Source organism: Rattus rattus, chromosome X (assembly GCF_011064425.1).
Source record: "Rattus rattus isolate New Zealand chromosome X, Rrattus_CSIRO_v1, whole genome shotgun sequence".
NCBI classification, from domain to species: Eukaryota; Metazoa; Chordata; class Mammalia; order Rodentia; family Muridae; genus Rattus; species Rattus rattus.
Genome location: NC_046172.1, coordinates 55,811,735 through 55,883,823, shown reverse-complemented (window position 1 = coordinate 55,883,823; position 72,089 = coordinate 55,811,735).

Sequence of the window (72,089 nt, the reverse complement as noted above, 5' to 3'; positions counted from 1 at the left end):
TACACACAAACTAATAGAAGAAAAAATGCAGAAGAGTTTCAAACACATGGGCACTGGGGAACATTTCCTGAACAGAACACCAATGGCTTATGCTCTAAGATCAAGTATGGACAAATGGGACCCCATAAAATTGAAAAGCTTATGTAACACAAAGGACACTGTCATTAGGACAAAACAGCAACCAACAGATTGGGAAAAGATCTTTACCAATTCTACATCCAATAAAGGGCTAAAATCCAATATATACAAAGAACTCAAGAAGTTAGACTCCAAAGAATCAAATAACTCTATTAAAAATAGAGATTAACAAAGAAATCTCAACTGTGTAAAATCAAATGGCTGAGAAGTATCTAATGAAATGTTCAACATCCTTGATCATCAGGGAAATGCAAATCAAAACAACTCTGAGATTCCACCTCACACCAGTCAGAATGGCTAAGATCAAAAACTCAGGTGACAACAGATCCTGGTAAGGATGTGGAGAAAGGAACACTCCTCCATTCTTGGTGGGATTGCAAGGTAGTGCAACTACTCTGAAAATCAGTTTAGAGGTTCCTCTGAAAATTGGACATAGCAGTACCTGAGGACTCAGCTATACCATTCCTGGGATGCATACAGAAAATGTGGTATATTTACACAATGCAGTACTACTTAGCTATTAAATACAATGAAATCATGAAATTCGTAGGCAAATGGATGGAACTAGAAAATATCATCCTGAGTGAGGTAACCCAATCTCAAAAAAACACACGTGGTATGCATTTACTGATAAGTGGATATTACCCCAAAATCTCAGAATACCTAAGATACAATCCAGAGACCACATGAAGCTCAAGAAGAAGGGTGACCAAAGTGTAAATTTTTCATTCCTTCTTAGAAGGGGGAACAAAAATATTCACAGGAGGAAATAAGAAGGCAAAGTTTGGAGCAGAGACCAAAGGAAAGGTCATTCAGAGACTGCACAACCTGGGGATCCAGCCCATACACATACAGCCACCAAACCCAGACAATGTTGCCCATGAGTGGTATAGCTGGTTCCTCAGGTGGATCAATTTTCAATTTACTGAGGAACCTCCAGACTGATTTCCAGAATGGTTGTACCAGTCTGCAATCCCACCAACAATGGAGGAGTGTTCCTCTTTCTCCACATCCTTCCCAGCTTCTGCAGCCATCTGAGTTTTTGATCTTAGCCAGTCTGATTGGTGTGAGGTGGAATCTCAGGGTTGTTTTGATTTGCATTTCCCTTATGACTAAAGATGTTGAACATTTCTTTAGGTGCTTCTCAGCCATTCCATATTCCTCAGCTGTGAAATCTTTGTTTAGCTCTGAACCCCATTTTTAATAGTGTTATTTGTCTCCCTGCGGTCTAACTTCTTGTGTTCCTTGTATATTTTGGATATAAGCGCTCCATCAGTTGTAGGATTGGTAAAGATCTTTTCCCAATCTGTTGGTTGACAAGCAAAACCAATTCTTAACAATGAAAGAATGACTGGGGTATCCATCATCCCTGACCTGAAACTCTACTACAGAGCAATAGTGATTAAAAACTGCATGGTATTGGTACACAGACAGAGAGTTTGATTAATGTAATAGAACTGAAGAGCCAGAAATCAAACTACACACTTATGCACACTTGATCTTTGACAAAAAAGCCAAAAAAATGGAAAAAAGAAAGCATTTTCAATAAATGGTGCTGACCTAACTGGTCCTCTGTATGTAGAAAAATGAAAAAAATACCCATATTTATCACCTTGCACAAAGCTCAAGTACATGTTGATCAAGAACCTCAACATAAAACCAGATACACTCAATCTAATAGAAGAGAAAATGAGAAAGAGCCTTGAACTCATTGGCACAGGGGAAATTTTCCTAAACAGAACACCAATGGCTCAAGCTCTAAGATCAACAATTGATAAATCAGACCCCATGAAATTGGAAACCTCCTGTAAGGCAAAGGACATAGTCAATAAGACAAATCGGCAACCAACAGATTGGCAAAAAATGTTTACTAACCCCACATCTGATAGAGGGCTAATATCCAATATATAAAGAACACAAGAACTAGCCACCAAAAATCAAACAACCCAACCAAAATATGGGGTATAGAACTAAACTGAGAATTCACAACAGCTGAATTTGCAATAGCTGAGAAGCACCTAGGAAATGTTCAAAGTCCTTAGTGATCAGAGAAATCCCAAACAAAACAAACCTGCGATTCCACCTTACACCAATCAGAATGACTAAGATCAAAACATGTTGGCCAGGATGTGGAGAAAGAGGAAGGCTCCATTGCTGATGAAGTTGCAAACTGATGCAACCACTCTGGAAATCAATTTGGAGGGTCCTCAAAAATATAGAAATACATCTAACTGAAAACCCAGCAATACAACTGTTGGGAATATACCCAAAAATGCCCCACCATGCCACAAGGGCAAGTGTTCCTCTATGTTAATAGCGGCCTTGTTTGTGATAGCCAGAAGCTGGAAACAACCCAGATGTCCAATGACCTAATAGATACAGAAAATGTAGTTCATTTACACAATGGAGTACTACTCAGCTATTAAGAATGATGATATCCTGAGTTTTGCAGGCAAGTGGAAGGAACTAGAAAATATCATCCCGAGTGCAGTAACTCAGACCCAAAAGGACCTGCATGGTATGTACCCAGTTATAAGTGAATATTAGTCACATAGAAGTGCAGAATATCCAAGATACAGTCCACAGAACTTAAAAAATTCAACAAGCTGAAGGGCCCAAGTGAAGTTTAGAGGTCTGGGGTGGGTGGGTGGGGACAGCCTTGTGGAGGAGGGGGGAATGCGAGGGAGGTGTGCGTGAGGAGGTATGGGATGTGGAACCATCAGGGGGTGGACCAGAAGGGGCATAAAATCTGGAGTGAAAAAATAAATAAATTAAAAAAATTTCCTACCCTTTAGTCTAAGTTGCATAAAAGGGAGATAGTTAACAGCATGCACAATCATTCATCTGTTTCCTTCCTGTCAATGCAAATTGACTACCAGCTTTAAGCTGTTGTTGACTTCCCTACAGTGATGGGCTACAGCCTAAGGCTATGTTCCAAAATAATTATTAGCATTTAAAAACATTGTGATATGTATGCTATCCTGGCTAGTTATATGGCAACACAACACATGTTTTAAAGGGGCAACCTCTATTGACAAAATACCTCCATGAGATCCAGCTGTAGGGAATTTTCTTAATTCATGATTCGTGGAGAAGGTTCTGCCCCATATGGGTGGTGCCATTCATGGGCTAGTCTTCCTAGCTTCAATAAAAATAGGCTGAGCAAATCATGATGAGTAATTAAGCAGCACATCTTGATGGCCCTTGCATCAGCTTCTGTCTCCAGGTTCTTGCCCTGTGTAAGTTCATTTCCTGGATTCCTTCAGTGATGGACTGCAATGTGGATGTGTAAGCCAAATAGATCCTTTCTTGCTTTTAGTTCATGGTGTTTCATCACAGTAGCAACCCTAAGACAGATTGACACAGGTGATATGAAGTACAAAAATTGGAAAAGGGGATCCTTGTTTGGGAAGGAGATACTGAGGCCAGTATAGAATGAGGAGAGAGGAGTGATAAATAAATCCAAGAATGCTTGAAACAGAAATAGAGAATCATATTTTATATTTGCATATATTTGAGTATAGTATGTCCAGGTGTCTCTCTGTCTCTCTCTCTGTCTCTCTCTCTCTCTCTCTCTCTCTCTCTCTCACTTGAGATAAGAATGCTCCATCTATAATTACTATTTATTATCCAGTGAAATCACCACTATTTAAGCATATGAAACCTATTTTAAGTTGTTGGACAGATGAGTTCAAAAGTCTCCTAGGACAATATAAAGTATGACTGTTGTACTTGGTGGCACTATAGAAGTTTAATGTAAGTCCCTCTTGATGAAGATGCCATAAACATTGGGCATTGGATTCAGAAGATTCGAGTTGGATTCAAAGTGGAAGCCTCTTTTCTGAGGAACAGCATTCATAATACAGAAAATTGAAATGAAAGCTGTCAAGAGTGGAAAGTACTAAATTGTTTTATACAGCTGTGATGCCTTTGTGCCACAACACTAACCAACATAGCAAGGATATATTTAAATGTGTGATATTGCTACATATTTTTGCAGTAACCAATAATTGTCTAATTGGATGTAAGGATAGTTTAACAGGAGAGAAATCATATCTGGTACTAAAAATTTAGACAATTACTTGTCTAGTGTCTAGTGTCAACCTTACAACTAGTAAGGTTGTAGAAATTAGAGTAGGACCAACTACTGCCACTTTCCTAAAACAGAGTAATATTTAAGTGCTTTCTACATGACTATGCTTATAATCAATTAACATATATATCTAAATATAACTTTATCTAATTCTCTGGGAACATAGTAGAAGGAATAGTGGAAAGAATGTAAGATCTAGAGGACCAGAAAAACTGCTGTACAATAATGTCTCCTATATACAAGAGGGAAGCTATACCTATAAAAATCTCAACAAGATGCCAGCCTAAACAAGATCTAAACAAATCAAACATCAGTTGACATTCCAAAATGGGATGGGGAATGGAGTCCCACACTTCATGAAGAATGACAAGTTAATTCTTCAGCCACCCAATTAGACAAGATGGATGAAGCAAAGAAGTGCAGACCGACAGGAGCCTGATGTAGATCGATCCTGAGAGACACAGCCAGAATACAGCAAATACAGAGGCGAATGCCAGCAGCAAACCACTGAACTGAGAATAGGACCCCCGCTGAAGGAATCAGAGAAAGAACTGGAAGAGCTTGAAGGGCTCGAGACCCCATATGTACAACAATGCCAAGCAACCAGAGCTTCCAGGGACCAAGCCACTACCAAAGACTATACATGGACTGACCCTGGACTCTGACCTCATAGGTAGCAATGAATATCCTAGTAAGAGCACCAGGAAGGGGAAGCCCTGGGTCTGGCAAAGACTGAACCCCCAGTGGAATGGATGGTGGGGGGGAGGGGGGTAAGGGGGGAGGAGGGAGGGAAACACCCTTCAAGAAGGGAAGGGGGAGGAGTTAGGGGGATGTTGGCCAGGAAACCGGGAAAGGGAATAACATTTGAAATATAAATATGAAATACTCAAGTTAATAAAAAAAAAAAAGAGAGAGAGGAAGAATAAGTTTTCCCCAGGAAAAAGTTTTCTAAACATTTACTCAAAGCCAAGTGGTCAACTCTAAAAATGTGTACATAAATTTTACACTAAATGGGCTCAGTGGGCTGTATAATGTATTTATTCATAAATGTGTATATGTAAAAATAATGATTAAAGAGGAAGAAATTATGTATGGATTTGAGAGGGAGGAGGGTATACATGGAAACAGTAGAAGGAGGATTATGTGAGTGGTGATGTGACATTTTAATTAAAATAAAATAATAAAAAAGTTGGACTGTGTTTTATATTATAATTCTTATAGTAATGGTATGTTGGAGGCAAACAAGGCAGAAAAAGAAAGTTTATGGTTTAGTAATGAAGTATTTGTATGTCAAGTTGACGAAGGGTCAATGGTATAAGTATTTTGTCAAATGACACAAGTGAGAATGATCTGAGAAGTAGGGGCATAAATTGTGCCACTGCCTCCATCAGATTGGCCTTGAAGCAAGTCTGTATGACATTTCCTTTATTAATGATTAATGTGAGGGGGCCCAAGTCACTATGGGCAATACTATTCACGGGGAGGTGTTGCTGGGTTGTATAAAAGGCAAGATGAGAGAGCCATGATAAACAAGGCAATAAGAAGTTTGCTTAATGGCCTCTACTTCTGTTACTACTTCCAGGTTCCTGCCATAAAATCCCTTTGTGATGGGACATCATCTGTAAGCAAAATACACAAATTCTTTCCCATTTTGCTTTTGTTACTAGTGTTGGTCTCAGGCATGGAAAGCAAAAATAGGGCAGTTTCTGAGACCCAAGCACATTGCAGTACTTGTAAGACTAGCTCTAAAAGATTATTAAATAAACATTTTGGGTGAGTTTCTATCATTGAATTGTGTACAGTGCTGGATTATACGAGTGAATACATATGTATTTTTTTCAATTTATTACAGTCCCAAACCAATTTTATTGGTTACTTAATAAGTAACATTTGTTAGAATGTGGGCTGAATAAATTTCCAGATACTCATGCTTTCTCCAATGGATACATATACCAATAAGATGTATAAAGTGATGCATAGGTCGAGAGTATTTACTCTTGCTTGTCTGAGCATCAACCTCGGTGTAGCTGTAGACAATTATTTATTAATAATTTATTTTGTATTTGCTATTGTGTTTTTATTTTCTATTCTATTCAAAACTCAGTGGTTTTCCCACTTTAGTAAAAATCTCAAACTAGAGAACATGGTAGATGCCCCAACTGATAATGTGACCCAAAGTGAGCATGGTAAAGAATGGGAGTGAAGGTCTGATTCAATGTATCTATCCCAGGCCATCAGCAATGAGTGATGATGCGAATACAGTTGGTACCACAGATGGCATATCCTGAAATATCAGAGGAACTTGCCTTTTGAGAAACGTACAGAGAAATCAAAATCCTTGTGTTATAGCCCAGAAAGCAAGTGATCAAACCTTTCACAAATTTGCCTAACAGATTACAGAATAAACATTATGTTGACAAAAATTAATTTCTGTTCCTATTCTGGAGATTTATCTTTCTCTCTCAATGTGATAGCAGAAACTACTTCCTTATAATAACTTCTCTGTCCCAATTTATGCCCTTCTAGTTAAGCCAGTTTTGCCCCACTCTCTCCATATCTTTACAGTGCCCCCTGACCTTTCTTCTTTTGTTACTGCTGTGGGATACACTTCCCCAATCATATCTGTTAATGTAGTAATGCCCCCCTCACTGCCTCCTCATGTGGAACTGATTATAATGATTATATCTGGCCTTTGAAGGCAATCTAAAATTGCACATTATTGCCAAGTTTTATTCTTCCGGAAAGTTTACCGAGGGAATTTATTTAAGGTCACTCCGCACAATAAAATGATCTGATGTTCTACTCCTGTCACATGCCTTTAAAGAGCCAGTTGAACAGCTTTTAAAACAGTAGGGTGAGGTAGCACTGAATCCATTTTAGAGGACTATACTATAATAGCTATCTCTGACCTTTGCTTCCCCCAAAGTAGATTAATTTAGTAGTACTCCAACCAATAACTGTTGTTGGAATGCATGACCTATGTCATCCAGCATCTTCAACTTAAGTTTTGAGATGCTACATAATGCTTCTTCTTTGGAAATATTTAATTGCCTTTCAGCAGCATAAGTAAAAGAAAGTTTTGTCATAATCATTTTTTTTCTTATTCCTTTCCTTTTGATTCTAGTCTTTTAAGACAGGAAGGCAGTTTCCTATTCCTGGCAGATTAAAATGTTATTGAGTTTGGTTCTGAAGGCATTTCAAAATTGAAGCTTTCTGTTTTTCTATCATTTGCTGGGTCTGTTTTCACATCTAACCCCGGAAAATGCAATACAGGATCACATTAAGCATATACTGGTAATGTTCCTGGGTCCCAGTAGCAGTAGAATAGCAAGTTAAGTTAATAACTTGAACAGTTCCTCTAAAACAGGAAAATAATCAAATAACAAGGCCAGTTCACATGGTTGCTATGCCATATGGGAGGAATAAGTGATATTAACTTAAAATTCTTCTCGAGAGGAAATTGAAACTTGGGATATATGTGACACAGATGAACTAGGGTGAAACCTCAGGATGTAAATTGGGTGTTTGGAAATAATACTCCATGTATAGTCTTTTGTTAGTGGTTTAGTCCCTGGAAGCTCTAACTGCATATGTAGCAGAATAACCTTCTTGGGGCACCAGTGGAAGGGGAAGCCCTTGGTCCAGGTTGGACCCCCAGTGCAGAGGAATGACGGGGTGGGGAGGAAGTAAGGAGCATGGATGGGGGGGAACACCCTTATGGGGGATGGGAGGGAATAGGGGCTTATGGACAGGAAACCGGGAAAGGGAATAACATTTGAAACGTAAATAAAGAAATATATCTAATAAAAAATGAAAAAAGGAAATAATACTCGATTGGAAGTTAGAAGGCTTAGGTGTTAGCATAAGCTCTATAACTTTAAGTGAATATCTATTCTTCACATCAACAATGTTTCCGTGCTTTACTTCTCCATCTTTATCTTGGAAGAGTCTTAGAATTTCAAAAGCAGGCTAGCATTTTCCAATGGTTTTGGTGTGGAATGTTCTAGTCTTGCCAATGTAAATTGCCAAAGTATGGGCAATAACATCTATTAGTGAATAGACCTTCTTGCAAGTAAAACCACCTGGTAGAAACTTAGGATATACACCTGCACATATAGACATGATCTCCCCCCTCCACACACACACACACACACACACACACACACACACACACACACACACACAGAGAGAGAGAGAGAGAGAGAGAGAGAGAGAGAGAGAGAGAGAGAGAGAGAGAGCACAATGCTAAGTTTGTAAGGTCTGATTACTAATCCATTGTTATGGGAAAAGTTGTCCTTGTGCTTAGGATATCCATAAATATGTAAATATAAGAGTCATGGTCATGTAGTTGAACTTCAATGGTAAAAGTAAAATACACATAGAGAAGAAGAATAAGAAAGAGAATATAAGATAATGAAAAAGAATAAATATTACTAAAAATATAAATATAATGTACATTATTTATTGGAATAACCAAAGAACTTAAAAATAGATAAGAAACACTAGAATTGACAACAAAATGAACTTACTGATATTTACTTAGTCTCATATAAAAAGAAGATAGTAAACATCCTTAGGAAATCTAAGCCATGAGAAACAATGAAAATTGATAAAATTACTGAGTTCAAGTTTGTGGAATGTAGTATACTATATAAATTAAGGATTTGTTCCTGATCTAGAATTACAATCATAATAGCATACCAAGACAAAAACAAAACAACAAAAAGGATACAGTTGCCAAAGTATATGTTTCGAAATGAATCAAGAGCAAATGAATACAGCGCCAAAGGGGAACCAAGACCTTCCCAGACCTTTAGTGGCTGAGAGAAAAACAGAAAATTCTACTGGTCAAGCTCCTGAGAAGATGGTGGGCCTAAAGCTTAAAATATTCAATCTGGAATGCCTGCTATAATTGTAGGAGGATAGCTACTGTATAGAAAACAGACAAGTATATTCTATTTGAACTGTATCCAAAGGTGGTGCAAAGAAGGATTATATGCAAGGCTAGCTCATTCAGCCCAAAGATGCACAGAAGCTATAGACTTCTGTGGTGAGAAAACCTGAGCCGGATACCCAGTGGCAGTGGTAAGGAGGTTTCCCCAAGAGTAAAATGCATATAAAAGGAAAGGCAATTCAGAGCCTCCCCCACCTGGGGATGCAGCCCATACACATATAGCCACCACATGGAGACACTATTGCTAATGCCAAAAAGTGCATGCTGACAGGAGCCTGATATAGCTGTCTCCTGAGAGGCTCTGCCAGAGGCTGACAAATACAGCGGCAGATGCTCACAGCCAACCATTGAACTAAGAATGGAGTCTCATTGGGGGAATTAGAGAAAGGATTGAAGGAGCTGAAGGAGCTTGCAACCCCATAAGAACAACAATACCAACCAACCAGAGCTCTCAGGGACTAAACCACTACTCAAAGTGTACTCACATGGACAGACCCTTGGCTCCATCTGCATATGTAGCAGAGGATGGCCTTGTTGGGCATCAGTGGGATGAGATCCATTGGTCCTGTCAAGGCTTGAAGTCCCAGGGTACAGGAATATCAGGGCAGGGAGGCAGGAAGGAGGGTGGTTGGGGAGGGGAACACCCTCATAAAAAAGAAGGGGAGGGGTTATTTGATGGGGGTGATGGATGGGAAACCAGGAAAGGTAATAACATTTTAAATGTAAATAAAAATATTCAATAAAAATCTTAAAATACAATGTGAGTTAAAGACTGGGCACACTTAAGAATACAGGCATAGAAAAAAACTAAGTCTTCAGAAGATCACATTGGTGTTTATAATACCCAAAACAAAACCCTGAATTTAAACAAGAAGCATGCTTTTAACTACAGTAGGAGCATTCATCCTCACAAAAGCAGAAGAAAAGCCTAGAATGGTGCAGTGAGCATAAGTTTATTTTACTATTAGCAAATGTATAACTGCCAATGTTCTCTAGAGCAGTGGTTATCAACTGTCCTAATGCTGTGACCCCTCAATACAGTTCCTCATATGGTGACCCACAACAATATGATTACTTTGATTGCTACTTCATAACTGTAATAACTGCTACTGTTATGAATTTTAATGTAAATATCTGATATGCAGGATATCTGATATGCAATGTGTATGAGAGGATCATTTGAACCCAATGGAGTTGCGACCGACCCACAATAGGTAGAGAAATGGTGTTTTATATATACATAAGTGTGTGTGTGTGTGTGTGTGTGTTTTCATATGCAAAGAAATAAAATTTATTACTTCAATAACAGATTTTAAAATGCAAACTAATCCAGAATGGCATCCTTATCCTGAGAAAACCCCAGGGTACAGAACGTATGCATTTCAACAAGCAGTGTGAAGGTTCTTCTTGGAATGATGAGACAACCCCTGTTGATCAAAGTAGTACTTTCCCAGATGCACATGTGTCTCATGACTTTTCATGTGCATGGTGTAGGTGGGCAGGACTCATTGCAAGTCAAGGGCACCCAGGCAGTATTCACATTAAAAACAAATAAGAGGCTGGGATTCCAGAAGAGCTCAAAGTTGTAAACAGTCTATGACTATTTGAGTATCGTTGTTTTACTTTGGTTATTATGATTATCACACCATTGGCATATGACTCAGTCTTTTGCACATTTTATAACATATCTTAGTTCTCAATTGTGTGTGTGTGTTTTATACCATGTCCATTTCAGGATATCAGAGCAATTCTTAAAGTGAGGACCCATGCTAATCTGACATTAAAACTGACCAGAACAACAATAAGCAAGAGAAAATATTCTTACAGACGTCTCCACATGATAAATTTAAACTTGCATGCTGTGGAAATTTTTATAAAAATCCCCATATTTCTGAAAATAGTATTCTACTTCTTTAAAGTCTATCTGGTAAACAAATAGTCTGTATTCTTCAAAGTTGTACATGGAAGGTTAAAAAAAAAGTCCGATACATGTGGGAGGAATTGTCTCCTCTGTTTAAAAGTCCAGAAGGGGCTATTTGTGTTCACAGTGTAAAAGATAGATTTCAAGTCAAACAAGGGATGACCTTGTGACTGATCTATTTAGACACATGGCTTGGACTGGGAGACAATTACAATGGAATAAGTAGCAAACACCCAGAAGCCACATGGTGATTAGACAGATATGCTCACACAGAAACTGGATTACAAAGTATCTGCTGACAGTAAGATTGTTTTTCTCTTAGGTCTGAAATGAGTACTTGACACTGATAAAGAAACACAAAGTAAGCAGATCCTAACCTGATAGGCGGGAATACATGATGGTACCTGTGCATTCTACTGATCTATTCTCCTAAAAGGGGGCAGCAGTTTGTTTCCCACTACAGTGTTATTTACAAAGATAGGAAAATTGATATTGTTTTTACTTTTCAAAGAACCTCTAAAATGATCCACCAAGGCTTAAAGATTTAGTTAAAGCAATCTTCTACCTATGAAGGAAATCTCTCCAGCACTATACAAATGGCAGGTGCAAATGAAAGTACGTCTCATCTGTTTGTTTCTATCATTAAGAAAACCTGTAAAAGTTTATAAAATTCCCAACACTCCATGGAAGAAAGGAATTGGACTTGAGCTAGACTTTGTGGTCCTGAAGTTACTCAAACAAGATCTGATTGTGCTAGTTGTACTTTGTCTTTTAGGAATTTATTAGAAATAAAATAGGCCCTCTACATTTTTGTACAACCTGCTATTGATGGTTCTGAAAAGGGATTTGGAAGTGGATAGTAATTGTGGGTGGAAATTGTAATGCCAAATTCTCCTACAAAAATGAGACAACCTCTCTTACATTGTCTTCTCTATAGTTCATGGTCCCTGGTCCTGGCTAAGCAGGCAACATGCAAGAACCTTTTGTAAATATAATAAAGCTAATCTTAAGTGAAAATATCGAGAAGGTTTTGCCAACTTCCTCCCTCAAGGCAATGGGTGGTCACTTCAGAAAGTGGATAGTCACCATGACAACACTTTTAATGACTAAACCCAGCAATAGGAGCACACATAAGGTCCCCACAATGGATCCTGGGAAGAAATAGAATGGAAAATTTGAAGGAGTTTATAAGGATAGTTTTCAGATGAAAAACGTGGCTGCCCTGGGCAACAAGCTACAGGCAGGACTCAATGCCCACATCTTGAGTCCAGTTCTTGTGTTGTATAAAAGCTCCAATACTACCTATTACATATAGAGAATAGACATTTCATTGTATGAATTGGTATTTTTCCAAAGAACACAGGGTACCCCTCCAATTATTCCTTTATCCCTATGGGGATCTCAACAAAATATGTGGCAAAAATTAAAGGACTAAAGCTCATTTCTTTGCTTTCAAGGAAGAAGTAAGATGAAAGTAATGGAAATTTAACTACAATGGTAGCTTCTCCCCTGCAACGTCCTTATTGGTTAACAAAGAGAGAAAGAAGTTATATTACCTGAAAGAGGATCCTTCTCAGCCAGCCCCTTTTAAAAGAACCGAAATGTTCAAGAATATTTGGTAATTCTTCAAAATCTGCATTTGCTCTAATAACTTCTCTATAGCATAATTATTCTCCTATATGTTTACCACCAACCCCTGGCAATGCTAAAATAGCTCTATATAAACCTTCTTATACAGATTATCCCTGCATTTATCAATTATATTTTTGTTATAAGTAGGAACTTAGAAGTACAAAGGCCTACCTTCACAATTATTCTCTACCCACCTCTTATGTCATTTTCTTGTAATTTTAATTCTTTAAATCTCATTTTTAATGATGGTTTTTAAATGTTTTTATTCTTCCTTGTAACCCACCACCCAGCAGAGATAGTGGAAAAGAAAGGATATGGGGGAGGTGGACCTGTTTAGAAAGATTCTTTGGAGCAACTCCTGTCTGTGTTGTCTGGAAACCAGCAGTTTTAGTTCACAGGCTAGCAGGCAGCACCAGCTTGATCCACTCACAAAGACCTTATGGATACATCAGCAGTCAAGTTCTGTAGAGTTGGGTTAGCAATGGTGGTGACATGACCTAGCAGAGACAGCCAGACCTCAGCCTCTGCTTGAGTCAGCAGGAGAGACAAAGAGGAACTCCAGGTGAAGTTCTCAGCTATGCCTCTCTCAGAGAAGTGAAGATCAGCAAAGATGTAAGACCCACAAGTATTGCATAGCTCTGTCTCTATCAGTCTGTGGAGTCCTATTCATACCCTTCAAACATTACTTGTCCTCCATGGACCTTACCTCAGCACATACATTGCCTCAGCTTAGGCCTTCCATCGGCACTTGAATCCAATCAGCTCAAGTCCTTAGAAGCAGCAAGAAACTGCAGTATACTAAGAGAAGGTTTTTGGTTTCTTGCTCTCTATGGCATCCTGACAAATGCAGCTCAACTATGCAATGTAACACAGACCAATGCATGCATATCATTAACCTTTCATCATGTGTCCTTTTATATGCTTGTTTTAGCAGAACATGCTCTCTCCTGTGTCTGCTTGAGCAAAGTGTTCCTTTACATGTTTACCCCAGCAAAACACCTTCCAACTGACTTTCAAAAGAACCCTTAAGTTTCCACTTCATTTTCTATGTCATTTCTCCTATTTCCTTGAAACAGAGCTTGCCATCCCATTGAACTGCTCATGTATCCTGTGACTTGCTTTATTCCTTAATATTTTTTGATAAAATAAGTATTTACCACTGGTTTTCCCTTTTCTTCACTTTCCCCCTTTCTTATATTTTGGATGTTTCAGGTTTTTTTTTTTTTTTGGTTGTTGTTGTTGTTTTTTTTTTTTTATTTCTGTCAAGATCCTGATTGAGTCTCACCATTGGTTTATTTGCTCTTCTTTTTCTTACTTTTTCATTAATAATTTTATTTGTTTACAGTTCACATGATATCTCCCTTCCTGTTAACCCTCCACAACCTCCATCCCATTCCCCTCGCACCACCCCTTTGCCTATATAAGGTGCTCTTTTACCCACTCACCCTCTCACCTCACTGCTCTAGCATCACCTTATGCTGGGACATCAAACCTTCACAGAATGAAGGACCTCCCCTCGCTTTGATGTCAAATAAGGTCCTCCTCTGCTACATATGTATCTGGAGTCCTACCTCCGTCCATCTATATTTCTTGGTTGGTGGTTTAGTCTCTGGAGCTCTGGGCAGTCTTGTTAGTTGATATTGTTCTTCCTGTGGGGTTGCAATCACTTCAGCTCCTTCATTCCTTCCCCTGGCTCTTCCATTGGAGTCCCCTGGCTCAATGTGATGGTTGACTGTGAACATCTGCATCTGTATTGGTCAGGTACTGGTAGAACCTCCCAGGGAACAGCCATACCAGGCTCAAATGCTTCTTGGCATCAGCAATATTGTTGGGGTTTGGTGTCAGCATATGGGAGGGACCCTTAGGTGGGGTGGTCCCTGGATGGCCATTCCTTCAGTTTCTGTTCCATTTTTTGCCCCTGTCTTTTCTTTGGAAGGGCCAAATTGACCTGAAGTTGAACTTAAGACATCTATTGAAAAAAATTTAAACTACCAAGACAATGCTGAAATTGACTTTGTATGACTATCCTCAATTAAACGAAAATACAGCCATTATATTAACATCATTAACATCTCATATGTAACAGTGATCCTTTGGCATGTGGAGATCATGGATGAAAACTATCTTTGACATCAAAAATAACCTGATTTTGTTGAAAAAAAAAACAACCAAAGTCAAGTATATATGACCAAACCTGTAAATATTTTTGACTTCTATAAGACTTGTTTTTTCAACTTTGGAGTGTAGCTAAGTATCAATACAATACAATATGTATGTGTAGCATAAGCAGGGATTAAGGATTTATATGATAAAATCTAGACAACTTTAATGGAAGAAGTTTTACAAACCACTAGTAAATTGAAAGATAACTGAGGATTTGGAAATATTATTAAGATATAAATATTTTTCAAAGTGATATTTGGATTCAGCATGATTCTTATTAATTTCTGAGTGAGATTTTGAAGAAGAAAGAAGTATTGATCAACTCATGGTAGCACATGCCTTTAACCTCACCACTCATGATGCAGAGGCAGGTGGATCTCTGAGTTCAAAGCCAATCTTCTCTTTAGAGTTATAGCACAGCCAGGACTACACAGAAAAACCTTGTCTTGAAAACCACAACAAAAGAAAGGAAAGAAGGAAGAACCAAAGGAAACGACATTGCTGTATCTCTTAGTCTTACTCTGACCCCTTAAGATTCCTCTCAGTACTCTACCCTAATTATTGTCTTACTACCTCTCATTGGCATTCTAGTCTGCTAGATTAAAATCTCATAATGAAAGAAAATCTATATACTAAATCCAGATGCTCAGATCCTTTCATCAAAACACAAATGACATCATAAACTAGAGCAATATGCTGCATCTGAATTATCTATCATTTAGTAACACAAGGAGAAAAATTAAAATGAAACCCAAGGCACACATTAATGAGCAAGATTTCTCCTAAGATTTTGTAGTAACACTAATATCTTAGTAGTAACCAACAACTATTTAATCAGATTTAAAGCCAGCTCAACAGGCAGAAAATAGAAATGTAGTAAACTACATGTGGTTAGAGAAGTAATAAATTTTAGAAAAGAGCCTACTAGTGCCACTTTCTTAGACCAATATAATTCCTAACTACATGCTAAATACTTATTTTTATATGTACAAATCAATAAGTGTAGGTCTCACAGCTAACCAAAGATTATTCTTTTTGCAGCTATTATAGATAAAGTACAGTTAGTAGTTTATCAAAATGCAGAGAACAACTGACTGAGTTTCCAGCCCCAGTGGATACATCTACAACCCAACTTCTGCACCTGAGGTTCTAGGAATACCATGAAAAGGAGAACATATATATTTTATGATCCAAGATGTTTGTGCTAAGATTGTACCTTCTAGCTATGACAGAAAAACTATCCTCAGGAAATCCCAGTAATATTGTTGCTTAAAAAAGACCAGAATAATTCTGACAGTGGAAATCACAGTGTAAATGAGAGCTTAAGTCATTACCAACTGCTGAGAGGAGTTAATGTTCCCTAATAAGACTGGTCATCACTGAAATCATGTTCATATAAAAATCATTAAATTGAATCAGCAAGGTGTATTTATATATTTAGGCACGCTTGCGCGTGCATGCATCCGTGTGTGTGTGTGTGTGTGTGTGTGTGTGTGTGTGTGTGTGTGTGTGTAAACAATGGTTAAAGAAGAAGAGGCTATGAGTTTTGGAAGTGGCACATATGGGAGGGGTAAAATAGAAGGGTGAGAGAAATGATGTAGTTATATATTAATTAAACTTTGAAAAAGGCACAGAGTTAGAAAGAACAACTATAACATGTAAATGTGTTCAATGATTTCAAAGCCATAAAATGCAAATGAAAATAAAGGGATAGGGATGAATATAAAAAATCACAGAAAATTGCAGATTGAAATAATAAAGACAATGCAGGAAATGAAAACTAAATTCAAGAGGTACAAACATTAAGGTAAATCCAAAGAGTAATGAAGCAGGAATTTTTTTTCCTAGCTTATTGTTTTGACTTTCCTGTGTCTACTTTAGTCATTTTCTATATGTGGAAGCCTGGGATTATAATTTTTTAAGTTGTCTTACTTTTTAAAGATTAATTTATTAATTAATTTATTTTTCCATTTTTTAAAAATTGGATATTTCTTATTTACATTTCAAATGTTATTCCCTTTCCCGGTTTAGTTTCCTGTCCAGCAGCACCCTAACTCCCCCTCCTCCCCTTCCATAAGGGTGTTCCCTTCCCCATCCAACCTCCTTCCCCCCTCAAACAATTCCCTACACTGGGGATCCAACCTCGGTACGACCAAGGGCTTCCCCTTCCACTGATGCTCCAACAAGGCCATCCACTGCTACATATGCAGTTGGAGCCCAGGGTCAGTCCATGTATAGTCTTTGGGTAGTGGCTTAGTCCCTGGAAGCTCTGGTTGGTTGGCATTGTTATTCATATGGGGTCTCAAGTCCCTTCAGCTCTTTCAGTCCTTTTTCTAATTCCTACAACGTGGTTCCCATTCTCAGTTCAGTGGTTTGCTGCTGGCATTCGGCCCTGTATTGGACATGTTCTGGCTGTGTCTCGCAGGAGAGATCTCTATCCAGTTCCTGTCAGCATACACTTCTTATCTTCATCCATCTTATCTAGTTTTGGTGGATATATATATATATATATATATGGGGGGGGGCAGGCTTGAATGGCCATTCCTTCAATCTCTGCTTTAAACTTTGCCTCCCTATCCTTTCCTATGGATATTTTTGTTACCCTGTGTAAAGCTTCACAAATATAATAGATGACAAAAAATTACTAGGTCCTGAAGACAATATAGAGTAACTTAATCATTCAAAAAAGAAAATAACAAATTAAAAAATATAAATATTGTATGCAAGAAATGTGGAGCACTATAGAAATCCCTTCGAATTAAGTGCAAAAATAAAGTTGAAAAAGCCCTGGCAAAATGCATAGCTAATACAACCATTTAAACCCTCTAAAGAAATTATCTAAAGAAAAACATATCTATTCAAGTATAGGATGCTGAGAGAATGGCACACAGGCAGTGCCAGAAAACATACAGATAAAAAAAATGGAAGAAATGATATTGAAAAATTCAGTAGACTAATAGGTGATTATTTGATAGAAACTTAAAGGAAGAATGGATCAAAAGGTACATAGCAAGTTGTAAAACATCCCAATGGCAAATTCAGATTATTATACCCTCTAATACTGTATAATAAAACTGAAGGAAAAAAGAAAAAACAAAGCTTTCCATGATATATATATATATATATATATATATATATATAACCACTAAGCGAGCTTTAAAAAAGACCCTGGAAAATATATGTTAGACTGTAGAGAGGATAAACATGTCTGTGAGGCCACAGCAGGAAAATAAATAATAGTCAAAAAAGATATGATAATAAATCACAAAGTCAACAAAATGGTAATAAGTAATACAAATATTTTGATAATACCTTTGACTATTAATATTTTCTATTCAGTAACACAAAGATTAGATAAAAATCACAAATTAATGGACTAGATTATAAGATAGAATGATCTTTTGTGGACTCCAAGAATTTATCTTAACTTCAAAAATAGATACCATATCAAAGTAAAGTGGTATGGAAAGGTATATTAAAAATACCAGAACTAGAAAACAAGAAGGTGTAGCTATCCTAATAAAACATAAAATGGACGCATATTTGACATGATTAAAAAGAGGGGAACTCTAGGTTTAGAAAAGTTAAATCAGGGATAGGTGTGGGCAAATGAGGGAAAGAATGAAGAAGTGAGGAGGATTAACCAAAAGTAGGCTATATGAAAAAATCCTGAAAGCTAAAGGTTACTATACAAAACTGCAAAGCCAGTTGTAAGTTATGTCCTTATGATTTTTTCTGTAGGGAAGCCCCAGAGTCTCCCTCCAAACATATTGCCACTCTACTTACTTTTGCTCAAGACTAAATGATAAAATTATATTTTCCTTCTGGTTTGCACCTGCACCCAGAGCAGACTTAGGGCTCTGGCTCCCCACCCACTCTTAAGAAAGCTTGACTCACAGGATCTTTGACACACCCAGGGTCACAGGTGAGGCCACAACATCTGAGACACCATCTTGCATAACTGAAATCCCCTGGGACCCAGGGACACAGAAACTCCCCACCCCCCATTGCCCAGCCAGAGGCACACATTCATTCATGTTTGTACCTGTGCCCACAGTAGGCACAGGGCTCTGGCTCCCCACCCAATCCTACAACACCCAAAAGCAGCTGGACTCCCAGGAACTCTGGCACACCCAGGATCTCAGGATCCCAGGATCCCAGGATCCCAGAATCACAGGATCACGGAAATTGCTGGATTCCCAAGAGTTCTTTTTTTTTCCGGTTCTTTTTTTTTCAGGAGCTGGGGACCAAACCCAGGGCCTTGGCGCTTCCAGGCAAGCGCCTACCACTGAGCTAAATCCCCAACCCCTCCCAAGAGTTCTAACACCCTCATAGAAGCAGGGTAAGGGGTATGGGATAGGGGGGTTGCAGAGTGGAAACCGAGAAAGGGGGATACCATTTGAAATGTAAATAAATAAAATAACAAAAACAGAATAGGGGGATAATAGAATAAATAATTAGATGGAAAATAAGCAGTATAATTTGAAGCATTTGGTTTAAGTTGGCGGAAGGTAGAAGGATTCAGGAGATTAAAAGTGTGGGAGGGTGGTTAACTACAAACCAAACAAAAAAGAAAAAAAAAAAACAACCAAATGCCAGGCATGATATTTACCTTGGAATTATTGATCAGGTAGGCCTCAGATGCACTCCATGCAAAATAGGTCATTACTTTTTCTCTTGATTAATCATTATAACTACATGATGACAGCATAATAGTTTGGTTGCAGAACATAGATAAATCAATCTCAAGCTGATCAGGGAACTCCTCTTCTCCTAGCTAGCTTTTGCCTTGCTGTACAATGCTAGGCAGGGCAGGGGAAGAGAAAAGTCACCATTGTTTTTACCTAGCCCTGGACAATATCCTACAATATCTACCTGACATGCAAAATGGGTACGCTGGTACAGTAGTGTCATGGCTGGTTGGCCAGTGATCAATCCATGATTATTTTGAGACCTGATAGAGGCAGCAATTCATACTCGTTAATTTAATCCTGATTTGAAAGTCTAGTAATATTATAGTTCCTAAAACAACAGAATTAACCTTTTTATTTATTTTTAAAATCAAGCCGCAAAATGTCAGAACAGTAATATTTTTAAGGTATTAAGACATTAAGAAGTAAACAAGAAAACAATATAAACAAAAATAAGTAACACTGAAAAAGGTATTTCACTAAAAGAGATATAAAAGTAGCTCTTAATAAAGCATTGCATGGCCTCCAGTCTCCATCTGCTCCCTAGAGCTAAGAATTCCCTACAGCGCTCTAGAACCAAATCCTGCCTGGAGAGAGCTGATCTCCCAGGAGTGCTCTCCCTCCTAACTGTCCAAACAAGGACCCACCAGGAGTGCACAGGGCACAGGAACTGCAAAGCAACCTGAGACAGGATCCTTCGAGTCTCCGTCTGCCCCCAGAGCAAAGGCTGTCCCACAGCCTAACATAGCCAAATCCTTCTGGGAGAGAAGTGGTCTTTCAGGAGTGCTCTCAGTCCTGAGATCACAGGCTCACAAGGCCACAGGGAGGACAAGCTCCAATCAGAGACAGCAAGACCAAATAACATGAGAGATATTCAGATGATGAGAGGAAAATGCAAAAGACTAAGCAACAGAAACCAAGATTATTTGGTACCACCAGAAAGCAGGTCTTCCACCAAAGCAAATCCTGGATTTCCCAACACAATGGAAAAGCAAGATTTGGATTTAAAATTATGTTTCATGATGATGATAGAGGTCTTTAAGAAAATCAACAAGATAGATAAACCCTTAGCCACATTAACCAGAGGGCAGAGAATCAATATCCAAAATAACAAAATCAGAACTAAAAAGGAAGACATGACAACAGAAACTAAGGAAATTAAAAATTTATCAGATCCTACTACAAAAGCCTATACTCAACAAAACTGTAAAATCTGGATGAAATGGAAAAAAAAATTTAGACAGATACCAGGTACCATAGTTAAATTGGAATCACATAAACCATCTAAAAAGTCCCATAACCCTAAAGAAATAGAAGCAATCATGAAAAGTCTTTGAACAACAAAAAAAAGCCCAGGAACAGATAGCTTTCGTGCAGAATTCTAACAGATTTTAAAGACCTAATACCAATACTCTTCAATCATTATATTCTGAGAAAGCATTTTAAAATATTCAACGCCACTTCTTGAAAAAGTGTTGAAAAAATTAGGAATTCAAGGTCAATATATAAACTTAGTAAAAGCAATATACAGGAAACCAATAGCCAACATCAAACTAAATGGAGAGAAACTTGAAGCAATTCCAATAAAATCAGAAACAAGGCACAGCTGCCCACTCTCTCCCTACCTACTCAATATATAGTATTTGAAATCCTAGCCAGAGCAATCAGACAACAAAAAGAGGTCAAAGGAAAATGAATTTGAAAGGAAGAGGTCAAAATATCACTATTTGCAGATGATATGATAGTATACTTAAGTGACTCCAAAAGATCTAACTGAGAACTCCTAAACCTGATAAACAACTTCAGCAAAGTGGCTGGATATAAAATTAACTCAAACAATTCAGTAGCCTTCCTCTACTCAAAGTATAAACAGGCTGAGAAAGAAATTAGGGAAACAACATCCTTCACAATAGTAACAAATAACATAAAATAACTCAGTATGACTCTAACCAAGCAAATGAAAGATCTGTACGAATGGAGCTTCAAGTCTCTGAAGAAAGAAATTAAAAAAGATCTCAGAAGATGAAAAGAACTCCAATGCTCAGGGATTGGCAGGTTTAATAAAGTAAAATGTCCATCTTGCAGAAAGCAATCTAGACATTCAATGCAATCCCCATCAAAATTCCAACTCAATTCGTCGTAGGCATAGAAAGAAAAATTTGCAAATTCATTTGGAATAACAAAAAACCCAGGATAGCAAAAGCTATTCTCAACAATAAAAGAACTTCTGGGGGAATCATCCCTGACTTCAAGCTGTATTACAGAACCATAGCGATAAAAACTGTGTCTTATTGGTACAGAGACAGGCAGGGAGATCGGTGGAATAGAATTGAAGACCCAAAAATGAACCCACACACCTATGGTCACTTGGTCTTTGACAAAGGAGCTAAAATCATCCAGTTTAAAAAAAGAAAGCCTTTCGACTAGTGGTTATAGTTCAACTGGAGGTCAGCATGTAAAAGAATGCAAATTGTTCCATTGTCACCATCTTGTACAAAGGTCAAATCCAGGTGGATAAAGAACTTCCACATAAAACCAAATACACTGAAATTAATAGAAGAGAACATGGGGAAGAGCCTTGAACACACAGGCACAGGGAAAATTTTCCTGAACAGAACACCAATGGCTTAAGCTCTAAGATCAAGAATTGACAAATGGGACCTCATAAAATTGCAAAGATTCTGTAAGGCAAAGGACATGTTAAATAGGACAAAACAGCAACCAACAGATTGGGAAAAGATCTTTACCAATCCTACATTGGGTAGAAGGCTAGTACCTAATATATAAAAAGAACTCAAGAAGTTAGAATCCAGGGAACCAAATAATCCTATTTTAAAAATGGGGTACAGAGTTAATGAAAGAATTCTCAATTGAAGAATACTGAATGGCTAAGAAGCACCTAAAGAAATGTTGAACATTCTTAGTCATCAGGGAAATGCAAATCAAAGCAACACTGAGATTCCACCTCACACCAGCCAGAATGGCCAAGATCAAAAACTCAGGTGACAGGAGATGCTGGCAAGGATGTGGAGAAATAGTGGGACTTGCAATGTTTTGCAAATTGTTGGTTGAATTGCAACCTGGTACAACCACTCTGGAAGTCAGTCTGGGGTTTCCTCAGAAAATTGGATATAGTGCTAACTGAGCACCCAGCTATACCTCTCTTGGGCCTTTACCCAAAAGATGCTCCAACATATAACAAGGACACATGCTCCACTATGTTCACACCAGTCTTATTTATAATAGCTAGAAGCTGGAAAGAAGCCAATATCCTTCAATAGTTGATTGGATACATAAAATGTGGTACCTTTACACAATGAAGTACTACTCAGCCATTGAAAACAATGCCTTCATGAAATTCATAGGCAAATGGATGGAACTAGATAATATCATCCTGGGTGAGGTAATCCAATAACAAAACAAAACAACACATGGTATACACTCACTGATAAGTGGATATTAGCCCAAAAGCTCAAATTACCCAAGATACAATCCACAGACTACATGAAGCTCAAGAAGAAGGATGACCAAAGTGCAGATTCTTCAGTCTTTCTTAGAGGGGGAACAAAAATATTCATAAGAGGAGATACAGAGATGAAGTTTTGAGCAGAGACTGAAGAAATGGCCATACAGAGCCTGCCTCACCTGGGGATCCAGCCCATATACATATAGCCACCAAACCCAGACAATATTGCTGATGCCAAGAAGTGTATGCTGACAGGGGCCTTATATAGCTGTCTCCTGAGAGGTTCTGGCAGAGCATGGCAAATACAGAAGCGAGTGCTTGCAGCCAACTATTGAACTGAGAACAGGATCCCCATTGGAGGAGTTAGAAAAAGGTTTGAAGGGGGTGAAAGGGCTTACAACCCCATAGAAACAAGAATTCCAACCAACCAGAACTCCCAAGGACTAATCCATTACCCAAAGTGCACACACATGGACAGACTCATGGCTCCATCTACATATGTAGCAGAGGATGGCCTTGTTGGTCACCAAAGTGAGGAGAAGCCCTTGGTCCTGCTAAGGCTGACACGCCAGTATAGGGGAATGTCAGGGCATGGATTTTGGAATGGGTAGGTGGTTGCATGGTGGGAAGGGGATAACATTTGAAATGTAAATTTAAAAAATCCAGTTTAAAAAGATTTTTATGAAAGATTTTTTTTTAAAAAAAATTCTTGGATAATTTCACACATATACTTAATACCATACATCCGCACCACATTTCCTTCCTTCACCTCCTCTTGGATACCCCATAACACATCCCTTTGCTAGCTTCCTGTCTGTTTTCTTTTCTTTGTATTTATTTGATTTTGTTTATTTATTTATTTTTATTCTTTAAGCCTTCTATACAGTCCAGACTTCATCCCCTCTTTGTCTACCCCTGGATTGCTACCCCATCCTATACTTTCTCCAGTTCCCCTGTCTCCAAGAGGATGTCCACCCCCTTAGTCCCTCCTCACGAAGCCTCCCCATTCCCTGGGGCCTCAAGTCTCATGAGAGTAAAGTGCATCTTCTTTCACTGTGGCCAGGCTGTCTGTCTTCTGCTGTACATGTGTTGGGGACCTCATATTAGCTGATTTATGCTGCCTGGTTGTTTGCTCAGTGTCTGTTAGAGCTTTTGGTGCTGCTTCTAGGAATCTGGCATTTGTCACTGGGCTTGGACGCTAAGCTAAGCTAAGAATATTATAAACAGCGATTATGGGGCTTTGGACCCAATATAACACTAAGCCTGTTAACAGTGATTATGGATTGAGGTGGAGCTTATAGGAACTAGACCATCCTGATAAGTACTGACTATAGGTAGATTCTTGGGGAAGGGCATATATTGCATTTAGTAGTATATCCACTGAAGAGTTCACTACCTACAAGTTATTAGTTACTAGTTACAAGTTACTAGTTATTTAAAAAAAGCTCCAATAATTACAAATTCGTGGTTATACGGATGATCTTAGTAAAATGTACTGGATCTGATTTTTTTTAAAAAAAGAAACACACAGACAAATGGCAAGCCTTCACATAAATGTAGGAAAAGAACTTATAGAGAAAGGAGGATGTAATAAACATGAAATGCACTTAGAGATGTGGGGGTTATAATGATCAGGACACATGTTACATACATATGAAATGCTAAGAGAAAATATCCCATATATTCATAAGGGTTTTGTCCTTATGTCAAAAAATGATAAAAACCACTTTTGTAAAGAGAAAGAATCAGCTGACTGGAAATTAACTGTCTAGGGTGCTACACATTCCAACAAGTCTGAGGTTAGAAAAATAAAACAAAACTGTGACTAGTCATTTTGATCAGTGCATCAAGTCATCTGTATAGACTAAGACAGACTTGGAAAAGTCAATCTTCCCAAACCCTGCTTCTGTTTCATGAGACTTCAGTGGATAAAGGAGAATAAAAGCACAACCATAAATCCTACTATTGAGAAAACCCTGAGCTATGTTTTACCAGATCTCATTTATATAAATTGGACTTACAGAGACATCCCAAGGGTATGGCAAATCAGAGCAATTCATTCTTATGGACTCAGATCTTTATAGCTCTAAAGGACCTTGGAGACTATGTAATTCAGCTTCTTTGTTTTACAGATATGTAATCTGAGGCCCAAGGGGATCCCGTGCTGCAACTTATTAGTAGTAGTTAGTATAAAATCCAAAACTCTAAAAACCTCTTCCAATGTTTTATCATAAGTATCTGGGTCCCTGTGTTTTTAAGAACATGCCTATGCCACTATCCTAGAAGAGACTGATGCATTTTGCTTCAAATAATCTGATGAGAGCTATGAACTTTATTTCGGCTCCTCCTCCAAAATTCATATTATAACAATGTAAGCACAATTTCATATACAGAGACCTTAGGGACCTCAGCTTCATTCTTTCATAGAGAGAGTTTCAGATCAGACACTCTGCATCTTACCATACTTTCCAGTGTAAAATGTAAAATTAACCACTGTATCTTCGGGCAGTTAATCTTACTCCACTCTTACTGGCTACTGCATTCTGAGAACATAAAATAACTGAGAAAGTGGAAATGAGAAATTAGGACTGTCAATGATGGAATTCCATGCTGCATATATTTCTGAAATATAATGTCTAAACATATAGGACTTTCTTGAAAGAAAATAATAGATTCAACAGATTGTAATCTCCAGGAAAGCTGCATCAGCCACAAGCTTTTTTGGATTGAGCTCATCTCTAAATGTAGTAAACTCATATTAGGGGAGTTCTCTCTGCTTTTGTCTATCTTGTTCAGTACTCACTATAAGAACAAATTAAATTGGTACACACAGCATACAACATGGATCTGATTGTGCTTTACCTCAGGCATTCTGTTTCATTCACCTACTAAAAATCTAATTCATCTCTCAAGTAGTACTCCTTTTGTGGCTATAAACTACTCTAAATCTTACCTCAGATTTTCATGACTCCTTATGTGTATATATACAATTCTGGGATTGATTTCTAGAGAGTTGCTAATGAGATAAGTTATACATTGAATCTAGCATTATGCCAGAACATGTTGACCCAATATGACATATGCCTTTTCAGTCATATCATTGTGCAGTGAAAATGGCTGCATACCTGTATGCATAAGCTTGGTGGATACTAATTAACATACATAATATGTGGGTGCCTATTTTGGGAATTATACTATCACCAACTGGCAAAGAATTGGTACAATTTTTTGTGAATGTCCTTGACATTCTCTATAATAAATACATCTATTAGAAAATAGAGAAAGGGGGAGAAAATGGACATGAAGTAGAAGGAAAAGTTAGTAAAAACTAAGAAATACCTACTGAGAGTAATGCGTTCTGCCTCAAGTAAAATATTCTGTTTCACAATTATTGAATCATGGATATCTCATATATAAATATATATATATATAATTGTATATATGTATACATTGCATATTACATTACATATTACATTATATATAATTATATGTAATATATGATTTTTTTTCAAAATTCTTTGTCTCTGTGTCTATTTTCTCTGTACTGATGTCTTCCTTCCTTCCTCTCTCTCTTTTTTTTTTATTAACTTGAGTATTTCTTTTTTTTTTTTTTTTTTATATACATTTTGGTGTTATTCCCTTTTCCGGTTTCAGACAAACATCCCCTCCTCCCCTTCCTTATGGGTGTTCCCCCTCCCAACCCTCCCCATTGCCGCCCTCCCCCAACAGTCTAGTTCACTGGGGGTTCAGTCTAATGGGACCCAGGCTTCCCCTTCCACTGGTGCTCTTACTAGGATATTCATTGCTACCTATGAGGTCAGAGTCCAGGGTCAGTCCATGTATAGTCTTTAGGTAGTGGCTTAGTCCCTGAAGCTCTGGTTGCTTGGCATTGTTGTACATATGGGGGTCTCGAGGCCTTCAAGCTCTTCCAGTTCTTTCTCTGATTCCTTCAACGGGGGTCCTGTTCTCAGTTCAGTGGTTTACTGCTGGCATTCGCCTCTGTATTTGCTGTATTCTGGCTGTGTCTCTCAGGAGCTATCTACATCCAGCTCCTGTCGGTCTGCACTTCTTTGCTTCATCCATCTTGTCTAATTGGGTGGCTGTATGTGTATGGGCCACATGTGGGCAGGCTCTGAATGGGTGTTCCTTCAGTCTCTGTTTTAATCTTTGCCTCTCTCTTCCCTGCCAAGGGGGTATTCTTCCTTCCCCTTTTAAAGAAGGGTGAAGCATTCACATTTTTGATCATTGGTCTTGAGTTTCATTTGTTCTAGGCATCTAGGGTAATTCAAGCATTTGGGCTAATAGCCACTTATCAATGAGTGCATACCATGTGTGTTTTTCTGTGATTGGGATTTACCTCCTCAGGATGACATTTTCAGTTCAACCATTTGCCTACGAATTTCATAAAGTCATTGTTTTTTGATAGCTGAGTAATATTCCATTGTGTAGATGTACCACATTTTCTGTATCCATTCCTCTGTTGAAGGGCATCTGGGTTCTTTCAGCTTCTGGCTATTATAAATAAAACTGCGATGAACATAGTACGATGTCTTTTTTATATGTTGGGGCATCTTTTGGGTATATATGCCCAAGAGGTATAGCTGGATCCTCAGGCAGTTCAATGTCCAATTTTTCTGAGAACCTCAGACTGATTTCAGAATAGTTGTACCAGTCTGCAACCCCACCAACAATGGAGGTGTTCCTCTTTCTCCACATCCTCGCCAGCATCTGCTGTCACCTGAGTTTTTTGATCTTAGCCATCTCACTGGTGTGAAGTGGAATCTCATGGTTGTTTTGATTTGCATTTCCCTGATGACTAAGGATGTTGGACATTTCTTTAGGTGTTTTTTGGCCATTCAATAATCCTCAGCTTAGAATGTTTTGTTTAGCTCTGTACCCCATTTTTAATAGGGTTATTTGGCTCTCTGGAGTCTGACTTCTTGAATTCTTTGTATATTTTGGATATTAGCCCTCTATCAGATGTAGGATTGACAAATAACTTCTTGGTAAGGGATGCAAGTTGGTATCTAATTCTCTCTTTCAGTGTTAGGTTTTGATTGGTATAAAATTGTGAATATCTATTATATGTGTCACAGTCTCTGGGAGTTCATATGTTTATCAGCACTGTTGTGTTTGGGAGACACTTTTCTGTTTCTTACTATCTTTCTACCTCCTAATATGTATAGACTAACTGAGCATTTCTTGGAGGGATTTGATGACGATATCCCATTCAGGCATGAGGGCTTCACAGCCTCTCATTCTTTTCACACATTGCTCCATTGTGGATCTCTGTAAAAATTACCACCTACTGTATGAAGATGCTTCTCCAATAAGGTTCATGTGATGCAGTGATCTATGGGTATAGCAATATACCATTAAAGATCATTTCAGTGCTTTGTTCTTTTAGTCAAATAATAATAGTAGATTTTCCCCATAGGTCCCACAGCTTATATTGATTAGTGTTCTCAGTCACTTTGGTAGTTTCAGGTATGGTTTATATCTCCTCATGTGGGTCTTAAAATAAATCAGAAACTAGTTACTCCCATATCATTTGTGCCACTATATTACCAGAATATATTGTACATAGGTCACTACTTCTCGTTGTAGTGTTTGTAGCTAGCTGATTACTTTTATGTTTCTGTATCATGCAAAGTAACTTTAAGCACCATGAATAACAGTCAGTAGGAATGAAGCTTTGGCTTTAACCCGTAGAAGACAATAGCTCAACCCCTCCATATTTGATGATGACATAAGTAAAAGGTGTCTTCAGCAATAGGGCCTTAATTCCAAATTGTGAAGGGTAATCAATACTTGGCAAGAGCATGTGTTTTGGGGGGCACCCCTTGGGACAATGACTCAATGCAATGCAACTCATTCTGGGCACTGGAAATTTTACTGGAAATTGACAGCATAAGATATCTAATTTGAACATTTTTTCTTCCATTTATATAGTGATACCATTTGAATTTCTTTCAGATATGTACATTTTTGGACATTTCTACAGTAGTACATTTCTATAAGATTTTCTGAATGGTCTTTAGTGTTAGTTGTTCTATCCCTCATTAGTTTCTTTAACCTGCCCTTCAGTTTCACTCCTCAATTACTTCTAGTTTCCCTTTTTCCTGGTTATATCACTATGTTCTATTTCTTCTTCCTTGACAGATACTCTCCAGGCCCTGTTCCTTTATAAGATACTTAACCTCATTGGTTAGTCTGATCAAAACATGTATATTTAAATTTAAAAGGAAATATCCACATATAAGAAAAATATACAATATCTTTCTTTTGTGTATCAACTATCTCACCCAGGGTAATTGTTCCTTGTTTGGTTAATTAATCTGAAATTTTCTTAACTTCATTTTACATAATATCTAAATAAAATTGTGTAAACATACCACAGTTTATTTATTTACCAGGTCTGGACATCTAGGTTGTTCCTAATTTCTGATTATTATGAATAGAACATTAATGAACATGGTTAATCAAGTGACTCTGTAGTAGGAGTAGAGTCCTCTTGGTAGATACTCAATAATGGAATAGATGACTGTTGTAATAAATGGATTTTTAAGATATTTGAGGATCATCCACACTGATTTCCATAGCCTTACCAGTTTATACTGTTGTGAGTCAAGAATAATATCTACCTTCTCCTGTGTCCACAAAATCATCAGATGCATTTTTCTTTTACTCTTCACCATTCTGATTGGGGTAAGATGAAATTGCTAAGAAGTTTTCATTTGCATTTTGCCGATGGATAACGATAGTAAACTTCCTTTCAGCAGTATCTCAGCCATTAGTGCTTCATCTTTTGAGAAATTTTTTATTAGTATTACTCATTTTTAATTGGATTATTTGGCTTTTTGGTGTTTAGATTTTTAGGTCTTTGTAAAGTCTAGAGATACAAATCCTTCATTAGATGTATAATTGATAAAGAATCTGTCTATTCTGTAGTCTGATGCTTTGCTTGATTGATTGTGTTCTTTGTTGTACAGAAGCTTTTTAGCTTCATGGGATGTGATATTAAATAATTGTTGGTTATAACAACTGTGCTATCAATATACTGTTCACAAAAGCCTTTCCTGTGCCAATGTGTTCATGCCTATGTTTCACTTTCTCTTCTGTCAGATTCAGCATGTCTTTGCTTATGTATTGGAATTAACTTTGGTTGTATTTTTTACAGTGATACATATGACATTACTTTCACTCTTCTACAGGTAGCTATCCAGAAAGAAGAGCATCACTGTTTGAAGATGCTGCCATTTCTCTTGTGTGTAATTTTGGTTTCCTTTATTTTATAAATTTGAGCCTATCACTGGAGTCTTTTTAGATCCTATCATTTGTGCTGATTTTGTTTTGATTTGATATTAATGAATTTTTTGTTTAAATTTCAAGTGTTATTCCCTTTCCCAGTTTCCCATGCATAAGTCCCCTATCCCATACCCCCTTGACCTTCTTCTATGAGGGTATTGGCCCTGCCCAACTACCTCTGCTTCCTGCCTCCCCACCCTGCAATTCCTTTACACATGGAGGGTCAACATTGGCCAGACCAAGGTTGTCTTCTACTACTGGTGCCCAACAAGGCCATCCTCTGCTACATTTCCAGCTAGAGCCATGGATCTGTCTATGTGTACTCTTTGGGTGGTGGTTTAGACCTTGGGAGTTCTGGTTGTATGGTATGGTTGTTATGGGGTTGCAAACACCTTCAGCTCCTTCAATTCTTTCTCTAAATTCTCCAATGGGAATCCCATTTTCAGTTCAATGGATTGCTGCTAGCATTCGCCTCTGTATTTGTCATGCTCTAGCTGAGCTTCTCAGGAGACAGCTATATCAGGTTCCTATCAGCATGCACTTATTGGCTTAATCAATATTGTCTAAGTTTGGTGGCTGTATATATATGGATTGGATCCCTAGGTGGGGAAGGTTCTGAATGACCACTCCTTCAGTCTCTGCTCCAAACTCTATCACCATATCCCTCCTATGAATATGTTTATTCCCCCTTTTAAGAATGACTGAAACATTTTTTTTTTGGAATTGGGTTACCACACTCAGGAAATTTCCTAGTTCCATACATTTGCCCATGAATTTCATGAAGTCATTGTTTTTGATAGCTGAATATTACTCCATTGTGTAGATGTACACATCTGTATCTCTGTTGAAGGACATCTGAGTTCTTTCCAGCTTCGGCTATTATAAATAAGGCTACTATGAATATAGTGGAACAGGTGGACTTGTTATATGTTTGAGCATCTTTTGGGTATATGCCCAGGTGTGGAATCATTGGGTCCACAGGTAAAACTATGTCCAATTTTCTGAGGGACCGCCAGACTGATGTCTAGAGTGGTTGTACCAGCTGACAATCCCACCAACAACAGAGGAGTGTTCCCCTTTCTCCGCATCCTCGCCAGCACCTGTTGTCACATGAGTTTTTGATAATAGCAATTTTGACTGGTGTGAGGCGGAATGTCAGAGTTGTTTTGATTTGGATTTCCCAGATAACTAAGGAGGTTGAACATTTACTTAAGTAATTCTCAGCCATTCAATATTCCTCAGCTGAGAATTCTTTGTTTAGTTCTCTTCTTTGTTTAGTTTTCTACACCATTTGCAATAGGGCTATTTGACTCTCTGGAGTCTAAGTTCCTGAGTTCTTTGTATGTATTGGATATTAGCCCTCTTTCAGATGTAGGATTGGTAAAGATCTTTTCCCAATCTATTGCTGGCCATTTTGACCTCATGACAGCATCTTTTGCCTTACAAAAGCTTTGCAATTTTATGAGGTCCCAGTTGTCGAGTATTGATCTTAGAGCATAAACTATTGATGATCTACTCAGGAAAATCTCCCCTGTGCCCTTGTGTTCAAGGCTCTTCCCCATGATTTCTTCTATTAGATGGAGTATATCTGGTTTTATGTGGAGGTTCTTGATCCACTTAGACTTAAGCTTTGTACGGGGCAATAAAAATGGATCCATTTGCATTTTTCTACATCTTCAAATACTGATATTTTGACTTTTTCCTTTCCAATTTGTATCTTTTAACCTCATTTTGTTGTCTCATTGCTCTGGCTAGGACTTCAAGAACTATATTGAATAAGTAGGGAGAGAGTGGGCAGCCTTGTGTAGTCCCTGATTTTAGTGGGATTGTTTCAAGTTTCTCTCTATTTAGTTTGATGTTGGCTTCTGGTTTGCTGAATATTGCATTTACTATTGTCTGGGTATGGGCCTTAAATTCCCGATCTTTCCAAGACTTTGATAATGAAGGGATGTTAAATTTTATCAAATGCTTTCTCAGCATCTAATGAGATGATCATGTGGGGTTTTTTTCTTTGAGTTTGTCTACATAATAGATTATGTTGATAGATTTCCATATATTGAATCATCCCTGCATCCCTGGGATGAATCCTACTTGATGATGATGGATCATAGTTTTGATGTGTTCCTGGATTCAGTTTGCAAGAATTGTTTTTAATTGGATATATTTCTTTATTTACATTTCAAATGTTATTCACTTTCCGGGTTTTCTGTTCATAAAACCCCTATCCCCTCCCCATCTCCGCTAAGGGTGTCCCCCCTTACTACCCCCCCATTACATTCCCCTGCACTTGGTGTCCAACCTTGGCAGGACCAAGGGCTTCCCCTTCCACTGGTGCCCCAACAAGGCTATTCGCTGCTACATATGCAGTTGGAGCCCTGGGTCAGTTCACCTCTGGTTGGTTAGCATTGTTGTTCTTATGGGATTTCAAGCCCCTTCTGTTCTTCAAATACTTCCTTTAATTCCCTCAATGTGGGTCCCATTCTCAGTTCAGTTGTTTAGTTTGCGAGAATTTAATTGAGTATTTTTGCTTCGATATGCATAAGGGAAATTGCTCTGAAGTTCTCTTTCTTGTTGGGTGTTGTGTGGTTTAGGTATAAGCACAATTGTGGCTTCATAGAAGGAATTGAGTATTGCTCCTTCTGTTTCTGTTTTGTGGAATAGTTTGGACAGTATTTGCAATTTGCATTAGATGTTCTATGAAGGTCTAATAGAATTCTGCCTGGTCCATCTGGTCCTTAATTTTTGTTTTGTTTTGTTTTGTTGTTGTTGTTGTGTTTGGGAGTGTTTTAATAACTGATTCAATTTCTTTAGGAGTTGTGGGATGGTTTAGATTGTTTATATAATCCTGATTTAACTTTGGTACCTGATATCTGCCTAGAAAATTGTCCCTGTCCTGTAGATTTTCCAGTTCTGCTGAATATAGGCTTTTGTTGCAGTATCTAGTGATTTTTGAATTTCCTCAGATTCTGTTGTTATGTCTCCCTTTTTATTTCTTATTTTTTTAATTAACAGAGGATATTCTCTCTGTGCCCTCTGGTTAGAGTGGCTATGGGTTTATCTGTCCTTTTGATTTTCTCATCGAACCAGTTCCTGGTTTTGTTGATTGTTTGCATAGTCATTTTTGTTTCTACTTGGTTGAATACAGCCCTGAGTTGGATTATTTCCTGCTGTCTACTCTTCTTGGGTGTATTTGCTACTTTTTGTTCTAGATATTTTAGCTGTGCTAATGTATGCTCTCTCAAGTTTCATTTGGGAGGCACTCAGGACTGTGAGTTTTTCTCTTAGCACTGCTTTAATTGTGTTCCATAAGTTTGGGTATGTTTTTCCTTTGTTTTCATTAAATTCTAAAAAGTCTTTAACTTCTTTTTTATTTCTTCCTTGACAGTGTTATCATAGAGTAGAGCATTGTTCAACTTCCATGTGTGTGGGTTTTCTGTCATGTATATTGTTATCGAAGACCAGCTTTAGTCTATGGTGATCTGATAGGATGCATGGGATTATTTCAATCTTCTTGTATAAGTTCAGTCCTGTTTTGTGAGTGATTATAGGGTCAGGTTTAGAGAAGGTACCATGAGGTGCTAAAAAGAAGTTATGTTCTTTTGTTTTAGGATGAAATGTTCTACAAATATCTGTTAAATCCATTTGATTCATAACTTCTGTTAGTTTCTCTATGTCTCTGTTTAGTTTCTGTTTCCATGATCTGTTCATTGATAAGAGTGGGGTGTTGAAATCTCCCACTATTATTGTGTGAGGTGCAATGTGTGCTTTGAGCTTTATTAAGCTTTCATTTATGAATATAGGTGCCTTTGTATTTGGAGCATAGATATTCAGGATTGAGAGTTCATGTTGGGAGAATTTTCCTTTGATGAATATGAAATGTCCATTCATATCGTTTTTTTAACTCTGAGTTGAAAGTTGATTTTATTCAATATTAGAATGGCTATTCCAGCATGTTTCTTGGAAACATTTGCTTGGAAATTGTTTTCCAGCCTTTTACTCTGAGGTAGTGTCTGTCTTTGTCTCTGAGGTGTGTTTCCTGTAGGCAGCAAAATGCTGGGTCCTCATTATGTATCCTGATTGTTAATCTGTGTCTTTTTATTAGGGAATTGAGTCCATTGATGTAAAGAGATAATAAGTAATAGTGATTGTTGTTTCCTGTTATTTTTGTTGTTAGAAGTGAAATTATTTTTGTGTGGCCCTCTTCTTTTGGTGTTTATGGCAAGGAGATTGCTATTCTTGATTTTTCTATGAATATAGTTTCCCTCCTTGCATTGGAGTTTTCCATCTATTATCTTTTGTAGGGCTGTATTTGTGGAAAAATATTGTGTAAATTTGGTTTTGCCATGGAATATCTTGGTTTCTCCATCTATGTTAAGAGTTTTGCTGGATATAGTAGCCTGGGCTGGCATTTGTGTTCTCTTCTGCTCTGTAGGACATCTGCCCAGGATCTTCTCATTTCATAGTCTCTGATGAGAAGTCTGGTGTAGTTCTGATAGGTCTGCCGTTACATGTTACTTGACCTTTTTCCCTTACTGCTTTTAATATTCTTTCTTTATTTTGTGCATTTGGTGTTTTGACTATTATGTGACAGGAGGTGTTTCTTTTCTGGTCCAATCTATTTGGAGTTCTGTAGGCTTCTTGTATGCCTATGGGTATCTCTTTTTTTAGGTTAGGGAAGTTTTCTTCTATGATTTTGTTGAAGATATTTACTGGTCCTTTGAGCTGGCAGTCTTCACTCTCTTCTATACATATTATCCTTAGGTTTGATCTTCTCATTGAGTCCTGGATTTCCTGAATGTTTTGAGCTAGGAACTTTTTGCATTTTACATTACCTTTGATGGTTGTGTCAATGGTTTCCATGGTATCTTCTGCCCCTGAGATTCTCTCTTCTATCTCTTGTGTTGTCTTGGTGATGCTTGCATCTATGACTCCTGATCTCTTTCCTAGGTTTTCTATCATCAGGGTTCTCTCTCTTTGTGTTTTCTTTATTGTTTCTGTTTCCATTTTTATATCTTGGATGGTTTTTTTTTCAATTCCTTTACCTGTTTGGTTGTGTTTTCTTGTAACCCTTTAAGGGATTTTTGTGTTTCCTCTTTAAGGACTTCTATTTGTTTATCTGTGTTTTCTTGTATTTCTTTGAGGGAGTTATTTATGTCCTTTTTTTTTAAATGAAGAACTGTACAAAGTGCCTATATTTTATTTCATTTTTCTCACCACTCCAAGTGTCCCTAGGCTGTGGATGGAGAAAGACAGTTCACTCTTTTCAGCATGCTTTTCCATTTCATCAAAGGGAAAGATCCAATAGGTAACTTTATTTTCATCAAAATCCCTCCTTGCAGTTCTTCTTTTCTTTTGATTCACCACATGTGTTATGCTAAAAGAAAGGAGAAAAAAATCCTGAACTTTCCTTTACAGATAACCTGTATGCAAACCTTAAACATTAAAACAAGTAAAATGCTAAATTCATACAAGTAATATTTTCTCTAGTTAAGATTTGAAACATGCACAGAATAATTGTAGTGTACTGTAGTTCTATAGTGGGTAGAAATTAAGTACATGAAACCATAGTATAAAAAGGCCCCTGAAGTTCAGCAACTACATGTAAAGCTTATGATAGTGACAGAAGCATTTTAAATAGTTATCTATCAATAATATGAAAATGTTCTCTCAAAAAAAAAAGAAAAAGAAAATGTTCTTTCTTATATGAAAGTGAAGCCGTTTTCTGGGTTAGGTAGACAAAGTAGGAAATATATTTCCTTAGAAGGAATACAAATGCACACACAAACACACACATGCACACCACTTTTTTCTAAGTACAAACCTTCACATATAGACCACTAAATACACAAAAACACTTACAAAATATAATGACATTTTGTTTAACAAAATGTTATGAACTGGGTAGATCATTGATACCAGAAACTTATTTCTCATTCTAGAATCTGAGACCTCCGAGACCACAGTGTCTAAGGATGTAGTATCTGGCAAAACATCACAGCAAAAAATATGGTGGAACAAAAAGTCACCTTGTGACCTGAAGGAGAAAGGTAGTAGTGAGCAGGGAGACTTTATGCTCTGTAAATTTATATTCTATGAAGACTTCTCACAGTTTATTATTTCTTATATGATCGTCCACATCCTAAGAGTTCCATGCTGGTACCTGAGGAGGGTCAGTCTGCAACACACCCATCTTCAGAATGGTATTTGGCAAGGTGTATAGAACTCACAGCCTCAGCAAAAGATTTTAGTCATACTAAAATGTCATGGCTCTGTAAAAGTATTATAGACCAGGAGGCTTCTAAAGTAGACTCTGTTTCTGACAGCCCTGCAGGCTGATTCCAGAACAGGGCTCCGCCATGTCTTCTCTCTGCTGGGCACTTTTTTAGTTCTTATGGATAGATTCAAGTGCAGTCCACCTATAAAGAATATTTGTTAAAATGGACAAGAAATAATCACCTTACATCCACAGCTTAAATAAGAAAGGAGTGGTACAAGCACATGGAATTTATATTTTCATATAAAACTCTTTAGCAACCATTTTGTGATGGATCCAAAAGTAGAATGTACACATTAAATCCCAAAGCCCCCCTCTCCCTTTCCTAATTCTATTATATTAGGAGTTGGTATTTCAATGAATAGAATTTATATAGAACCCTATAGGATTTATATAATATAGAAAATATATGCATTCTAGATCATCAATATTTATTAAATAAAATTAATATATATTTTTTAATTTTTTATTAACTTGAGTATTTCTTATTTATATTTCAAATGTTATTCCCTTTCCCGGTTTCCTGGCCAACATCCCCCTAACTCCTCCCCCTTCCCTTCTTTATGGGCGTTTCCCTCCCCATCCTCCACCCATTACCGCCCTGATACCAACTGTCACGTTCACTGGGGTTCAGTCTTAGCAGGACCAAGCGCTTCCCCTTCCACTGGTATTCTCATTAGGCTATTCATTGCTACCTATGAGGTCAGAGTCCAGGGTCAGTCCATACATAGTCTTTGGGTAGTGGCTTAGTCTCTGGAAGCTCTGGTTGCTTGGCATTGTTGATCATATGGGGTCTCAAGCCCCTTCAAGCTCTTCCAGTTCTTTGTCTGGTTCCTTCAACGGGGGTCCTGTTCTCAGTTCAGTGGTTTGCTGCAGGCATTCGCCTCTGTATTGGCTGTATTCTGGCTGTGTCTCTCAGGAGAGATCTACATCCAGCTCCTGTTGGCCTGCACTTCTTTGCTTCCTCCATCTTATCTAGTTTGGTGGCTGTATATGTATGGGCAACATGTGGGGCAGGCTCTCAATGGGTGTTCCTTCTGTCTCTGTTTTCATCTTTGCCTCTCTCTTCCCTGCCAAGGTATTCTTGTTCCCCTTTTAAAGAAGGAGTGAAACATTCACATTTTGATCATCCGTCTTGAGTTTAATTTGTTCTAGGCATCTAGGGTAATTCAAGCATTTGGACTAATAGCCACTTATCAGTGAGTGCATACCAGGTATGTCTTTCTGTGATTGGGTGAGCTCACTCAGGTAGATATTTTCCAGTTCCAACCATTTGTCTACGAATTTCATAAAGTCGTTGTTTTTGATAACTGAGTAATATTCCATTGTGTAGATGTACCACATTTTCTGTATCCATTCCTCTGTTGAAGGGCATCTGGGTTCTTTCCAGCTTCTGGCTATTATAAATAATGCTGCTATGAACATAGTGGAGCACATGTCTTTTTTATATGTTGGGGCATCTTTTGGGTATATGCCCAAGAGAAGTATAGCTGGATCTTCAGGCAGTTCAATGTACAATTTTCTGAGGAACCTCCAGACTGATTTCCAGAAGGGTTGTACCAGTCTGCAATCCCACCAACAATGGAGGAGTGTTCCTCTTTCTCCACATCCTCGCCAGCATTTGCTGTCACCTGACTTTTTGATCTTAGCCATTCTCACTGGTGTGAGGTGAAATCTCAGGGTTGTTTTGATTTGCATTTCCCTGATGACTAAAGATGTTGAACATTTCTTTAGGTGTTTCTCAGCCATTCGGCATTCCTCAGCTGTGAATTCTTTGTTTAGCTCTGAACCCCATTTTTTAATAGGGTTATTTGTCTCCCTGCGGTCTAACTTCTTGAGTTCTTTGTATATTTTGGATATAAGGCCTCTATCTGTTGTAGGATTGGTAAAGAACTTGTCCCAATCTGTTGGTTGCCGTTTTGTCCTAACCACAGTGTCCTTTGTCTTACAGAAGCTTTGCAGTTTTATGAGATCCCATTTGTCGATTCTTGATCTTAGAGCATAAGCCATTGGTGTTTTGTTCATGAAATTCTTTCCAGTGCCCATGTGTTCAAGATGCTTCTCCACTTTTTCTTCTATTAGTTTGAGTGTGTCTTGTTTGATGTGGAGGTCCTTGATCCACTTGGACTTCAGCTTTGTACAGGGTGATAAGCATGGATCGATCTGCATTCTTCTACATGTTGATCTCCAGTTGAACCAGCACCATTTGCTGAAAATGCTATCTTTTTTCCATTGGATGGTTTTGTCTCCTTTGTCAAAAATCAAGTGACCATAGGTGTGTGGGTTCATTTCTGGATCTTCAATTCTATTCCATTGGTTTATCTGTCTGTCTCTGTACCAATACCATGCAGTTTTTATCACTATTGCTCTGTAATACTGCTTGAGTTCAGGGATAGTGATTCCCTCTGAAGTCCTTTTATTGTTGAGGATAGTTTTAGCTATCCTGGGTTTTTTGTTATTCCAGATGAATTGGCAAATTGTTCTGTCTATCTCTTTGAAGAATTGGATTGGAATTTTGATGGAGATTGCATTGAATCTGTAGATCACTTTTGGTAAAATGGCCATTTTTACTATATTAATCCTGCCAATTCATGAGCATGGGAGATCTTTCCATCTTCTGATGTCTTCTTCAATTTCTTTCTTCAGAGGCTTGAAGTTCTTATTGTACAGATCTTTTACTTGCTTGGTTAAAGTCACACCGAGGTACTTTATATTATTTGGGATTATTATGAAGGGTGTCACTTCCCTAATATCTTTTTCGGCTTGATTCTTTTGTGTGTAGAGGAAGGCTACTGATTTATTTGAGTTAATTTTATACCCAGCCACTTTGCTGAAGTTGTTTATCAGCTTTAGTAGTTCTCTGGTGGAACTTTTGGGATCACTTAAATATACTATCATATCATCTGCAAATAGTGATATTTTGACTTCTTGTTTTCCGATCTGTATCCCCTTGACCTCCTTTTGTTGTCTGATTGCTCTGGCTAGAACTACAAGAACTATATTGAACTATATTGAAGACCAGCTTTAGGTCGTGGTGGTCTGATAGCATGCATGGGATTATTTCTATGTTTCTGTACCTGTTGAGGCCCGTTTTTTTTGACTAATTATATGGTCTATTTTGGAGAAAGTACCATGAGGAGCTGAGGAGAAGGTATATCCTTTTGCTTTAGGATAGAATGTTCTATAAATATCTGTTAAGTCCATTTGGTTCATGATTTCTCTTAGTCTGTCTACGTCTCTGTTTAATTTCTGTTTCCATTATCTGTCCATTGATGAGAGTGGGGTGTTGAAATCTCCTACTATTATTGTGTGAGGTGCAATGTGTGTTTTGAGCTTTAGTAATGTTTCTTTTTTTACATGTCGGTGCCCTTGCATTTGGGGCATAGATATTTAGGATTGAGAGTTCATCTTGGTGGATTTTTCCTTTGATGACTATGAAGTGTCCTTCCTTATTTTTTGATGACTTTTAGTTGAAAATTGATTTTTATTTGATATTAGAATGGCTACTCCAGCTTGCTTCTTCCGACCATTTGCCTGGAAAGTTGTTTTCCAGCCTTTCACTCTGAGGTAGTGTCTGTCTTTGTCTCTGAGGTGTGTTTCCTGTAGGCAGCAGAATGCAGGGTCCTCGTTGCGTATCCAGTTTGTTAATCTATGTCTTTTTATTGGGGAGTTGAGGCCATTGATGTTGATAGATATTAAGGAATAGTGATTATTGCTTACTGTTATATTCATATTTGGATGTGAGGTTATGTTTATGTGCTTTTCTTCTCTTTGTTTTGTTGCCAAGACGATTAGTTTCTTGCTTTTTCTAGGGTGTAGCTTGCCTCCTTATGTTGGGCTTTACCATTTATTATCCTTTGTAGCCCTGGATTTGTAGAAAGGTATTGTACAAATTTGATTTTGCCATGGAATATCTTGGTTTCTCCATCTATGTTAATTGAGAGTTTTGCAGGATACAGTAACCTGGGCTTTCATTTGTGTTCTCTTAGGGTCTGTATGACATCTGTCCAGGATCTTCTGGCTTTCATAGTCTCTGGCGAAAAGTCTGATATGATTCTGATAGGTCTGACTTTATATGTTACTTGACCTTTTTCCCTTACTGCTTTTAATATTCTTTCTTTATTTTTGTGCATTTGGTGTTTTGACAATTATGTGACGGGGGGTATTTCTTTTCTGGTCCAATCTATTTGGAGTTCTGTAGGCTTCTTGTATGCCTATGGGCATCTCTTTCTTTAGGTAAGGGAAGTTTTCTTCTATGATTTTGTTGAAGATATTTACTGGTCCTTTGAGCTGTGAGTCTTCACTCTCTTCTATACCTGTTATCCTTAGGTTTGATCTTCTCATTGAGTCCTGGATTTCCTCTTTGTTTTTGGACAGTAGCTTTTTCGCTTTACATTTATCTTTGACAGTTGTCAATGATTTCTATGGGATCTTCTGCTCCTGACATTCTCTCTTCTATCTCTTATTCTGTTGGTGATGCTTGTATCTTGGCTCCTTGTCTCTTCCCTTTGGTTTTTCTATATCAGGCTTGTTTCCCATGTGTTTTCTTGATTGACCTTATATTTCCATTTTCAATTCCTTAACCACATTTGATTTGTTTTCCTGGAATTCTTTCAGGGATTTTGTGATTCCTCTCTATGTAGTTTCTACTTTTTTTTTTGTGTTTCCTGCATTTCTCTAAAGGGGTTCTTCATGTCTTTCTTGAATTCCTCTAGCATCATCATCAAATATGATTTTAAATCCTGATCTTGCTTTTCTGCTGTTTTTGGATATTCAGTGTTTGCTTTGGTGGGAGAATTGGGCTCCGATGATGCCATGTAGTCTTGGTTTCTGTTGCTTGGGTTCCTGTGCTTGCCTCTAGCCATCAGATTATCTCTAGTGTTACTTCGTTCTGCTATTTCTGACAGTGGCTAGTCTGTCCTATAAGCCTGTGTGTCAGGAGTGCTGTAGACCTGTTTTCCTGTTTTCTTTCAGCCAGTTATGGGGACAGAGTGTTCTGCTTTCGGGCGTGTAGTTTTTTCTATCTACAGGTCTTCAGCTGTTCTGTGGGCCTGTGTCCTGAAGGTTCATCCAGGCCAGATCGCGTGGAGCAGAAAGTTGGTCTTACCTGGTCCCAGGCTCAAGTTTGCTCATGGGGTGTTGCTATATGGCTCTCTGCGGAGGCAGCAACCAGGACCTGTGCTGCCCTTTCCAGGAGCCCCGTGCACCAGGGTCCAAGATGGCGTTTGGTTTTCTGGGTCAGAAATGTGTGGGCAGAGTGTAGTCTCTTCCTGGCTGTCCCTGTCTGCCTCTCTGTGGGTTTAGCTCTCCTCCCAGGATTTGGGTGCAGAAAACTGTTATCGTCCGGTCCCTTCAGGTTGGCGGTGTCTTGGAGTGGGGGCCTGCTGCTGGATGCCCTCCTGTATGGGAACCCTGAGGCTATACAGTTTCCTCTTGGGCCAGGGATGTGTGCAGGGGTGAGCAGTGTTGGTGGTCTCTTCTGCTCTGCAGTCTCAGGAGTGCCTACCTGTCTGGGCGGTGATCTCTCTCTCCCATGGGGTTTGGGAGCAGTGAGCTGCGGGCGGGGATCCGCGAGGTTGGGAATCCCCTACTTATGTCCTTCTTAAAGTCCTCAATCATCTTCATGAGATGTGATTCAAAATCCAAATCTTGCTTTTCCGGTGTGCTTAGACATCCAGTATTTGCTTTGGTGGGAGAACTGGGCTCAAATGATGCCAAGTTGTTTTGCTTTCTGTTGCTTAGGTTCCTGTCCTTGCCTCTCATTATCAGGTTGTCTCTAGTGTTAGCTTGTGTTACTGTCTCTGACAATGGCTCAACTCTCCTATAAGCCTGTGTGTCAGCACTCCTGTAGACCTGTTTACTTTCAGCCAGATCTGTGTACAGAGAGTTTTGTGACTGATTCAGTTCTAGGCACAGGCAGAAACCAGAAGGGTTCTGTCCCAGACTGCTCCTGGGATTTTGGACTGAGACCACCCCCACCCCAGGCCAGTAGCTTGGATGGAAGATTTGGTCTTACCTCTGCTCTCAGGTCTGTCCACACTCCTGGTGACTGGCTTTTAACTCTGGGCACAGGCAAACACTAGAAGATCCTGCACCTGACAACTCTTAGGTTCCCGTGCTGAGAGGGCACGAGCCAGGTTCCTCTTGGACCAGGAATGTGAGCAGAAGTGGAGGTCTCCTCTGAGCTCTCAGGATTCTCTGCACTTCTGAGAGTCCAGCTCTCTCCGCCACAGGATTTGCATACATAGGGCTGTGCTCATCTAATTAATCTTATATCCTTCCTGTCATAACACCATTTACTGATCAGATTAGATTCTAATACATTTCATTTCCCTGTCTGAAGTATCTCATAGATTATATGTTTCTAAAGATAAATTTACTCTAGTCCGTTGCTTCTTTTGCCTTGGATAATTCTAAACACCAGTACATATAATGTATGTGCTATTTTTTCTTGCATTATACTGAATAATGATCATCAGAAAAATCTTTACATTCATCTAATCTCACTCTATATAACCTCATCCACATTTCGTACACCTCCATTCATTTTCTTTACAGGTATATGTTAGAAAAAATGTCATATTCACATTCTTAGAGATCAAATGCATTTCTAATTCAGTCATTAGTAAAGTCTCTTTAGAAACTTATGTCAAGATTAAATTTTGTAAAAATTTAGTATGTTGGAATGAATTACATGTTTTTTACTTTTTCCTTTGGTGCTTGTTCCTTTATTTGATTTTTTAATTATGTCTAGAGCTGTATCTGTCTTTGTAAAAGTTTATATTGCTCAGATTTAATACCACGAGAAAAACAACTTGGGGGAAGAAAGGGTTTATTTGGCTTATTCTTTCATATTACTGTTCATCATTGAGTGAAGTCAGGACGAGAACTCAAATAGAGTAGGAACCTGGAGGCAGGGGTGGATCCGAGGCCATGAAGGACTGCTGCTTATGGGCTTCCTTTCTGTGACTTGCACAACCTGCTTTCTTATTGAGCCCAGGACTACCAGCCCAGGGATGACCCTACCCAAAATTGGCTGATCCCTTCTACATTAATCAATAAATAAAATGTTGTATAGGCTTGCTACTGCCCAGCATTATGGAAGCACTTTTCAGCTGTGGTTCCTTCTACTCAGATGACTCAGCCTATGTCATGTTGACACAAGATGAAGTATGACAATATACAAAGAACAAAATGTATGATCAGTTTCTTATTCCATTTCTTTGGTGCATAGTTCTAACTTTGGAGGAGTCATTCTTGAAAATCTGGATTGCAAGCAGATTCAGGATCTTTTATTTTTCAATATTTTGGAAGTATCTCTCTTGATAATGGCCATAGCCATTGTGGCTGTTTACTTATCCCAGGAAAAAAAAAAACAACTTGAATGTTTGGTTCCCATAAAGAGACAGTCTTTGTATATTTTGCAATAGATTCTTGACAATGGGCTTTATTGAACAATGCAAATGTAACCTAACTTCACATTGATCCATAATGGCTTAAAGAAAAAATAACCCACTTCAATCCATTTAGTCATGACACCATGGTTTATCTTTAAAATGATATTGAGCAGCTTTACCATAGAAAATCATACGATCATAAGAAAACCCAAATATTTGTGATTTGTTCATCTACAAATTCCAGTAGAATTTCCAGGGTTATTAAGGAAAATAGAGTCATAATTTTAGAGGCAGAGATGGAGAAAACTATAGGCATAAAATCTATACTATTTGGACATGTGTAAAAGCATACAGCTTTAATCAAAGAATTGGAGAAATGTAGTCAGGATGATTTTTATGAGTTTAAAGCTATCCCCCACCTACATAGCAAGCTTTCCCAAGGCTAGCCAGGGATAAAATAGTGAGACCCTGTGTGAAAAACCATTATTAGGTGCTACCAATTTCTTAAGTTTTGTGTTATGCACAGTAAATATTTCATTTTACTTAGCTCTCATAGGAGTTCCACACAAGTTACATTATCCCCATACTATAAATGCATATCTAAACTTCCCAGAAAGGAGGTAATTTACCTCCAGTAGTGTGAGTTGTTGATTTGGAATTTGTATCAACTTGTAGGTAAAATCCAGTCATGACTTTGGATGAAAATGAAAAATGTTATAAAGAGATTCTAAGTAAGCATAATCTAGTAGCTCTGATTTAAAAATTCATGCTACTCTTAATGAAATCAGGGACACATATATTATAATTCTTTTAAGATGTGGGTTTTATATTTAATTCTCTCTCTCTCTCTCTCTCTGTGTGTGTGTGTGTGTGTGTGTGTGTGTGTGTGTGTGTGTGTGTATGTGTTTTGCATGTGAGGGAGAATGGGGGCATTTGTATATCATGCAGGTGCCCTGAGAAGCCAGCAAATAGGACTTTGGGTTGTTAGCTGCCTGGCATGAGTGCTGAGAGCCAAATTTGTTTTCTCTGCAAAAGAAGTACATAGTTTTAACACATGAGATATCTCGTTATCCCAAGTTTCTAATTCTCAAATCCTCTTTACTTTCAATATGAAAATTCTGTCTCGTTTTCCAAAGCATTCACAGGACACGAGTAAAGGAATAATTAAAGGCTCTCAGACTATTTCAAGTATTTCTTTCTCTTCGAAGATAGAAGGAACTAAAGGTTTATATCTGACTTAATTTCCCTTTATTATTCATTATTTTATGCTCACATTAATCCCAAACACAGACTTAAGAATCGTGGGGAATGTTCACTTCTTTTGTCCCCTGTAGCAGATGTTTATTGTTTGAAGGCAGAAAGCTACAGGATTCCTGCCAGTTTTACATTTTACTTTCTTTGAGACCTTCTCTGTCACAGAGCTTAAATTGTATTGCAATTTCCTGTAGACAATTTTTGATACGACTTCAATGTTGTTCCTAAGAGGAGCCCAAATTAATTGCAGGAATATGAGAATACTGCACTGACCTGTCTGCAGCAAACAAGTACCCCATCATTAGAATACTGTTGGATGAGCACAACCACTTCTCAGATAACTGCTCCTATTTCAAAGTTCAAATTATTAGAATGCCTTTGCTCAATTTCCATATTTTCACCTTCATCCTCCTTTGACTTTTTAATTCATTAAGATGTATAGTAATTCTTTACCTTCTGCTTCAAAGATTTTTCTTCTTCCTTCACCTACTATACAATTCTATCCTCAAACAGTCCTAATCCTTAAACCCAGGCTTCTCTGTTTTAAAGTTTGAACCACCTGCAAGCTCTTTTCTTTTTCCTTCATGCTTGTGCCTGACTACCAAACCGAGAAGTTTTCCACTGGTCATTGTGAGTTGCTTCTGATCTCCTACAGCAGATTGGCTAAGTCTAAGTAAAAGCAGCATAAGAAAAGAACAGAGGTAATAAAGACTGGAAGAAAGAAAATTTTAAGAGAGATGCAATTAAAGTAGTGGAACAAGAAAAGAGTGCAAATCAGAAAAAAAAACTACGGGTAAAATGAGAAAGGAAAGAAAGTAAAACAGGCTTTATTGGATGTTTTTGACAGTGGTAAGGTACAGTAGAACAGTGTGTCCCTGGCAAAGCTGAAACACTGGGCTCTGGCCAAATAGTTCCATCCTAGTGACCTTTAGATAGCTAACCATGTCTGTTCAGCACAGACACATGAGTAAATAAATAAATAAAATTTAAAGACATGTGCGCACACAAGCACGCACGCGCGCGCGCACACACACACACACACACACATATTCTCGAATGCATGTGTACACACACATGCAGACACAGACACACAGACACACACAGACACACACACACACAGACACTCAGACACACACACACACACACACACACACACACACACACACCAAAATCACACTAAGAAAATCAATTGAGTATCGAAAAGTTGATCAAAGTCCCCCTACTCCTCACCATATTCTGTGATTAGGTTGTTGTTCCAACCTGCAGCTCCCTACTTCCTTGAGCTCACTTCTCAGCAGGGAGGGGAAGGCCAAAATGATGATGCAGGCTGATAACTTCTGAAATGTCCCTTCTCTTGGCACATTCAAGGCTTGATGAAACAGAAGCAAACTAGCAAGCCTAGTGAGGACATGGCCTTAGGAAATAGAAGAGTATTCTAGAGAGCCAAGAACTGTTTGGCTACAGCAAGGCTCAGCTTTCCCAAATAGTAGTAGGACACTTGAAAGTGAGGGAAGCCACCTCGTATTCATATAGTTTTCTCTACCTGTTTTTAGACTGTCTAACGAATGCTTACATTTGCTGCTATATTTTCCTGGCAATCATTTTTTTTAATCAAACCCTATATCTCTTATCTTTTATTTGTTTGTTTCAACCTCTCTCCTAATGCACATTACCCAGTGACTATTCTTTTTCTTACCATCTGCCTGAGAAAAGATATTCAATTTTTTCCAGTATAGATCTAGGCTCTTCGCTTCTTTCAGAAGGCATAGGGAATTCTCTACGATGGTGACACAAACTTTCTTGAAAGGAATTACAACACCAAACCAGAAAATGTTTGAACTACATATTAAAGCAGACTAATTTTGGAGACAATGAACTATATGCCATTTTATCAACCCTTTTTAAGGATGTCAGATAGTATCACAACCTGACCAGGTCAAATAAATCCTATAAGCTACTTACAGATGAGTCAAAACCCAATACTTCCAAGACAGAGAAAGAATCAGGATTAGTTATTCTCTTGTACATTTCCTCAAAAGGAGATTCAGTGATTCAAATTGAGATCTAGCTCAAGGGGCGGACCCAAAGCCTGACATTATTATAGAAGCTATGAGATGCTTAAAGATAGGAGCTTAGCATGACTGCCCTCCAAGAGGCCAAACAAGCAGTTGAAATGGAGAGAAGCCACAGACCCCTGTGGTTGAATTAGGGGAAAGCTGGTAGAAGGTGTGGAGGAGGGTGACCCCAAAGGAAGACCAGCAGTCTCAACTAACCTGGACCCCCAGGAGCTCTCATGCAATGAGCCACCAACCAGCATATACTAGCTGGGGCAAGGCCCCGAAACATATACACCAGAGGACTGCCTGGTCTAATTTCAGTGGGAGAAGATTTGAGGCCCCAGAAAGGGGAAAGGCATGGCAGGGGTGGGATTTGGTTGGATTGGGAACATCCTCTTGGAGACAGGGGGAGGAGAAATAGGTGGTGTAATTGTGGGAGGGAAGACCGGGATGGGTTAAAGACTGGACTGTAAAAAAATTAAAATAATAAAACAGTTCATAACTGTACATTCTATTTATATTTTCCCTAAAAGAAACCTCATCACTCATTAAGATATTTGGCTTCTCTTTGGCGGTACAAACAATCAGGAATGATTTAAAATCTATTTACTTTTGTATTTTCCTTAGGTCATTGTTCTAGAGAGTGTCCTCTCACACCCTTATACTAGCCATATATTATGAGCAGTGGAGAGTTCTGAACATGTAGACAGATTTCTTTAACAATATTTTATGTCAAATCCCAGTGACATGGTTTTACTTTTGCATATCATCACAAGACAACTTTATTTCCCCTCAATTTTGTCATCCAAAACCCCTAAAATAGGGATAGAACAGGTTGAGACATAATAATTTTATGTTTTCATACAAGTGGTATATTGATAGTTTCTCTGTGGGAAATGATGCAGTTGAAAGACATTTTTAGCAAATACATCTGAGCTTTAGCACGGCTGTGCTACTTGTTTCCCTACTACAATGTGAGCCTTTATTTATCTAAAAAAATTTTGAAAAAACAAAATATAAAACACTTGTACAAAGGAAAATGAAGATGATCAGAAAGAAGAAAGGGGCATAGAGAGAGGAAGGGAGAAAAGCAGGGAGAAGGGGGGAGATAAAATTGTTCTTTTCAATCTAGAATATCAATCATAATGTATGCAGTCCATACTTACTGTTAGCTTTTCTAGGGAAGTTTTCTTCGAAACCTAGAAAGGTTAATAAATGTCACTGCTGATGTCCCCACTAGTTGTTCACTTCCCTTTCCATTATTTCCCTAAGGAAAATACTCCATACTTTAAAAATTGTCACTATGTATTAGAAAATTCTTAAATATATGGAGATCACATTTCAAACAGCTTGATGACCATTTTCAATTAGTTTTCCCTTGATCAACTCAGATGAATTGTACCTTTATATTTAATTATTACTTTATGGTTGTCATTTCTACAAGATTTATTTTTTACATTGTCCAGTTTACCAATAAATTCACTTTATTCTCATTTCATTAACTGTATTTTGTAAAGTAATGTTTGAAAGTATTGTCTTAAGATATATCATTTCATTAAAAGTTTTATTAAATGGCTTTACAACTGTCAGAATGAATAATAACAGTGGAATTCAATGACTACCATGATTTAGCCCAAGACATCTTTACAAAAATGAACAAAACAAATCAAACAACAACAATAACAGCAACAACAACAACAACAACAAAAACCTGATCAGAAAAAGTATAGTGTACCAGAGAAGCCTGGAAGAAAGGGGCCTAAACCAACTGCTTGCTGAAAAAAGTGTCATCTGAAAATGACAAATCTTACTTAGGAAAATGTGAGATATAGAGGTTAGTGATACATTTTAACTGAAACAGAACTATCCCAGTTTCCCTCTCCCTTTCTTCTCTCTATGCCCTGCCAGCTACCTAGCTATCCTCCAATAAACTTCTCCCATGTTCTTGCCCTTCTCCAGTTGATAATCTCATTTCGTTTGATTACTTTATTACATATATGTCTGTATTATATATGTATGCACAATTTAACAAGTAGAAGTTGCTGGGTCATTTTTGTTGGTGGTTTCAAGGCTTGCCACTTTGCATTGGACAATTAATAAGGGGACTCTCCCATGGGAGATGCTAATTTTCCTTTTCCCATCAGTCATTAGTCATCTATAGTTGAATTATTAGGGGAAGCCCACAAAATGTTTCCACTTATGTTTTTGAAAGAGAATACTGTTGACTTGTTTGTTCAATTACAATTAATCAAGTATCTGCATTTATGTTAGGTTCAGTATCGGTACTAGTTATGCCTCAGTACACAAAGAATTGGAAGTTTCTCTCTTGGAAAATAAATATTTTGGGAGACATATGTTTCAGGTCATTATGAATAATACTAAGACAAATGATAAAGGCTTAGAAATTATTAAATAAGATATGTTATAAAGAGAATTGTGATAATATTTGGACAGAGTTGTGGAGAAAGAGAAATTCAGTCAAAAGTAGTAGCAAGTCCACAGATTCTGAGTTGGGAATGTTTCTCACATGATAAGGGTATCACCAAGAAAGGGAAACTAATAGCTGGAGCAAAGAGATGAAGGGTTTTTTAGCCAACATTTTGGCTTTGGAATATGAAAAGTGAAAACCTATGACAGAAAACTAAATTTCAAAGAAGGGTGTGTTTGAGACGATAGAAGGTCGATCAGGGTAGATCTAGTTGAAGGAGTGTGTTCAAGACAGTTGGCGGGTAGATCAGGCTGGATTTAATCTCCCGCTTGGTGTAAGGAATTAATGACAGGGGATAAGCAGTGATGACTAACAGATTACAGAAAAGAAATCGGCCAATATATTGCCGCTTAATAGGTTATAGGTGTTAATATTTTCTTCTAAAAGCTACTGGTGAAAATCTATGCTTTTGGTAGAATCTTTTATTATATTTAATTATCACTATGAATTTTTGTGTGTTATGCTTTAAAAGTTGATTTGTTTGGGGACAACAAGCAATACTCAACATTATATGTTTTATATACATTATGATAGTTTGGTACATTACTATCATATTTTACTGGATATATTCCCATATTAAAGAGGGAGAGAGAAAATCACACGCATTTACCTCAATATCAAAGGAGTAGACTGTAAGAGATAAAATATTTCTTACTCAAAATAGTAATAACAGCTTTGTAATTTGTTATGCAGTTTTAGAGCTTTTAACTTTCAGACTCGCAGGAGTAGCTACATTAGAACCCATGTATAATCATTTGTGAAGCAATAAGCAATGAATTTTATTCTTCAGCTGATAGGTATTTAGATCATCTGAATCACAGGGTACAGTTTGTTTCTTATCTCCAATAGTCTTTTTGTTTGTTTTGTCATGGGGACCTAATATAAAGATGCATTGTGTGTGACGCTTAATGCATCACTTAACTTCAGTTTCTTTATTTTTAATTAGAATTGACATTTTTACTATATTAGCAAGCTAAGCTACTGGTTCAACACATACCCGGTATACCCACTACAAATAAGTTTTCATTTAGAACGACTGCACAAAAGGCGTCGTCTTTTATAAAGTTCATATATTATTTCTCTATCTGAGTAGGAGTGGAAAACTAAAATATTCAGACCATGAAGTCTGATTGCTTGCCTGAGAAGGAATTCTTGCTTTAATACCTGGTTTTGTGTATGAAAAAAATACAGATTGGTATAAATGAAAAGATCCATTAAAGCATTGTAACAGGCTTACAGGAGAGGAGTAACCAAATCGAAAGCTTCTTCTGAAAGGACCAAAAGGCCTTGGACTTTATTCAGAATATCAAACCCTGTGTTGCAACCCACTGATGTGTCAAAAGTAATCTGTTACCCATAAGAGTTAAAGTACCAATGTTTGCAAATGATTTACCTGGAAAGAAAATTGAATAAATTAGACTTGAGGTTATCCTATAATAAAATCTTCTTTACTCCCTTGTTTTACAGTGTGATTTTTTAATAGAAGACAATGCTTTGGTATAGTTGTAAACTCTGTCCTAAGATTTTTATAAAACCTCCACACTTACACTAATACATTCTGTAATGGGTGATCACAATGATAAATACTAGGAGGCTGTAAGACTTATAAGGTGTAACTTTGCTGTCACTTAAATATTTTTTCCTTGTTAAACCCTATACTTAGGTGTCTTCCTTATTAGGTAGAAGACAGAGATAGATAAAAGCATGACTTCTGTCTTAATATAAAGTATCACTGATACTTTGATAAGAAGAAGCACAATTGTATCTGTTGATATCACATTGTCCAAATGAATTATAAAGTAAAATGTTCAATAAAATATACAGTGATCACTATTATAAATACAAAGATTATCTTTTAAACATCAGGGTCATTTAACTTGTATAAAGTAATTACAAAATAATTGCTTTGCTGAAGGTAGTGTCCAGTCATGGTTGACTTTATTAATCATTTCAACATGTTAAAAGAGACATATATTTTCAAATCCTGAGAAAGATGCCAAGAAACTAGCAAGTTTCTTTCACTAAACTCATTCCTAATTAAGCAAATAAAAGCATTGCTAAAATTATTTTAAAACATTAATTTTCAGGTGAAATATTTGAAGTCATCTGAAAATCTAATTCAAATGTTTGGTTTCATTACTCAGACTTTTCAATGTTCCTATTGATAATAGGCAAAATATTACATTGACTTGTTTTCACTTCCTTGAAGAAAATTTTGTTATATGGTAAAATTTGTGTGTGTTGATTCAGTTGAAACTGTCGAGAAATTGCTATTATGTATAGGCAAACTGCTAAGGTGATGAAGATCACTCCAATGAATTGGAAGCAATTGGTGATTTGTGTATGACTTTCTCTTGATTGGTTATAGTTACCTCAAGATATTTATGACTCTTTAAGTCTATCATGAAGGGTATTATTTCCTTGATTTCTTTCTCAGTTGATTTTCATTTGTATACATTTGTGCTGCAGAATTTTGCATGTTAATTTTGTATCCTGCTCCTTTTTTAGAAGTGTTTATCAGATGTAGAAATTTCTTGGTGCAACTTTTATGGTCATTTGTGTCTAACATCACATTGACTGCAAAATTAAAATATGTTGACTTCTTTTCCTAAATGTATCCTCTTGATCTACTTTAGTTGTCGATACCTGTAGCTACCATTTCAAGTAATATGTTGATTAGGTATGCAGAGAGTAACATCCTTGCCTTTTTATTTTAAAAATGCTTGGAGTTTCAATCCCATTTAGGTTGGTGTTACCAGTTCTGGCTTTTTGTAAATTATTATCCTGTTGAAACATGCTCCTTGTATCCTTCCTCTCCAAGACTTATATCATGAGAGTGTATCAGATTTAGTTGAAGGCCATCTAATTAGACTATCATGAGTGTTTTGTCCTCTACTCTTTTTGTGTGGCAGATTACAATTTTTGATTTAGGTATGATGAGTCACCCTTGAATCTCTTAGATAAAGCCAACTTGATCACAATGGGTAATATTCCTGATTTGCTCCTGAATTTAGATGTAAGTATTTTATTGACAATTTTGGATCTACCTATAAAGATATTGTTCCATAACTTTCTTTTTTGTTGGATCCTTGAGTGGTTTTGGTATTTGGGTAAGAGTGACTCTTAGAAAACAAAGAAACAGGGGCTAAAGAGATGGCTCAGCACTGACTGCTCTTCCAGAGGTCCTGAATTCAATTCCTAGCAACCACATGGTGGCTCACAGTCATCTGTAGTGGAATCTGATGCCCTCTTTTGGTGAGTATGAAAACATCTATAATGTACTCAGAAACAACCACCTAACCAACCAACCTGCCAACAAAAACTAAGATATGTTCCTTCAATTTCTATTTTGTGGAAAACTTTCAGGAATATTGGCATTATCATAATTTGAATGTCAGGTAGGCTTTTGTGCTGTCTTTACATGATTCTGGACTTTTTTTTTTATTTGGGAGGTTTTCATTATGGTTTATTTGTTTTGATTTATCTTTGGACGGTCATATATATAGAAATTCATCCTTTCCTTTTTGGTTTTCTAGGTTGCTTGAGAACAAGATTTGAAAGTATTTTTTCATGATTCACTTAATTACCTTGCAGTCTCTTTTAATGTTCTCCTTTTCATCTCTAATTTTATAATTTGGATCATCTCTCTGACTTTGAAAATTTGGCCAATGATTGGCAATAATGTTTACTTTTCTCAAAGAACAAAGTCTTATTTAATTGTTTTATTGTTTGTATTTTTGTTTTGTTTGTTTCTGTTTCATTTAATTTAGCACTTAATATGATTATTTCTGGCCATTTAACATTTTTTGTATTATGTCTTCTTCTTATTCTAGAACTTTGTGGTGGGTCATTACAATGCTAATATGAGATTGATCTAATTTCTTGATGTAGGCACGTAATGCTATTAACTTGTCTCTCAGAACCACCTTCATTGTTTCTCATAGTTTGGGACATATCATGTTTCATTTCCATTCAGTTCTAAACAGTTTTACATTTCCTTCCTGATTTCTGTCTGGACTCATTTTAATTCAGTACTGAATTGTTCAATTCCTATGCGTTAGGTTTGTTAGGTTTAGGTGGGTTTTGCTATTTTGTCCTAAAGTCATAAGATGTATCATTAAATTATTTTTTCAAAATATCTTATTTTCTCCCTCTATTATGATTGAAATTTTGCTGGTATAGTAGTCTGCACTGGTATCTGTGGTCTTTAGAGTCTCCAGCAAATCTGTCCAAGACCTTCTGGCTCTTAGTGAGTCTCCAGTGAGAAGTCAGTGCCTTCTAGTAGGTCACCATTTATATGTTACTTGGTCTTTTTCCACTGTAGATTTTAGCATTATTTCTTTGTTGTGTATATTTAGTGTTATTGATTGTCATGTTCCCAGGAGACTTTCTTTCTTGTCAATCTATTTGGTGTTCTGGGCGCTTCTATCTTTAAATATAACTCTTTCTTTAGATTAGGAATTTTTTCTTCTATCGTAGATATATTCTGTGCCTTTGTTCTGAGTTTCTTTTTCTTCTATTCTATTATTCTTTGATTTTGTTTTTCCCTTGTGTCCCAGATTTTTGAGTCATGAATTTTTATTTTTATACTCAGCATTTTCTTTGTCTATTGTATTAATTTCTTCTATTATATCTTCAATGTGTGAGTCTCCCTTCTACCTTTTTATTCTGTTCCTGATGCCTGCCTCTGTAGTTCCTGTTTTAATTCCTTAATTTTTTCATTTCTAGAATTCCCTCAGTTTGTGCTTTATTGATTATATTCCCATTTTCAGGTCTTGAATACTTTTATTCATTTCATTCTACTGTTTGTTTGTATCTTTCTATGTTTTTAAATGATTCATTCATTTCCTTCACCTGTTTGTATGTTATCCTGCATTTTAAAGGGTTTGTTTATTTTTCTCTTTAAGGACCACCTCATCTTGTATATAATTGGTTTTAATGTCTTCCTTTTCTTCAGTTTGTAATGAATACATTGTGTTTGGATAAATGGGTTTTAAGCGGCAATATATTGTATTGTAATGAGTGTGTGTGTGTGTGTGCATGTGCATGTGCGTGTGCGTGTGCATGTGTGTGTGTATGTGTGTGTGTGTGTGTGTGTTTATCTGACATATAGGTATCTGGGTTAGGATAATTATAGTTCTACTTAGTAATTTCTGGATTTGTTTTGATGAGTAGATATTTGTTTTTTTATTTCTGTCTGTCTCTGGATTTTTTTGGAGATGTGATGTGCAGTGTGTCAGATAAGGATATTTCTTTGGACCTGAGGGTTGCTTAGCCACTGAAGATTGCAGAGTAAAGTCTCTATCTGGCTGATGCTCAAATGGATATGCTAGGGCTGAAATTGCAGATGAGAACAGGGTTTAATCAGAACTTCAATTTCTGTCATCCTTGAAGGGAAAAGAAAGTGAACAGAGGTCTCAAAAAGTCTGCTATAGCACTGGTAATGATATTGGCAGTTGTATCTAGAGTTATAAAAAAAAAATGGTATGTGAACAGCCTTCCTGCTTTCTCCCCTGGGCCGTGGAGGTTTGGAGATGATGGAGCAGGGGCTGGGATAAAGCAACAAATGTCAGTAAACGTTAAAGAAATTTTCTGGAATCCACAAATGTGGGCTGAACAGGAAAAGACTACAGTAGATGTTTTACTTTATGTGTAGGATAAAACAAAAGGTATTTGGTTTGAAAGGAGGATATGGGAGGTCTTTAACTAACTCACTTGTTCCATATCCGGAGTCATGTAGAAACGTTCACAGGATATTATTTAGGTTTATTTTTAGGTTTGGATCCTGAAAGGTTGAGAAAAGAAAAGGCTGGAGATATAGGGTCTTTCTTTTCTGCTCCCCTAAAATATCTTGTTCAAATATTGTCAGGAGATAAAAGGGAGACCATGATTTTTCATACAAGAGCTGAAGATGACACTGGGGGCCAATTTGGAAGCACAGGAAGCATTTAAAACCATTTAATTATATTTTATATAAATTCTGCTTATAGAAGGTTCTTTAAAATTTCAACTAAAAAATAGTATACCCATGAAAATTTTGAGAATAAATAAATGAGCCTCCACCATAAAAGTAAACAAAGGAGAAGTAAGCCTTACATACACACACACACACACACACACACACACGTGCTACTTCTAAAAATAATGAGAATCAATAATCACTGGTTATAGATATATCTCAGTATCAATGGTCTCAATTTCCCAGTAAAAATGCACAAATAAACAGATTGAAACACACCTCAACATCATGAATATACCTTACCTCAGGGAAAAGGGTCGGGAAATGATATTCTGTGCAAATTGACCTAAGATAGAAGCTAGCATAATCATTTAATAGTTAACAAAATAGGGCACAAACTGAAACTAATTAAAAGGTATGGGAAAAGAGTCTACATACTGAAAGAAAAATCCACCAAGATGATATTCAATTCTTAACTCCTATTCCCTCAAAGTAAGAGCACTGATGTTTGTATAAGAAACATTATTAAATCTCATATCACACATTAACTCTGATACATTGATAGTGTAATATTTCAGTACACCACTCTCACCAATGAAAAGGTCATCTAGATAAAATCAAAACAGAGAAATTTTGGACCTAAAAGATGGTATAAGCCAAATTGATCTAATGTATCTTCAGAATATTTCAAGCATACACAAACGTATATACCATCTTGTCAGCACATCATGGAATTTTCTCCAAAATTTACCACATCTTTAGTCACAAAGCAAGTCTCAAGAGATGCAAGAAAATAACCACCTTCTTATATACTATCAGACCACCATGGGATAAAGCTGGATTTCAACAACAGAAAGACCACAAACTCATGGAAACTGAACAACTCTCTATTGAATGACTGCTGGGTCAAGAAAGAAATAAAGAAGGAAATTAAATACTTTCTAGAATTGAATGAAAATGAATACAAAGCATACACAATGAGGACATTTAAAGAACAAGTTCATAAAAAGTTAAGTACCAAAAATTAAAATGGAAAAAGGTGTCATACTAGGCACATTTGAAAAGTTTAGAACAAACTGAGTAATCATACCCTAAGAGGAATAGCATCAAAAATAATCAAACACTTTTGCCAAATCAATAAAACAGAAACAAAGAGAAAACAATAGAAAAAATCAATGAAACAAAAAATTTGATTTATTTTAAGAAAATCAAGAAGACAGATGAGTTCCTATTCAAACTAACAAAAAATAACATGAAATTTGTAGGCAAATGGATGGAACTCAAAAAATTATCCTGAGTGAGGAACCCAGACACTAAATTGTAAATATGATATATATATTTACTTATATGTGAATATCAGCCTGTAAATAAATGGCAACCAAGCTACAATCCATAGAACCAGAGTAGTTATGTGTAGTATAGAGGAAGGGACTGCCAAGGATATAGGAATCTTCCAGGATAAGGAAGAGAGTAGATATTACAGATGGACTGGGGCCAGTTAGAGATGGAAATGGAGGATCAGGTAGAAGTGGAAGGGAGATAAGTTAGAGGAGAAAATGAGGCTAGAATTGTGGGGGCATTTAAGGATGGTAGTGGAAACTTCCTAAAATACATGAAATTGATACTAATAAGGTCTTCTAATAATGGGGATATGGAGTCCCAGTTGGCCATCTTTTGTCACAAAAGAGGTCTTCCAGTACAAGGGATTACTTGAACTAAATTGGGTTATTGGCAAAAAGAGGTCCCATGAAAATCCTCAACCAACTCAGTTAGTTGCTCAGACAATGCATTGCTGTCCGCAAATTGACAATAGTACTCTAATGCCCATGACAATATCCACACAACTAACTGAAGACAGGGAAATTAAACTTTCACCTACTAGGAGCCTTCCCCTCTACATTCTATTTTCTTTGGTGTGGGATGGTACTCTGTTACCAAATGATAATGGTAAACACCAACAGAGCCACAAAATATTTGAACTAAAATTTGTTCTTTCTGGAAGATAAGGGCACAGACCTTGTGGGAGTTGCTGACTAATATCTTATTTGACTTAAGAACCACTCTACAAGATGGACATACCTGACACTGTCTGGGCAGCCAAGAACCAGAGAATAGAGGGCCCAGAAAGCTAGGGTAAAACCAAATACTTCTGATCTAAAAAATTCTAGTATCAATAAAATGGTTTTTCCTGATATACTGCTATAGTTATAGGTCAGTTTCTTATTTAGACATTATGAGAAAAGCTTCTTCCTGCAACAGACTGGGATGAATGCAGAAAGACCCACAGGCAAAATTATGCAGAGTTTTTGGAATATACACACCAGAATAGAATAACTCAATTAAATCCCTCCATCTAGAACTGAATATGCAGGGGAAGAAGCAGAAAGAGTGTAAGAGCCAGAAGAGATAGGAAAAGAAGGACGGTGGGAGAATAAGACGCTCTGAATCAACTAAGTAAAGTTCATATGAATTCATAGACTGAAACATCAAGCACAGGGGCTACATGAGTCCATATCAGGGCCTCTACACACATATTATAGCTTTCAGCTTAGTACTTTTATAGGACTCTTGTGTGTGTGAAGAAATGGTCTTTGATTCTTGTGCCTGTTCTTTGGTCTTACTTCCTTCTGTTTGTTTGCTTTGTCCAAACTTATTGTAATTTTTTTGCTTCATCTTATTACATTTTATATTGTTCCATTTGGTTGTTATCACTTTGAACCTTGTTCTTTTCTAAGGACAGATTGAAAGAGAGTGGATCTAGAAGGGGAAAGAGGTAGGAAGGAACAGGAAAATGTAGAGGGAGGAGAAACTGTAATCAGGATATACTGTATGAGAAAATAATCTATCTTAAATAAAATAAAAACAAATAAAATTTTTTTAAAAATTTCTTTGGTGTTGTAATATAAATATACAGAGTTATAATATTCTCTCTTATGACTATATTCATTGTTTTCTTTGGTTTTATTATTTTGTATTTTAATTTGTTTCTAGTAATCCTCTAAGGTTTGTTCTTGGTTTCTTCACTAGTGCCCAAGTTACTCAATAGTGTGTGGCTTAATATTCATGAATTTGTTTATAATGTCCTCTTAATAAATTGCTGTGTTAATCAGTATGAAATTATGCTGTCTGTTCTGACTAGTGTTGGATGGAAGTCTGGTCAGGTATTAACATAATGACACATTGTTCAGGGTAAGATTGCAGACTAGAAACCAGATAAGAAAAGTTGGTGGATTACAAATTGGCTATTAAAGAGAACACAAATATTTAAAAATCACTACATCTGTTACTTTTGCTGTCCCAGAATTGATCTGAAAAATAGCCCAATAAACCCATTCTACCATAAACCCCACAAACTTTTTCTGACATTTGACTGGATTTACAGCTGGAACAATGATGGAACAACAATATAGTAATCACTGGAACAGTGGTATTTTTCCACAAACAAATTCGGTTAAGATACTCTACCAGGAAATCTACAAAAGTGTTGTTAGAAGGTATTTCATAGAAAGTACTCCAGCAACTGTTGTTGTTGATGTTGCCACCATCAGTGCCCAAACAGGGATAAGTGAGACATAGGGAGCTAAGCCCTAATTTAAACATTGTTTTGGTATCACACAAACATAAACTGCTACAGACTCCATGTGAACATAGCAATAAGGCGAGCAAAGTTTGATTCAGCTGTCTATTGGCTAGAGAACTGAGTTAAGAAATTCCATATATAAAACAGGGGGGAAGATCTCATGAGAAGAGGATAGTTTTTATTATAATGGGGAGCAAGATCTAGACAAAGACCAATGAAATGCAGCAATAGCTTACCCAAAGAGAGGGAATCAACTTGTAGACCAGAGATCTCACTTCCTTATATTTCCACACAGCTCACATTTCTCCTATTCTTAATTGTCATTGACTCCATTTTCTTATAGACCCCTCCGAATATTCTTTCTCTATAGTTATTTCTTTTCTATGAAAAAGAGGAAAGTATTGCAGCAGGCCAACACTGTCCCCTACTGTTTGTACCTTTGGTTATTTTATTCGGTCTTCTTTGCTTTGCTTTGCTTTTTAAACTTCCTCTTCCTCTCTCTCTCTTCTAATAGTCATTCCTCTTACTTCCACAGCCTAGTGGATGACCTGGTTTTTGATAATGGATTACATATTCTTCTGTCCTCCTCTTAGTTTATGGTTAACCAACATTCTCACAGATCACTCCATTTATTTCTTGGCCTTGGTTATTCCTAGTCCTATGTATAGATCTCTGTCTTCCATTTCTTCACTTTAAAAAGCTATGTTTATCACTGTCATTGCTTACGTATTTCCCCCTTTACATTGGTGCTAACATATTAGTATACATATTATATTTGGGGTCTTTGGTTCCATAAACCAATTGGTACATTTAAAGCATCATTTTGTAGTGATCTATACTTTTGTTGTTAACATGGTCTATCTACTTGACAGTGACTCTTGCTACAGACAATCCTCAGCTCACAAGGACAAATTGGAGACAGAGCTTGGTACATGCACTATCAGTCTATTATACTTAAACATCAACGCAACTGTATGATAACCTAGCCTACCCTGAACACTACAAATTTATGCACAAAAGGAATAAAGACAATAAGAATTTAAAAAACAGAACAAACAAACAAACAAAAAACCTAAAAACCAAAAACATAACAAATCATAACTACTAACTCTGTCTATTGGGAAAAAACTGTAGTAAAGTTCTCCAAAAAAAAAAATTAAAACAACATCCCTTTATTCTACTGAACAAATTAAATGAAACCAGAAACGAATATGAAGAGAAACTACTGAAAAATGTTTAAATACATGGATATTAAACAACATAATTTTAAATGATGAATGAGTCATTATAGAAATCAAGAGTGAAATATAATCATTTATAGAATGAAATGATAATTAAAAATTTATTTCCATTATTAGAAATCAATGGAGAAGGATTTTTATAAGTTTATATATAAGTGCATAAATTATAAAGTCAGAGAGATCTCAAATAAACCTCATGATGATGAACCTTAAGGCACAGGAAAAAAACTACAATCTAAGCTCCAAGGCAAATAGGTTGAGTTAATTGATAAAAAGTAATGCAGAATTTAATACAATAGATATTTTAAAAAAAGGTTCTATAAAAAAGGAGAAATTTCTTAAAACTTTAGTGAATCTGACCAAAGGAAAATCAGAGAAAAGCAAAAAATAATAAAATTACTTTGTAAAATGAGACATTACAACAGACACTGGGGAAATTTAAAGGATCATGAAGACATTCATTAAAACTTTATATGGTATTAAATTTTTAGTTCTAAGACAAAAAAATGTGTAGATGCATCTAATTTACCAATGTTTAACAAAGACAAAATACATAATTTAAACCAGCCAAGAAAGAAATAAGAAAAATGACACCCTTCATAACATTCCCAAATAATATAAAATACCTCGGCATGACTTTAACCAAGCAAGTGAAAGATCTGTATGATAAGAACTTCTAGCATCTGGAAGAAAGAAATTGAAGAAGATCTCAGAAGATGGAAAGATCTCCCATGCTCAATGGATTACAGGATTAATATAGTAAAAATGGCCATTTTACCAAAAGTTATCTACAGATTCAATGCAATCTCCATCAAAATTCCAACCCAATTCTAGATAGAGTTAGACAGAACAATTTGCAAATTCATCTGGAATAACAAAAAACCCAGGATAGCTAAAACTATCCTCAACAGTAAAAGGACTAACAGGGAAATCACTATCCCTGAACTCAAGCAGTATTACAGAGCAATAGTGATAAAATCTGTATGGTATTGGTACAGAGACACACAGACCAGTGGAATAGAATTGAAGACCCAGAAATGAACCCACACACCTATGGTCACTTGAACACATGACACATATGGTCACAAAGGAGCCAAAACCATCCAATGGAAAAAAGATAGCATTTTCAGCAAATGGTGCTGGTTCAACTGGAGGTCAGCATGTAGAAGAATGCAGATCGATCCATTCTTATAATCCTGTACAAAGCTTAAGTCCAAGTGGATCAAAGACCTCCACATCAAACCACATACACTCAAACTAATAGACGAAAAAGTGGGAAAGAATCTCGAACACATGGGCGCTAGAGAAAATTTCCTGAACAAAACACCAATGGCTTATGCTCTAAGATCAAGAATCAACAAATGGGATCTCATAAAACTGCAAAGTTTCTGTAAGGCAAAGGACACTGTGGTTAGGACAAAACGGCAACCAACAGATTGGGAAAAGATCTTTACCAATCCTACAACAGATAGAGGCTTTATATCCAAAATATACAAAGAACTCAAGAAGTTAGACCACAGGGAGACAAATAACCCTATTAAAAATGGGGTTCAGAGCTAAACAAAGAATTCACATCTGAGAAATGCCAAATGGCTGAGAAACACCTAAAGAAATGTTCAACATCTTTATTCATAAGGAAATGAAAATCAAAACAACCCTGACATTCCACCTCACACCAGTCAGAATGGCTAAGATCAAAAACTCAGATGTTGGCAAGGATGTGGAGAAAGAGAAACACTCCTCCATTGTTGGTGGGATTGCAGACTGGTACAACCATTCTGGAAATCAGTCTGGAGGTTCCTCAGAAAATTGGACATTGAACTACCTGAGGACCCAGCTATACCTCTCTTGGGCATATACCCAAAATATGCCCCAACATAAAAACAAAGACACATGCTCCATTATGTTCATAGCAGTTTACTATTTTTAATAGCTAGAAGCTGAAAAGAACCTAGATGCCCTTCAACAGAGGAATGGACAGAAAATGGTACATCTACACACAATGGAATATTACTCAGCTATCAAAAACAATGACTTTAAGGAAATTCATAGGCAAATGGATGGAACTGGAAAATATCATCCTGAGGAGGTAACCCAATCACAGAAAAACACACATGGTATGCACTCATTGGGAAAATGATATTGCCCAAATGCTTGAATTACCCTAGATGCACAGAATACATGAAATTCAAGAAGGATGACCTAAAATGTGAATGCTTTACCTTCTTTAAAAGGAGAACAAGAATACCCTTGGCAGGGAATAGGAGGCAAAAGTTTGAACAGAGGCAGAAGGAACACCTATTCAGAGCCTGCCCCACATGTGGCCCATATATATACAGCCACCAAACTAGATAAGATGGATGAAACAAAGAAGTGCAGGCTGACAGGAATCGAATGTAGGTCTCTCCTAATAGACACAGCCAGAATACGGGAAATACATAGGTGAACGCCAGCAGCAAAACACTGAACTGAGAACGGGACTCCCGTTGAAGGAATCAGAGAAAGTACTGAAAGAGCTTGAAGTGGCTTGAGACCCCATATGAACAACAATGCCAACCAACCAGAGCTTCCAGGGACTAAGCCACTACCCAAAGACTATACATGGGCTGACCCTGGGCTCCGACTGCATGGGTAACAATGAATAGCCTAGTAAGAGCACCAGTGGAAGGGGAAGCACTTGGTCCTGCCAAACTGAACTCCCAGTGAAGGTGATTGTTGAGAGGAGGGCAGTAATGGGGGGAGGATGGGGAGGGGAACACCCACATAGAAGGGGAACAGGAGTGGTTAGGGAGATGTTGGCCTGGAACCTGGGAAAGGGAACAATGGAAATGTAAATAAGAAATACCCAAGTTAATAATGATGGAGAGAAAATAAAAGAATCTTCCCTACCCCCCCCCCAAAAAAAACCTAATGAAGTAGAAATAACTAATTTTTTTCAACAAAAACACCCAGAGCCTGGTAGATTCAACCCAAATTTATACCAGTCCTCCCCTGATAATTAATAAGAAACTATTCACATTAATCCATAAAAAAGAAAAGAGACATTTCTGAACTCATATTATGAAGCCTGTGTTAGCCCTGTGCCAAAACCAAAAATCACAAAAAGAAGTATATTCCAGTCTCTTTTATGAATATAGGTAGAAAAAATTTCAATAAAAGATTTGAAAACTATATCAAGGACACATCAGATTAATCGTGGGCAATTTGCATTTATCACAGAAGTCCTAGTATGGTTCAGCATATGTTAATCAATAAAACTGATTCACTTTGTAAATGTATACTAAAAGGAAAAATTCATATGATCAATTCAATTGATGCAAAGTTAGTCTTTGACAAAAGTCAGCATTCCTTTATGATAAAAGTCTTGGAGACAACAAGGATGGAGGCAATATATCTTATATAGTAAAGAGTGCCTATGACAAAATCACAGCCACCATCAAGTGAAATTAAGAAAAATCTCAAAATATCTCCAGGAAGAACAGAATGAAAATAAAGCTGTCCATATTCACAAAACATATTCAATGTAGTTCTTTAAGTCTCATCTAAAGAAATGAGAGAAGATAAAGAAATGAAAATAACATGAAGAAAAAAGTAAAAATTCAAAAAATGCCTATTTGTAGGTAACATGATTCTATATATGAAATATATCAAAGAATCTATTTGAAGAATCTTAAAGTTAATAAATGCTTTCAGCAATGTGGAATCTTACAAAATTAATACAACAAAATCACTAATCTTCCTATATACTGAAACAGACTGAGAAAGAATTCAAGGAAACAATCCAATTCATAAAAGCCTTAAGACCATAAAATAACTTAAAGTAATATAATCAAAGCAGGAACTCAACATACAATGAAAACTTTAAAACAGTGAAGAAAGGAATTGAAGAAGACATCAACAGATGGTGAGATTGCCTATGCACATGGAATGGCAGGATAAAATTCTAACATGATTCTTCAAAGAAATTGATGAAAAATCTTAAAATTCATATGGAAGGACACAGTATCCTGGGTAGAACACAAAATCCTGACCAATGCTGAGGCTACTGGAAATATCACCATTCCTGACTTCAAGTTATACTACAGAACTCTAATAGTAAAAGTGGCACTGCTTCTGGCCAAAATGAAACCACAAATTTACTAGTGGAATATAATTGAAAATCCAAATATAAGTAACCATACTTACCCACCCAAGTTCTTGCTAAGAAATCAATACAGGCTGGAGAGAGTATTTGGTGATTAAGAATACAGAGGCCTATGCTTGCAGCAAACTCTTGGACTGAGAATGGAGACCCCAATGGAGGAGTTAGAGAAAGGACTGAAGGAGATGGAGGGGATTGCAACACCATAGGAAGAACAACATCAACCAACCAGAAACCCCAGAGCTCCCAGGGACTAAACTACCAATCAAAGAATACACGTGGAGTGACCTATGGCTTCAACCACATATGTAACAGAGGATGGCCTCTGTGGGAGGAGAGGTCCTTGGTCCTGTGAGGGCTCAATGCCCCAGTTTACTGGAATGCCAAAGCAGGGAGGTAGAAGGGGGTGGGTAGGTGGGTGAGAGAGCATTCTCATAGAAGCAAGGGGAGGGAGGATGGGATAGGGTGTTTCCAGAGGGGAAACAAGGAAAAGGGATAATGTGATAATATTTGAAATGTAAATAAAGAAAATATCCAATAAAAAATGAAAAAAAAACGAAAGGGAAATTAAATCTTATACTCTTTTTCCACATGGTATTTTAAAAAATGGATCAACCTTCATGTTTCTGCTGCATCCTGAGCTGATCAGGGCCCATCTCTATACCAAAATCCATGGGAGAAGAGCTGGACTCGAGAGGTGCGGACAATCCAGGAGCCCAGGGGACTACTTAATTCTGCTCATATTCTGGCCTCCATGAGGAACCCACCTGGTGCCTCTGAACAAAAGAAGCTTGGTCAGGGGCAGGGACAATTCAGGTTTCGCCTGAGCCTTGAGCTGACCCAGTCCCATCTCTGAAACCAAATCAGTGGAGGAAGAGAGTTGGACACTCTCAAATTCAGACATTACAAGAGCTGAAAGGGCAGTCACCACTTGTGCTCAGTCCTGGCCCAAGAGGAACCCACCTAAAGCCCTCTGGACACAGGAACATGGAAGCAGTCAGGGAGAGGATCCTTCTGGTTTCTGCTTGCACCCTGAGCTGAAAGCCAATCACCAGGAAGGATGAAACACATCAGGGCAGAGGTAAGACCAAATTTTCTGCTCCAAGTGACCTGCCTGGTTGACTCAGGACACAGAAAGACAGAAGTTCTCTGGGACAGGACTCTTCTGGTTTCTGCCTATGCCTGGAGCTGAACCTCTGTACCCAGATCCTACTGAAAGAAAAGAGGTCTACAGGGGTGTTGACACACAGGCTTATAGGAGGGTCAAGCCACTGTTAGAGACAGTAAGACAAGTTAACACCAGAGACAGCCTGATGGCAAGAGGCAAACACAGGAACCTAAGTAACAGAAACCAAGACTATGTGGCATCATTAGAGCCTGTTTCTCCCACCAAAGCAAAAACTGGCTATCCAAACACACTGGAAAAGCAAGATTAGGATTTAAATTCACATCTCATGATGGTGATAGAGGGTTTTAAGATGGACATAAATAACTCCCTTAAAGAAATACAGAACAACACAGGTAAACAAGTAGAAGCCCTTGAAGAAGAAACACAAAAATCCCTTAAAGAATTACAGGAAAGCACAGCCAAACATGTGAAGGGAGTTGAACAAAAACAATCAAATGATTTAAAATGGAAATAGAAAACAAAAAGAATCACAAAGGAAAGAAGTCTGGTGATAGAAAACCTTGGAAAGCGATCAGGAGTCATAGATGCAAGCATCACCAACAGAGTACAAGAGATAGAAGAGAGAATATCAGGGGCAGAAGATAGCATAGAAAACATTGACACAACCATCAAAGACATGACAAAACACACAAACGTCCTAACCTAAAACATCCAGGAAATCCAGGATACAATAAGAAGATCAAATCTAAAAATAACAGGTATAGAAGAGAGCAAAGATTCACAACTTAAAGGGCCAATAAATACGTTCAACAAAATTATAGAAGAAAACTTCCCTAACCTAAAGAAAGAGAGGCCCATAAACATATAAGAAGCCTACAGAACTCCAATTAGGTTGGACCAGAAAAGAAAGTCCTCCCATCACATAACAGTCAAAACACCAAATGGACAAAACAAAGAAAGAATATTAAAAGCAGTAAGGGAAAAAGGTCAAGTAACATATAAAGGCAGGTCTATCAGAATTACACCAAACTGCTCACTAGAGACTGTGAAAGCCAGAAGATCCTGGGCAGATGTCATACAGACCCTAAGAGAACACAAATGCCAGCCAGGTTACTTTATTCAGCAAAACTCTCAGTTAACATAGATGGAGAAACTAAGATATTCCATGACAAAACCAAATTTACACAATATCTTTCAACAAATTCAGCCCTACAAAGGATAATAGATGGAAAACTTCAACACAAGGAGGGAAACTATACCCTAGAAGAAGCAAGAAAGTAATCTTCTTGCAATAAACCCAAAAGAAGATAGCCACACAAACATAATTTCACTTCTAACAAAAATAAATAACAGGACAACAATAACTATTCCTTAATATCTCTTAACATCAATGAACTCAATTCCCAATAAAAAGATATAGACTAACAGACTGGATACAGAAAGAGGACACAGCATTTTGCTGTATACCTCAGTGACAAAGTGGCTACCTGAGAGTAAGAGGCTAGAAAACAATTTTCCAAGCAAAAGGTTCCAAGAAACAAGCTGGTGTAGCCATTTTAATATCAAATAAAATTGACTTTCAACCAAAAGTTATCAAAATAGGTAAGGAAGGACATTTCATATTTATGAAAGGAAAAATCAATCAAGATCAACTCTCAATTCTGAATATCTATGTTCCAAATGCATTCATAAAAGAAACCTTACTAAGGCTCAAAGCACATATTGTACCTCACACAATAATTACGGGAGATTACAACACCCACTCTCATCAATGAACAGATCATGGAAACCGAAACTAAACAGAGACATAGTGAAATTGACAGAAGTTATGAATCAAATGGATTTAACAGATATCTATAGAACATGTCATCCTAAAACAAAAGAACATACCTTCTTCTCAGCACCTCATGGTACTTTCTCCAAAATTGACCATATAGTAAATCACAAAACAGGCCTCAACAGATACAAAAAGATTGAAATAATCCCATGCATCCTATTAGATCACCACAGACTAAGGCAGGTCTTCAATAACAACGAAAAGGACAGAAAGCCCACATACACATGGAAGTTGAATGATGCTCTACTCAGTGATAACTTGGTCAAGGAAGAAATAAAGAAAGAAATTAAAGACTTTTTAGAATTTAATGAAAATGAATCACAACATACCCACACTTATGGGACACATTGAAAGCAGTGCTTAAGAGGAAAACTCAGAGCTCTGAGTGCCTCCAAAAAGAAATCGGAGAGCATACACCAGCGGCTTGACAGCACACCTGAAAACTCTAGAAGAAAAAGAAGCAAATACATCCAGGAGGAATAGACTCAGGGCTGAAATCAACCTAGTAGGAACAAAATGAACTATACAAAGAATCAACAAAACCAGGTGCTGGTTCTTTGAGAAAATCAGCAAGAAAGATAAACCATTAGCCAGATTAATCAGAGGGCACAGAGAGAGTATCCAAATTAACAAAATCAGAAATGAAAAGGGAGACATAACAACAGAATCTGAGGAAATTCAAAAATCATCAGATCCTACTATAAAAGCCTATATTCAACAAAACTGGAAAATCTGGATGAAATGGACAATTTTCTAGACAGATACCAGGTACCAAAGTTAAATCAGGATCAGATAAGCAATCTAAACTGTCCCATAACTCCTAAAAGAAATAGAAGCCATATTAAATGCCTCAACCAAAAAAGAGCCCAGGACCAGATGGATTAGTGCAGAATTTTTATTAGACCTTCAGAATACCCTCACACCAATACTGTCCAAACTATTCCACAAAATAGAAACAGAAGGAATACTACCCAATACCTTCTATGAAGCCACAGTTATGATTATACCTAAACCACACAAAGACCCAACAAAGGAAGTGACTTCAGACCAATATCCCTCATAAATACCGACGCAAATATAGTCTATAAAATTTTCACAAATGGAATCCTAGAACACATCAAAATGAACATCCATTATGAACAATTATGCTTCCTCTCAGGGATGCAGGGATGGTTCAATATACAGAAATCCATCAACAAATCAACTATAAAAAAAATCTTGAAGAAGAATGCACATGATCATCTCATTAGATGAAAGAAGAATTTGACAATATTAACACCTTCAAGGATAAAAGTCTTGGAAAGATCAGAATCTGGCCCATCCTAAAATATAGTAAAGCCACATACAGCAAACAGTAGGCAACATAAACTAAATGGAGAGAAACTTGAAGCAATCCCACTAAACTAAAAGGGACCGAACAAGGCTGCCTACACTTCCCTACTAATTCAATATAGTACTTGAAGTCCTTCCAGAACAATCAGACAACAAAAGAAGGTCATGGGGATACAAATTGGAAAGGAAGAAGTCAAAATATCACGAATTGAACATAATATGATAATATATTTAAGGGACCACAAAATTCCAAGAGAGAACTACTAAGCCTGATAACCAACTTCAGCAAAGTGGTTAAAAAATTAATTCAAACAAATCAGTAGCGTCCTCTCCTCAAAGGATAAACAGGCTGAGAAAGAAATTAGGGAAATGACACCCTTCACAATAGTCAAACACAACATAAAATTTCTTGGTGTGACTCTAACCAAGAAAAGGAGAGATCTGTATGACAAGAATTTCAAGTCTCCGAAGAAAGAAATTGAAAGAGATCTCAGAAGATGGAAAGATCTCCCATATTCATGGATTCACAGGATTAATATATTAAACATGACCATATTGCCAAAAGCAATCTACAGATTTAATGTAATCCCAATCAACATTCCAACTCAATTCTTCATAGAGTTAGAAACAGCAATTTGCAAATTCACTTGGAATAACAAAAACCCCAGGATAGTGAAAAATAGCCCCAAAAATAAAAGAACTTCTGGGAGAATCACAATCCCTGACCTCAAACTATATTACAGATCAGTAGTGATAAAACTGTATGGTCTTTGTACAGAGATTGGCAGGTACATCAATGGAATAGAATCGAAAACCCAGAAATGAATCCACACACTTATGGTCACTTGATCTTTGACAAAGGAGCTGAAATCACCCAGTGGGGAAAAATAGCATTTCCAACAATTGTTGCTGGTTCAACTAGAGGTCAACATTTAGAAGATGCAAATTGACCCATTCTCATCTCCCTGTACAAAGCTTAAGTTCAAGTGGATCAAGGACCTCCACACAAAATCAGATTCCCTCAAACTAATAGAAGAAAAAATGAGGAAGAGCCTCAAACGCATGGGCACTGGGGTAATTTTCCTGAACAGAACACCAATGGCTTATGAACTAAGAACAAAAATCAACAAATTGGACCTCATAAAATTTCAAAGCTTCTGTTAGACAAAGGACACTGTCATTAGAACAAAATGGCCATCGACATATTGGGAAATGATCTTTACCAAGCCTATATCTGATAGAGGGCTAATATTCAATATATACAAAGAACTGAAGAAGTTAGCCTCCAAAGGAGCCAAATAACTCTAATGAAAAATAGTGTACAGAGCTAAACAAAGAATTGTCAGCTGAGGAATGGCTGAGAAGTACCTAATGAAATGTTTAACAACCTTAGTCATCATGGAAATGTAAATCAAAACAACCCTGAGATTCCACCTCACACCAGTCAGAATTGCTAAGATCATACCTCAAGTGACAACAGGTGCTGGTGAGGATGTGTAGAAAGAGGAACACTCCTCTACTGTTGGTGGGATTTCAAGCTGGTACAACCACTCTGGAAATCAGTCTGTAGGTTACTCAGAAAACTGGACATTACACTATCTGAGGATCCAGCAATACCACTCCTGGGCATATATCCAAAATATGCTGTAACGTATAACAAGGAAACATACTCCACTATGTTCATAGAAGCCTTGTTTATAATAGCCAGAAGCTGTAAGGAACCCGATGCCCTTCAACCGAGGAAAGGATAGAGAAAATGTGGTACATCTACACAATAGAGTACTACACAGCTATCGAAAACAGTGACTTCATGAAATTTGTAGGCAAATGGACGGAACTAGAAATATAATCCTGAGTGAAGTAACCCAATTACAATAAAACACACATTGTATGCAGTCACTCATAAGTGTTTATTAGCCCAAAAGTTCGAATATCCCATGATACAATCCACAGACCACACACGAAGCTCAAGAATAAAGATGACCAAAATATGGATGTTTCAGTTTTTTTAAAGGTAGAAAATATTCATAGGAGGAGATATAGAGACAAAGTTTGGAGGAGAGAATGAAGGAATGGCCCTTCAGAGTCTGCCCCACCTAAGGATCTAGGCCAAATACATGCAGCCACCCTCCAAACGATATTGCAGATGCCAAGAAGTGCATGCTGACAGGAGACTGATATAGCTGTCTTGAGAGGTTCTGCTAGAGCATGACAAATATAGAAGCAAATGCTAGCAAACAATTTATCTGAGAATGGGTCCCCATTGGAGGAGATAGAAAAAGGATTGAAGCAGCTGAATGGGGCTTACAAACCCATAAGAACAACAATACCAACCAATCAGAAATCCCAGGGACTAAACCACTATGCAAAGACTACACATGGACAGACCCATGACTCCAACTGCATATGTAGCAGAGGATTGCCTTGTTGGACACCAATGGGTGGAGAAACTCTTGGTCCCAGGAAGCTGGATCCCCAGTGTAGAGAAATGCCAGGGCAGGAAGGCAAGAAGGGATAGGTGGTTGGGGAGGGTGAACACTCTCATAGAGGAAGAGGGAAGATAGAATAGGGGGTTTATCTACAGGAAACCAGTAAAGGGGGTAATATTTAAAATGTAAACAAAGACTATCCAATAAAATTTTTTGAAAAATTCCAAAAAAAAGGGAAATAAAAAAGAACACTATTTTCTTCCAGAGAGCCCTAGTTTTGTTCCCAGAACACACATTGGCTAACTCAGAAACTTTCAACATATATATATATATATATATATATGAAAATAATTCTTAAAGAATCAAATTATGTTATTGGATAAAAGGCACCCTTTAACAATTGGTGCTGGAAAACTGTGTATCTACATCTTAGAAAAATTGAACTTAAACTTTTTTCTCTCAATTATATACAAATCAATTCTAAATGAATTGAAGACTTTAATGTTAGACATGATACTTCTAGAATAAAGAATAAATAATGTACATCTTGATATATGCATATATAAAGACATTCTGACTAACCAAGATAACAATACCAAGTGTAA